Here is a 64,484-nt window from a genome sequence, read left to right on the forward strand (position 1 = left end):
GGAAAAACTCTTCCATAGAAGTGTGTCTCATTGGGGAAAGAGCCATTGTTGGTAAGTGAACAATAATTTTAAAGGCGCACAGACCCAGATTCGTGAGAGGGCGCTGTTAAATCACGCATGTCACTTAAACATTTCATGTTCATAATTATAATGTACGTCATGTACGTATGATATAATGTAATACAATATGATATCATAACATGAAATGTAATACAATACAATAGGATATAACATGATATGATAAAGCATAATATAGAAAATGTTTATTATTACATTCACTCTACTTTGGTTGGCGCTGTCGTGGGTGTTTACTTAATTATATCATTCCCAATTACACTTGAAACGATTGACTCACGTATCGATATTACATGTATCAGTATAGTCACACGGTCATGGTCGATATTCTCTCTCAAATCTACGTATTTAGGGGATATCGAAGCTCTATGCGGCCTATCTGAACACACCCACACAATAACGTGCATCGAGCCCGTTCACACCTACGAGATGGAAGCGCGCAGCTTTCACAAGCTCGTCATGCGAAGACATGCGCAGACGGTGGAGAACCTGCGCTTGACTGTCGTGTACAAGCTGGAAAATCGACTGGAGCGATTGTGCAAAACAGAGGTTTGTTGGCGCGTGTTGGGTGGTCGAATAAGTAAAACATCTGATAAGGAAGGATTCTATCGTTATCACGTATCGATACGGTACGATTTCGGTTAATCCATTAAATACTCGAAATGTGACAGCCACAATTTAAGACTATACCTCGATATCTCTAAGAGTGTAGACATCATGTCGACTTTGGATCGATTGGACAGTGTTATGTCCATGCTTGCTATGAAACTTTTGTGTACATTACCTCGCCAGCACTTATATAGCAAAAAGTGGGGGCATGTCAGCGTTTTATTTGCAAACAATGATAGACATAATGCATTGACCACATCAATTATTATACGTATGTGTATTTCTTGTGTGTGTTCATAACTGCGTTTTTGTATTCGGTTGTGTTGGGTTCAACTTTTTACTTTTTAAGTCGCGATAAAAACTGCCCTTCAATGTATAGTTGTTGATTTTTTTTTGTCTTGTTTTCATTTTCAAAACAATATAGACAAGTTCACTGAATAGCAGCTCAAAATTGACACTTGTTTAAAACAAAATTCTTAATAAGTTTGTCAAACAAAGATGGTTCCAGTATCACGAACGTACAAGACTATACCAGTGTTTCAAACAATGCTATTCAATATGATTCCAGTATAACGAATGTACAAGACTATACCAGTATTTCAAACAATGCTAGTCAACACTTTTCACTGATGCAGATACCACTTTACCACCACATTCTGGAGAAGCTGATAGACAGTGGGGCCCGGCGCAGCGAAACGGACTCGATATTTCCCAGTGTGAAGTCCCATAATGCACGTACGTTCACCGACGCACACACAAACCACGCGGGTGCACGATCGTTCTCATATCAGAAGGTAAAAGGAGCTAGGGAAAGAAACCGCGCAATGCCTCGTCGGACGATACGCGCGGATCTGCGAGAAGCACTGGACACAGTGCCGACCCCTGGTGGCATAAGGACCTTAAACCCAAAGTCAGCCTCTTTACCAGGGTATAGAGAGGAAATTTTGGAAAGTGGACAAGATGTTTATCCACGACATACAGCTGCTAGCAATGCACATCACTCTGTCGTCTGTGAAAGTACACGGAAGGAAGCCGCAACTGATTTGACAAAATCTGCTTCCGATGGCGTTGACCCGACGGGTGATTCTCAGGGAGCAAAGAAAAGAACAAACAAAATTGGTCATGAGCAGAGAATCAAATGGATCCTCCCGCAAGAAACGAATGGACCTGAGACTAAGGACGTGCCTCAGGAAAGGGGATCAAAGATGAAAGCTTCTGGAAATAAGACTAGGCGGAGAACTTCTCCCAGCGATGACGTAAACAAAGGCAAATCAAGGATAACATCAGACCATGAAAACCAAGTAGGGAGCGAGCTCCAGGAAAATTCGGAAGCAAATGACCGAACAATAAGACGATGTGGTGATTCTGGAGAGATAATTAAGAGCGAGTTGACCACAACAACAGTAGATTCCAGCGTCAAACTTCCCAAACTACTTGCAAACAACGGGAGAATGGACAGGACGATTACCCCATTTATGTCGGCTGCAACTAGACAAACAACGCGCGATCGGCTTCCACCAGCTACGGGGAGGACGGCAAAAGATGTGCAAATTTCTCGTCATCATGACAACGAGGATGATGACCAGGACGAAGAGGTTGATGGTAGCCTGGATGAGGAGAGTGATACCAGTTCGAGCAGCGACTTGGATCGAGGAGAAGATGAAGCTGGTGGTGGATGTGTTAAAGATGAGACTCGGACCAATACCTCGAGGACGGGTTTCCATGACAACCGACACCAGCACACCACAGTTCTCTCCTCTCAGCTGGCATCTTGGCTGGACAAGAATGACCTCCGCCAGCTCACGTACGAGACATTCCTTAGTGTGAGGAGGGACATCAAGACGTTTTTAAAGAAGGTAATTTATGATGAATGGATGAACGCATCATGATAATCACATTGCCCTTGGCGTAGAAACAAGTACACCTAGAGTTTTTTAAATGGCATTCTTTTCTTCTTCTTCTTCTTCTTCTTCTTCTTCTTTTTTTTGCAAGTGTCATACAAAATAATGAGTAGAAGCATGGACTAAGCATCTTCTTGTATACAATATCGGTTTCGCTATTGTCTTTTCGCCTGCACTGTTTCGGGCAGCTGACAGCGAGGTTTTGATAGTCACCTTTAATCAAGCATGAAATGGTCGGTTGAGAATGATAAGGATGGTACAGCTGTAAGTTGCCACTAAACCCACAGTGTTCGAGACAACATAAAGCCCTTCTCATTCTCAACAGACGAATAGACCTGGAAAAGAATCACGCTGTTAAAATACAGAGCCGTCATATAATATTGAAAGATATTTTCTGATAAGAGTTTTGAAAGATTTACTCTTTTTCATGTTAACTGTTCATGATTTCCCTTCTTACCACCGCACCGTCGCCATTGTCCAGGTCATCGAAGACACAAAGCAGTTCGACGCCGGCCGCTACGTCGGTCGCGATTCCCGTCACATCAACTCCACGCTACCTCGCTTTCTCGACGAGGCTAGGGAGCTCCCGCCCGGAAGGAGCTGGGAGGAGGCGTCACCAACACACTGCATTCGACGACATCTAATGGACCAGTACCAGAAGCAAGTGCTAGGTTGCAGTAGCCGAGGTTTTGCTGAAGGGGACACTCGTGAAAAAGAAAGGTAATTGTATTTTGTTTTTCATTTCTCTAAGTCTATTTAAGATTATAGGTTCGTAAAGAAAAGAGTTTACCATGATTTATTGTTAGTTGTTGCTGTTGTACGTAAAATTGTCTCTTTCTACGATCGAGTTGATATGAAAACGCATGAAAACCGATTACGCCTACATCTACTTTCTATTTTTAGAAGCAACAGTGAAGTAAAGATGTTCATCAATGGGCCGGACGGTACTTTAAGTGAACATTATTCCTTTTGAGAATTATGTCGAAACAGCCAAAGAGGGTATTCTGCACAAAATATTCAGGAACATGCTATTCTAAACGCATCGATAGCACGATACCCTTGGCCGATTCTTTACAGCCCCCCCCCCCCCCGTGTATCTCCCCCTCTTGATGGAATTCGGCTGACGTGTAGCAGGAAATCGATGATACTAACCTTGTCCTATTTGTGACGGCCTGCATGAACGTGGAAAACTAAGACGTATTGTCATTTTACCTGTCAAACTATTCCCATTTCTTGACAACCATCCAGTCCTGGCGAAAGCGCCCTCTCGCGGTTACTACCAGCCCTGTACTTGGTCCATGCAGATGGAAGGAGAAACCGGCCAAGTGACATAATTGACCTCTACAGGAAGAGGAAGTCTATTGATGGGATCGGGTCGCCAACACGGGCTGAGAGTGCCAGCCAGAATCCCATGTGTCTTGCGTACAGAAAATTCAGCGACATAAAGAAGGTTAGTGTGCATTCTCAGAATAGTTGTAAAAATTTTACCATTATCAATATGAAATGACTGAGGTTGTCAATACTAGTACCCCAAGGAATGGTACAGTTTTGTCTGATATGGTGGTTCAGATTATAACTTTTTTGTGGGAAGAGAATTAACCTCAATATTTCAAGAAACATACAATATTATTCTAGAATCATTTCATAGAGAACATGCAATTCTAGAGGTATATCTAGAGGTATGTATCTAGAGATATATTAAAGAACATACAATTCTAGAGAAATTCAAACTGTGTTTCGATGAAATTCGTTTTTGATATTATTGAGATTAAAGAAAAACCAATGAAATCATAATAAAAGGTGAGCCTACCTTTTATTAGAACCACTTTGTTTTACTGTGTTTCTTGGTATATCACCCCTCATCCATTTCAAAACAGAGGATCACGAGAAGAAAGGGATATATGTGTGATATTCAGAGAAAGTTGAGAGATGAAAAGGAAAGGGGACGTTTTGCTGGTCATGGGCCGCTCTAAAATGACTGAAAGTTTGACCTTCTCCGTAAAGCAGAAATAGCAAGTATGAAGAGTATGAATCCTTTGATATGAATATCTTGCTGTCTTGTATATTTCTTGAAAAAAAAGAAACAAAGATAATAACGAAAAAAGAGAATAGTATGACTCCATAATGATAATGATACCGACAATGCACTATATTAGTTGGTCTTGTAATGATTATTTTTATATCGTTTTTTCTTTATTCTATACTAGGCCTATTACTATTCTATACTTCTATGCACATAGTGTGCTTTATAATGATCTTTTATCTATTATTTCTATGCTATATACATGGTTGTTCTCGCAACGTTGTGTTCAACAGACGAAGTCTTGCCGCCAGTACACGGCCGCAGAATACAAACAGCTCAAGGAGACTCTTCGCGTCCAGCAGAAGCGATTCTATCATTCCCACAAAGTCCTCTGAGAGACATTATAGCAATCGTTGGTGAAGATGAGAGTAAAATAAATGTAACGCGGCCGACGTCGGAGTGATTTCCAGCAGGCCCCAACTGATGTGAAACTTCTCGGGTCTATGACGTCTCACAGGACTTTACGTTTAATCGCGCTTTCACGTTTTGGTATGATAGAAAACGCGGAAGACTTCAGCATGATTTTCAAAGGCTCGCAGCAGCGCAAAGCTTCGCCGAACCCGACCGTCCTGCGACATGGAACGTTCACTCACCTTATACCGCGTCTTCACATTAACTTTGAGTACCTCCGACCGGTATCATCTGCGACGTGACCGTGATCACTATAAGCCAGTTCGAAGATAGCTCATGTGCACATTGGTACAAACGACCTTTCATTTTTCTCAGTTGGTTGGGCACTTCACTCAATTCAAAGCGACCAAATGAAGCAGCTTGCTCAACATAGCAATTTATTGAACTCGTAAAATGAACCTGTGTAGATGAAGTGACCAGAATGGTTCGTCATGCAATCAACACTTTGGGAAGTATCCATTTCATTGTGCAGTTTTGAATACATCAACAAACTTTTTTCTGTTACCATTGCCAAATACCAGTCTTGCTGTCAGGTGGATGTATTGGCAGGATTTCATGAATAATCATAGCATTACAGATGCTTATCTCAGTGAAATTAAAAACCAACCTGTCTCTCTGTACAAATGGCCCTTTTTTTCTGCTCATGCTCAAACTGGAACCCCGAACTGGCTTATTGTTGTGAATGACTGAAACAATGTACAAGCCATCGGTCACTACATGTATGCGTCTAGCGTATAGTTTTGCGATTATAGCTTGTCGTCTTTACCAACTTCTTGAGCGTCTGTCTACAGTATCTCCCACCGCCACGTGACATAAATTAAATGAACATTTAGGATCTAGTGATTCGCAAATAATGAAATTCATATCAAATGCTAGCAAAAATGGCAAGAGGATCACCATATACTACGTTTGTCTGATGTTTTAACAATTAGATTGCAATTATGATACTAGAAATACTAGTAGTTATGTTGAAAATACTAAAAGTGAAATTTCAAGTATTCTGGGAAACGTGTGGGATTTTTCTTTCTATAATAATATGATTATAATGAGGAATTACTTTTACGTAGTGTTGTATGATTATTTTCATATGAACTCGACTCTTCATAAGGCTCACGATCTTTAGATTAATCTAAAGATTTACTGATCGAAAAGTTGCAGCGGGCTAATAAATTCTTACGCTCGTATTTTTATTGTAGACCAAGGGAACGAAGCGGTTTGTATCAATTTACACAGATTAGAATCTAAACCTCAAAACCAGCATAAAGGATGACAGGAAAACACAATTCATCAGAACAAAATAATGTAACGGTTCCATGTAAGCCTACGATGGGTTAGTCGGGTTTTCATTCTTGCTGGTTCTTATCACGTATTCTGATGTAAGTAGATCTGTAAGCAGGATATATAACATCGAGGATATAATTGAATTACATTTTTTTTATTTGATTTATTGTTTCCTAAGTTATCATTGCACGTGCATACATACACATGGATATATGCATTGTTTCCTGTCATACATAAATAAGCATTACTTGTCAACAAAGTAAGTTTCTTCATTGCCTTTACAAAGCAATCCAGTTTCTTTATTGCCCAAGTTACAATGTACAACAAAACATATCAGCGATGCAATGAATAATACAGACGAACTACAGTTCAAGCGTTGCTTGATTTGCATGCAGCCCTCTTATATAATACATAACAGATAGGAAAATAGGAGGGAGGGATGACTTTTTTGTGTAGAGATAAGATAGCAGAAAGGAGAAATTAAGAATTTAATTGAGATCATAATGAGCATTGACAAGATTACAGAAAAATCGGGTCGTAATGATTAGAATTTCACAGACGTTTACTATGTCAGATTTTTATATCACGAAAATGTAATAAAAGTTGCAACCACAACATTGTGACATTTACGTGAGAGTGGAGACTAAATTGTGAAACTGACTGTGGTGAAATAAATGCATATATGTTGTAGTCTTGGCACAAAATACATTTCTCTGTATGTTTTTTTTTTTGTACTAATCAATTGCGATTAGATTTCCATCCTATTTCGGATGATTGCAGGATATTCATATTAAAGTGTATAGAATGACTTTGATGTTGACGAATTGATTTCTGAAAGCAAATGCCACCTGGTATAGTCATAATTGATATCATTATAGTAGCCTACAATACACTCTACTTTGTTTCTTTATTATCGAACACACTATAATAAATGATGGCATACTGAATAAACTCGTGCAAGATATCATACAATATCAGCAGAAAGGCCAATTCCCTCTGTTCTTTTATCATAGTCTTTCCCATGTTGCAAATTTTAGACTTTATTTATACGACAGGAAGGGAGATATTAAATAATCAATTTATGATATCGTAATCCAGGAACGACGCAGTAGCTTTCTTTTATGGAGAGATCTGTTTTGCTGGGAGATATGACTCTAAAGCTATACTCAATAATAATTAAAGAGACTGTACAGTAGTTGTTGAGGTGAGGATTCAGGTTTGTATATATATATATATATATATATATATATATATATATATAGAGAGAGAGAGAGAGAGAGAGAGAGAGAGATAATGAAAAAAAAAACGTCTTATGAAATATGAAAGAGCATGTAATTTCACGAATGATTTAACGATTATTTTATGAAAATTGGTCTTGAAATGGCCGAGATATAAAAAAAACCCACACGATTCTCATAAAATTGACAGGCCACCACTGTTATTACGATCACTCGGATAGGACATAAAATGGAGGTCCCGTGTATGAGAGAGTCACAGCTCATGCACGTAAAAGATCCCGCTTCATTCATTCATCGCAAAGAGCAGGGTGTCTAACCCGGTGAAGTGGTCCCACCCCACATCCAACTGGACCCCATGGAAGACCAGCTTAGTGTAGCTGAATATGGGCTATCCAGCCATCTTCACAGATGGAAAATGGACAACAACAACTACCTTGTTTTTAGAGATGGCATCATTTGAAAACGGATTTTCGTCAAATAATCTTTTGAATCCCCTTAGAATAATTGTATGCTCTCATTTTCCACAGTGGTTTCTAGACGCTATACAAGCTGAACTCTCACCTCAACCAGTATAGGCCTACATACTGTGCGGTCTCTTGAAGGTTTTAAATGGATAGTATGAGTTCTGGTTGAGACCTAATTTCAGGTTTCTAACATGTTTGGTGAGATAATGAGAAACCTCTTATGAAATAATTATGAAAGAGCATGTAATTTCCTGAGGAATTCAACTTTTCTTTCATGATAATTGGTTTTATGGCTGAGATATCCAAAACAGAGCGATTCTAATAAAGTATGGGACCCACACTTTTATACAATATTGCTTTGATGTACTTTGTTTTTGAATGTTTCAGTCATTCAAAACCCTATTTTCTTCAAATGAAATGTGAATTCCTCTTAAAAGGGATGCTCTGTACTATTTCATGTGTTTACTTGGTATCTCACAAAAAAATTAAAATTCTCAAATTCTCATGGACCGCGACGTATCATGACTTTTTTTTTTAAAGTCTTGCGCAAATTTTGAGACCAATTTAAATTCGCGACGCCCGGGTACGCGGTTCAGAAGTAGGGAGAGCACAGTCGCCACTCAACGACAGTATCGGCAGGCGATTGACTTTATACACAGATACTGCCAGAGGCTGAATAAGGACTAGTTGTGATAGTGGAATTCCTCATGAATAAACAGTGAAGCATTCAAACCCTGGCCATTGTTCAGGACCATTGTCAGGGTGTTAACCACACACACTCCCATACACACCATTGACCCCTGTGCAAAGTGAAAGTTTTGTACAGAGGGTTGAAAATAGAGCAAAATCTGGAACCTAACTGTGAAATTAATTATGGATTTTATGAAACTGATTTATGCTTTCATATTCAAACCACATTCAACAAAGTTGTACACTATTCAGCTATCACTCATATCAATGACAGTGTTATCTGATATATAGTTTATGAATTATTAAGAATCAAAAGTGGGAAATGTTTTTTGAAACACCTAGTACATGTGAAGGAAAAAAGAAGAACGGTATGCATGGGTACACCACGTCAGCACTTCCAAATGCGACCTGCGTAGGGGGATTTCCACACAACATTTCAGAACCTGCTAGACATATCATCCTGATGAGGTGTTATTCAACTAGAGCCTACATGCGATGCAGCTACAAAGGTTTACCTGATTTTGCCCAACATCCGGCCCATTGGATCTAACTTGAGGAAACCCATATCAGGAGAAAAGAATTCTATTTTGACAACCAGGTGAGTGAGACAAATATAAATTGAGTACAATACTGTATGTGAATACAAAAACGACCTAACACCAATTTTTTTTTTTTTTTTTTTGGCCAATTTGAGTTATACATGTCATGACAATGAAAAATTGTTGCCCAAATTGAGTTAAATATGGGAAATCGTGGCTTACACATGGGTTCTTCATTAATTGTGAAAATGCTTACAACACCAACGTCATCACTATTCACATCACACGCAAAACATACATACTTACACACACACATACAAGTCACATACATGCCTGCACACAAACTCAAACACAGAAGCACCATATGTACGCACAAATAAATACACGTATACATGCTCGATGTTGTGATGCTATAACAACAAAGCAGAACTATCGTTTTATTATAAACATGTACCAACCTTCAATATGAATGCAAAGTCGACCCAATTCACCATGAGTAACCCAAATTTTACAGTTAGAAGGGAAGTCCAGGTCAAAAATAACAAAATTTAATAAGACAAAAATATTCCAAACAAAAGTATCAATGGTGCAAAAATGATGAAAATCCGATAAAAAAAATAAGGTACAGTAGTTACATTTTGACATTCCTCACATATTTGGTAAACATTTCTTTACCAGTCCTTATGAATATTCAATAGGGTGACGTGATGATGTCATACTCTCACAATTTTCCTCACATTTATTTACGGAAAATGACAACAAATCTAATTTTTAGGTAAACTAAAATTGAAGAGTTTGTTTGCAAAAACCGATAACTCCATTTTTTAAGATTTTGAAGTACATATACGGTCTCTGTCATGAAGTACAAAATAATACCTTTTACATGATATATTGGTCACTTCATATAAAGGTACATTTTTAAAGTTATGGCCAAAAGAAGCAAAAGTTTTCTTATTATTCTCTTTATTTTTCTTGACCTTTAATCGCAAATATCTCCAATTGGCAAATATGGACTTTTCGGTTTTTGCAAACAAACTCTTCAGTTAATCCGTTGTTATATCAACTAAAAAAAAAGGAAATTAGAAATAATATATCTATTCCAACAATTTTGAAAACATGGATTACACTTTTACCTCAGTCTGCCAAGAAATGACATTTTTTCACAATTGCATGTATGATATGTGTGTTAAATTGTGAGGGTATGACATCACCACTTCACTCAAATAAACATTCATAGGGACTGGTTAAGAAGTGTTTTCCGAAAATATGAGGAAATTCAAAAAATCATTACTTCCTAATATTTCTCATCCAACTTTCAGGATTTTGGTACCATTTCGTATACAAATGTATAGGGAAAATTTTCTCTCGTTTATGAAATGAGGAAAATTTTGGTCTGGATCTGCACTTAAACAAATATGAGCATGTAGACTGATACAGAATAATGCGGTGTTGTATATCATGATCATATAACATAATGTTATTAAACAGATTTAAAATAATCATTATTAATAATGATTTCCCCCAAACGACCACAAGAGCTTAGGAGTTGGGTCATATATTTTATTTTCTTATTCATTATCCCTCAATTTATAGGTTTCTTGTGACAAAAATTGTACATTCCCATTGTAATATCATTTAAGAAACTGATAATAGCACTGCAGGGGTGGTCGTGTATAGTAGGAGGAAGATGTCCTCCCTGTATATGGGATAGGGAGTTGATGGTGCGGGTGATGGTGTACAGTATTTGGGTCGACCTGATGTTGGCGTTGACCAGGTTGGTGGAGTTACACGGGTCGACTGTCATTCAAGGGTTCGGGGCCACCATCATATGATGTCGGAAACGTTTGAGAGTGCTCAGAACTTCCATCTGGAAGTCCAAAAAATAATCATCTGTCATTTCATCAACCTGTGGCATTATTGCCTCAAAGAACTTGAGTCGAGGAGATTTTTGTTTTTCCTCCACACGTTGGGTCGTATCTTTGTACAATCCAGCTCGTGCGTCGTCGTGCGGATCATCGGCTGCCTTCCTTTTTGAAGCCCTGCTTTTTGTACTGGGTTTGGAATGAATGGGTTTGAATGACGTCGATTGAGCCTCGCCATCACCAACGACTCCATAAATGTCCGCCTCATTTATGGCCTGTTCCAACATCCCTCTCCAGTGACTCGAATTCTCGTCACTTTCAGAATCGTCCAGATTGGATTTAGCGTTCCTTTTCTCTTTGACGGGTTTCAGAAAACTCATCTCTGTTTCGAATTTCCATGGCTTGCAGTTACCTCGGCCGCGACGAGATGTCTTATTTTTTCGTCGTAACAAGGCGCTGTTGAAAGCACAGTTCAGGCTTTCCCAAGTGTGTTTCACTGTCATCCCTAAAATGAAAAGAAAAAAAAAAAACACACGGAATAGTAAATTTGTTTGAATTTGACATTTATCTATTCAGTTATCTATTTATATATATATTTATTCATCTAAACACGGATTCTAAAATATTTTTTATGCCTTATCTTTTCAGATATCTTGCCACGGGATCCTCCTTCTGCGTTGATGTCAGCACCGTTTCACATTTCAAAAACTGTGATAGCCAAACATGACGGGATTGTGTATGAAACCCTGTGAGAAACCATGGGCAGTACTTCAGCCTTTCGAGATGCCCAAACCGTCCAAGGGTGACTGGAAACAAAATGGCGGAACGTTTCGGCGACTTATTATATGGGATTATCCTTTTGGAGTTCGCACTTGATGGGAAACGCATTGCGCTTGTAAACCCAGCAAACAGTGGGTCAATGTACTACAATTACAAAGTTTTTCTCAGTATTGTGATTTCCCTTTGGTTGATTGTGCAAGTTAACATGGAAGAGTTGGTGATGCCGGCGTCTTCCAGAATTCAGCGATACAGAACATGACAATAATGTATCTGATCTTTTGGAAACGAATCAGCTTAACATTCCAAAGGCATATCAAAATTAACACGTGAGATTATTTATTACAGATCTCGTTCATGGTTGTCGGGAATGAAGCATTCCACTTGAAGACTTGGTGCGCCCTAATACCCTGGATGATGACAAACATATTACCGGTATCTAAAACTATAGACATTCCAGAGCCCGACGTTGTGTCGAATGTGCTTTCGGCATCTTGGCAAAAAACAACAACAACAACAACAACAACAACAAAACAAAAAAGAAACTGAAATTTCCCAACGCCCTATATGCGTGTTCAGTAGGACAATCAATTGTAGTTACGAATGCAGGCACGATTCTTCACAACAGTATGACGATTCTTTACAACAGTATGTTAGAAGACGGGACGGCCATAAGATCGCACATCATCTGTGAAGTAGCTATGAAACACATTCCAGAATCCAGAAGATGGTTTCATCATGGACCTACTACACACATGGAATACAAGTGTAGTAACAAAGATCTTTCTTTGATCACATCATCACCGCCGCCACCTGATTATGTGCATCTTAATTACAGTGTAGTATATTCAGGTGCTTGGATAATGACGATTAATTGGCGCTGACAAAAGAACCATTTCCCTCAATGCGGCCTTATTTTGCTGAGGTGCCTTTTCAGACTCAGCTGCAATTGAATAAACACCGATGAAAGGAACTCAGCAAACCCGAAAGTACACATGACAGTCTTACCTATCACAAAATTGAAACTTATAAACTGGAAGTGGACACTTGGGGAAAAGCATGTAACATGGCTTAATGATAGGACCAGGAGTTGTAAAAAAAGGAGACAACTCTTCGTAATTAAAGGGAAGATAAACCCCAAGAGCAATGTGGATTGAGTGAAAGCAGCAACATTAGTAGAACACATCAGTGAAAGTTTGAAGAAAATCGGACAATCGATGCAAAAGTTATGAATTTTTAAAGTTTTGGTGTTGGAACCGCTGGACGAGGAGACTACTAGAGGTTATGACGTATGAGTGGACAACAATACCAAGAAAATATAAAGAAAATTCTACAAAAATCCATTTTTCATGAAAATTACAAATTCCATCAACTTGATATTGACATATGTTAGGGGTAGCAATTATTCCCCCTGCTTTCTGAAAGAGGTTGGTCCATTGCTCTTTCATAATTCTAGAAAAGTGAATTTTTGTTGAATTTCCTTTATATTTTCTTTGTATTGTTGTCCACTCATACGTCATATCCTCTAGTAGTCTCCTCATCCAGCGGTTCCAACACCAAAACTTTAAAAATTCATAACTTTTGCATCGATTGCCCGATTTTCCTCAAACTTTCACTGATGTGTTCTACTAATGTTGCTGCTTTCACTCAATCCACATTGCTTTTGGGGTTTACCTTCCCTTTAATGCAAACACATGTTTGGGTTCAAAGCGTTACAATGGGATTTCTAGCATTCCACTATAATTATAAGCTTTGAAGTTATGCTCGGCTCGGCACCGCTCTAGTTGCAAGGCGAAGTTCGGAGACGAAGAACGCATTTTCCCTTTCGTTGAATTGCAAGCCTTATTTCCTCGTAAAATTTCAAATGAAATACTCGAATTGATTAAGAGTGGTTTAGGAAACTATTCAATATCATACACATGTATTTCTAGTTTCTTCGTAAAGCGCAAATCGCGATGAAATGAAAATTAGACCCTCTTAAAAACCTAATATTTTTCTATAATGCGAACATTTCCGCATGTTAGTTTTCTATCCTTTAATCTGGGATATTTTGATCTTTCAAAAAAAAAGAAGCTCTAGCGTGCTTTTAAACTACACGTACATGTATTTGCTGTTAAAATTGTCAGTTTTACCAAGGAGGTTCAGGAGAATGGAGTCACAACCATCTTATTCCCTTTGCTAGATGTTCGAAGCCGCCGCTCAAAAATATTTGAAGCATGTGCCAAACAGGGTCTGCCGCGCAGATACGAAGTCAATAATTGACTCGTGACTCATTGCATAATCACCAGCCACTTTCAAAGGAAGACATGTCTTTGTGATGGTAATTACTTTTCGCTATCCCTTCTCATAAAATGTAGGTGGTACAGACACTGGCGTAGCCAGGGGGGGGGGGGGGGCGATGGGGGCGGTCGCCCCCCTTAAGATTTGGACCGGGGATTTGGGAGGCGGAAAAAAAAAATGCGTGTATACTGTATGCATGCACATGAAGCGGGTCTCCTTCGCAACCTTTCATCAAATAAGATATTTTTTTTTTTTTATATTTCACTCAAAGTGTGCACCAGATCGTTGAATTTCAATTCAAAATATGCAAAATTTCTCGTGCTTGGGAGGGGGTATCCCCCTCCCAAACCCTCCCCCTCTGTGCCTCTTTCCCTAGCTAAGCACACTTTTTTTTTCTTTTTTTTTTCTTTTTTTTTTTGGGGGGGGGGGGTGATTTCCCAAATGTTGATTCCATCAAATATGCGTATACGAGATATCTCAATTTCAACCTTAAAAAAGGCAAAAGCTCCATCGGAAGGGAAGGGTGGAGATAACACTCGCCCACGCCTTCTCCCTGCTTGCCCCCCCCCCCCCCCCCCCCCCGCCATGCATAGAAGTAGACTCTGGCTATACCCAGATCGCTTTATTTCAATTCTAAAAAACGCAAAAGCTCCACGAGCGGGAGGGGGAATCCCCCTTCCCCTAAGCTCTACCTCACTAGACTTTATACATACACACAAATGGTGCACATTCGGAATAAGAGCTAAATTCCGTGATTTTAACACTTCGATGAAAAAGTATTGCACCAAAAATTTGCACCAGATCGCTGAATTTCATGTCTGATAACGCAAAATCACCTTCGTGTGGCAGGGGATATGCCCCTATCTACACCCTCGTGTGCATGCTTTTTCTGTTTGATTGCTGAACAGACAGCGTTCATGATATTCAGTGTAAGAATTAATACAAGAAGACTAGTGTATTTAAATTATACCATTTTACAGGCAAATTGTTCAATAATAATCTACACTAAAATATACTGCAACCTTAAACAAGTGGGACTGTTTCAACTCGTTAAAACACGCAAAAACATGCATCAAATTGCACCATTTGCAACATCAAAATGCAAAAAGTTCTCACCGTGGGAGGGGGGACACCCCCCTCCCACACCCTCCCCTCCCCCCTCGCTCGCTCGCTCCACTCGCTCGGGTTCAGTCGCGTTCATGATATTCAGTGAAAAGAATTAATAGAAGAAGTGTATTTAAATTATATCATTTTATAGGCAAATTGTTCAATAATAATCTACACTAAAATATACTGCTACCTTAAACAAGCGGGACTGTTTCACGTCGATAAAACGCGCAAAAACATATATCAAATTGCACCATTTGCAATATCAAAATGCAAAAAGTTCTTATCGTGGGAGGGGGACACCCCCTCCCACACCCTCCATTCCCCCTTCGCTCGCTCCGCTCGCTCGAGTTCAGTCGCGTTCATGATATTCAGTGAAAAGAATTAATACAAGAAGTGTTTTTAAATTATACCATTTTATAGGCAAATTGTTCAATAATAATCAACACTAAAATATACTGCTACCTTAAACAAGTGGGACTGTTTCACGTCGATAAAACGCGCAAAAACATGCACCAAATTGCACCATTGCAAAATCAAAATGCAAAAAGTTCTTATCGTGGGAGGGGGGACACCCCCTCCCACACCCTCCCCTACCCCTTCGCTCGCTCCGCTCGCTCGGGTTCAGTCGCGTCCATGATATTCAGTGAAAAGAATTAATACAAGAAGTGTATCTAAATTATACCCTTTTACAGACAAATTGTTCAATAATAATCTACATCAAAATAAACTGCTACCATAAACAAGTGGGACTGTTTCACGTCGATAAAACGCGCAAAAACATGCATCAAATTGCACCATTTACAACATCAAAATGCAAAAAGTTCTTACCGTGGGAGGGGGGACACCCCCCTCCCACACCCCCCCCCCCCCTCGCTCGCTCCGCTCGCTCGGGCTCGGTCGCTTCGCTCCCTCGCAGACTAACCGCCCCCCCTAAGATGAAATCCTGGCTACGCCGTTGGGTACAGACACGAGGATGCGCGAAAAGAAATCGAGCAAAAAATGCTGAGATAAAGATGAAAATTACTCGACTGGGCGTACCCGAGCACTAATCTGATATATCTATCAATAAAGAATTATACTTGAAGATTATTCCATATCATTTTCACCCGAGGAAATTAAGCGGAAATGATAAAACCAGCTTTCTAGTATGGTACAGTTACAAACATTTTCACATGATACAGCTCTGATTTACTCTTTTGCGCAAATTTCTGGACGGAAATGACTTTTGTTTTACATGCTTTATCATTAATTGAAATTTCATTTCATTTAATAAATGAATAAGCAAAATATGGCCAACATTATGATAACATTCAAAATGAATCTTCAGATTGCTCAGCAAGACGGCGGCTTGGAACATCGATCTTCAAAGGCACAAGTGCACATGTGGAATTCTTTTGAACATCAATAGAAATCTGACAACTGTTTGAATAATTACAGCCAGTTGAAACTCCAGTGTGGATATAAGACCTCCTTGGTTTTACACTCCATTATGATTCGCTGCTCCAATTCAAGGTACACAAATTCATTGTTGCCATCACTTGAAAGAGAGAGAGAGAGAGTGAAATGCAGTAGGGGCAAGAATTTGTAGATGTGAGATCGCTATAGTCCCGATTATTGATGCTCCTTTTTGTCAAAGCAAATGATTTCCACTGTAGTTAAGCGCATAACTTCTCGGCGGTGCCGCACATCCTTCAAAGGAGAGCAGGAGTTGTCTCTCCATTTCGTACACCTCCCTGATAGGACATACATGTCACATCTACGTTTCATGCAAACTCTGGAACAATGTGCGAAAATGGGAAATATTAGATTGCAAATCACAACCAACCTGCCAAAATAACTGCTTTCTATTGTGAAGTGCGCGCATTTCGCAAATGAAATTACTTGAGCGATAATTTCCCAATGTACACTACAACTGCACGTGCATTTTCTTGATTTAACAGAGTACAGTATACATAGGTTCTGCGCATGCATACTTTTTACATTTTTCAAACCTCTGTCTTGTTCTTATCCAGGCTGGCTGTCAGCTGTAATGATGAGATCAACGCAGGAAAGCATGTTTAAAATGCTTATGTGCCACTTTTGACAGAAACAGGTGCGTGAATTAATTAACAAGCGATGAACGTCCATGTGTACTGTAGGTCCGTGGTTTCATCAAGGAGGTTTTATACACACTGGAGTTTCAACCGGCTGAAATTATTCAAACAGTTGTCAGATTTCTATTGATGTACAAAAGAATTCCACAGGTGCACTTGTGCCTTTGAAGATCGATGTTCCAAGCCGCCATCTTGCTGAGCAAGCTGAAGATTCATTTTGAACGTTATCATAATGTTGGCCATATTTTGCTTATTCATTTATCAAATGAACTAAATTTCAATTAATGATAAAGCATGTAAAACAAAAGTCATTTCCTTCTAGAAACTTGCGCAAACGAGTAAATCAGAGCTGCATCATGAATGTGAAAATGTTTGAAACTGTACCATCCTAGAAAGCTGGTTTTATCATTTTTTTCGCTTAATTTCCACAAGGGAAAATAATATGGAATAATCTTCAAGTATACTTCTTTATTGATAGATAACAGATTAGTGCCCGGGTATGCCCAGTCGAGTAATCTTCATCTTTATTTCAGCATTTTTTTTTTTTTTGCTCGCTTTCTATTCGCGCATCCTTGTGTCTGTACCACCTAGATTTTATGAGAAGGGATATCGAAAAGTAATTACCATCACAAAGACATACAATCTATCTTCCTTTCAAAGTGGCTGGTGATTATGCAATGAGACACGAGTCAATTGTCTTCGTATCTGCGCGGCAGACCCTGTTTGGCACATGCTTCAAATATTTTTGAGCGGCGGCTTCGAACAATATAGCAAAGGGAATAAGACGGTTGTGACTCCATTCTCTAGAACCTCCTTGGTTTCATCAATCTACAACCGCTTCACGTTACAAGGTTTGCTGACGACGCAGTTGGCCCGAGAGATGCTATCACAGAATTATTTTTCTGTGATCCGCAGGGGATCGTGTGGAATGGCAACATCAACATGTGAAGAGTTTGTTCGCAAAAAACTGATAAGTCCATTTTTGAAGATTTTGAAGTACGGTCTCTGTCATAAAGTACAGAATAATACCTTTTAAATGATATATTGGTCACTACATATAAAGGTACATTTTTAAAGTTATGGTCAAAAGAAGCAAAAATTTTCTTATTGTTCTCTTTATTTTTCTTGACCTTTAATCGCAAATATCTCCATTTGGCAAATATGGACTTATCGGTTTTTGCAAACAAACTCTTCATGTGTTCTGCAGTTTAGTAATGTACTAACGCCCCTAAAATGATTAAAAACAAGTACAATAGCATACCTTCAGTGGGCGGCTGCACATCACTTTCGAGCTTGTCCCATGCCTGCTGTCGTTGATCCTTGCTTTTATAATCAACATTTTCTGGATCCCACAGCACAGGCATCTGCCTAACCTTTTCTATTACCATGTACTTGTAGTCATCCATGATAACCTGTTGAAAAAAAAAATCATGTGATTGATAGAGTATAAGATGGAGGGGAGGCTCGGGTTAGTTCAGCTATCCCCTCTCATTCAAAACAGGGAAAGACATATACGCATAATATGTATACAGTGTATTGAATATATTCGTTTGATTTTCTTCTAATTTTCTTTTGAGTTTCTTTTGCATTGTTTTTGCCTTATTCTGTTCGAATGTATGCAAATTAGTTTCTTTTCTGCTTTTGTGTTTACCTCCTCAGCCCTTGAAAAACACTGGTAACTCTGTCGAAAGTTCGAGAGAATAAAAGGCTATAGTGAACATTATTATACTGCAACGTCTGCGAGTCATTCGAACCTTTGTTACACGCTCTACTCTCTAAAATCGAGGGAAAATATTCACTCCTAAAAGATTAAATTAAAAAAAAGTGAATTTAGAGTGAAATTGGAGTAAATTTTGAGTGAAAATGATTGTTTTCATTCATTTTGGAGTGACCTTAGGGATTACTTTAAGATTTAGGAGTGATCCCTGAGGTCACTCCAAAACGAGTGAAAATGAACATTTTCACTCAAAATTTACTCCAATTTCACTTTAAATTCACTCTTTTTTGTATTTGATCTTGTAAGAGTGAATATTTTCACTTGGTTTTTTTAGAGAGTATATACATACATATAAATATTTATTTATTATGTATCTTGGAACTTTCCACGTGTTGGATTTCGAATGTTTTAATTATAAGAACGAGTCTCATTTTTATACATATCATTTATTTGGATACAGGCCTAGCTGTTATTTCATGAGGTCCCTTCATCAGGTCTTTTAATTACACTGTATGCCATATTTTACACTTTTTTCCTACCGTGAAGTTAATTTCTTTAAAAAAGGAAAGACAAGAGAACTTTTCTACACAAGTTATTGATATTCGACAATAAACTTGTTCTGGACTAACTTCACAAGCAGAGAAATCATTACTGCTAATAATTGAACTTTAATGATTTTTAATGGGGTTAGTTCAGCCAGTCAATCGAGTTGGGTTATATCATTTTTAAGGGGTGTGTACAGTTCTGGTCGAGGTGAGAATTTAGCTTTTAAGATTTTGCAAGATTTTCAGAGACCACTCTATGAGATGTCAAAGAGCATGCATTTCTAAGGGGTATCAAAAGTTTATTTGATGAAAATCGGTTTTGAAGTGGCCGAGATATCCAAAAACAAGGTGAATCAAAGAGATCCTAATAAAGTTGTGGCCTATAGTCTTTTATTATTATCACTTTTTTGGATATCTCAGCCATTTGAAAACCAATTTTCATCAAATAAACGTTGAATCCTTCTTAAAATTGCATGTTCTTTCATATTTCATATCAAGAGGTTTCTCATTGGCCTCACTTAGGAATGTAAAAAACATGAATCCCCACCTCAACCAGTACTAATTGCCACCCTCCCATTGTTTGGTCCCCTCTATAGCTAGACTACTGTACAGCCCCTTTAAGCCATATGATTTTACAGTGATTTTTTTTTTTTTTTTTTTTTTTTTTTGGGGGGGGGGGGGGGGTAATGTGATTGGAAATACTATGGTAGTTATGTTTCCACATATATGAAAACCTGAATAAAAGAACGACCCAAGTCCAATTTTAGGCCAAATTCAGTTTGACATGGGATTAAATTGTAGCTTACGCATGGACTCATCTTGTGTATAAATGATCAAACCTAATTACCCCCGGAAGTGCCTGAAATGAATGATTTAAATCTTATATCAATGTAAGAATAAAGAACTTGGGTCATTCTTACATTCATATAGTACGTACTCTTTAAAAAAAATCGAGTGAAAATATTCACTCTTAAAGGAGTGAATACAAAAACGAGTTAGTTTAGAGTGTGAAATTGGAGTGAATTTTGAGTGAAAATGTTCATTTTCACTCATTTTGGAGTGACCTCAAGGATCACTCGAAGATTTTGGAGTGATCCCTGAGGTCACTCTAAAACGAGTGAAAATGAACATTTTCTCTCCAAATTCACTCCAATTTTACTCTAAATTCACTCTTTTTTGTATTCACTCCTTTAAGAGTGAATATTTTCACTCGATTTTTTTTTTAAAGAGAGTAGCACCCTCTATCATCCTTCTGTCATCTCTATAGCAGAATATCACGTACATATGAACCAAAGAACGACCCAAGTCCATATGAATCAAAGAACGACCCAAGTCCACCACACAAAATGGCCTCTCCACAATTAATGTAAATATTAATTGTCATAATACATGTTCTAGTTTGTTTATACAATGTTGCCTTCCCATCACAGTTAAATAGAACATTATTGGACAAATAAAAAAGATATGAAGTTTTTCTAAGTTTACTCGAAATGGTCTTCCATGGACTTTAGTCGTTCTTATATTCATATACTATATATATATATATATATATATATATATATATAATTTTATTTTTTTATTTTTTTTTAATTTCAAACATGATTGTATCAGCCTTATTGATTTGTATTCCTATTTTGGCTTTGACGACGTCATCTTTTGTGTGTGCAATGGAGGGGGGGGGGGGGTATCGCTGAATTCTACTCCCATCCCAGCTCTGTGAACTCCTAGCAAATGTGAAATAATAAAGATATTATTCTATAAACAATGTCTTCTATTACCACAATATTTTCAAGTTTTTATAAGAATAATTAAGTAATTATAAAACTATGGCTCAAAGTGGCTACTATCCCGCGCGCTATGGGTTAGTTTAGCTATTACATTATTATATTATCATTATAATTGTTATTACTATTATTATTTCGTGTCGGCATTTAAAATACTAAAGTAGGTATCCCCACTCCATTCACCGTCATTCATACTGTTAACATAGCCGGATCCTGTAAGTGCGAGTGATTGTTAATATCAAAGTGCACGCATCGCAGTGCAGAGTGCTAAGCGAACTGCGTGCGCTTACCAGTATACATGTACTAATACTCTTTTAATTGCTGCTATCATATCCACCACCAACGAGCTCCATACGTATAGACTTAGCATATACGGTGAAGCCGCTAAAAATACGCTGGACAAGGGGACCGATATGACGATTTAGCTTTTTAATTGTGTCTTCAAACATTTCAACGTCAAGCAAGAAAGAAAGAAAATGCAAAGCCCACATAAATCGGCGCTCAGAATGTGCATGGGATAACGTTCTTTCAGTTGAAAAAAGGAGTTACGGACTTTACGGGTTAGCTATGCATGTAGGCGCTACAACAACTTACAAGTGCATGGGGCATTGGTTTATTATCCCTGTTGGAAAGTGCTGGATAACTTAAATACAATGACATCTGCCATGAAATTCCAATCAAATGAGTACCAAGAAATCCTATAATTTGTAACTTACCTTATATAACCAAAGCACACATTCAGAACATCAGCTGCCACACATGAACAAGATGGTATACGCTGCACGAAAATCGAACAAGCACGATATCCACACTCCTAACGTTACGTATACTACAGCGGTATACTACATTACACACAGCTACGTGCTACGTACTGCATGCAGTATCCATACGGCATTTTCGAATAGTGCCCTCTTGTGTGACCCAGTAGATAATCCTATTATTGTTTGATTCAAGCTACTAGTACTAGTATTCGCGTGCTCGAAAACGTAAACGTACACGTACAACTGCCTACGCGATTAGTATATTAGTACTCCGATGTGAACCAGCCCGAACGCTACTCCTATAAAGCGCCCCGGGGTGCGGGGTATAATGTGAACGAATTGTTTTGGATAGAGCAGTTGATGCAGTTATTCGTAAATAATAATAACCCTTCATTTCATCTTATTCGAAAGCTTACACCTGTTTGGTGTTTTAGTACGACGATCGTATGATTAATCAAATTGCTTGGTTCAGCGTACAGTATGCCCTAGATTGCAGTGAGTAAGATGCCTATACGTGCATGGCTTCCAAATACCGTAAAAACAAATATCAGAGGAAGGGAGAGAGGGAGAAAGGAGGGAGAGATATAGATACAGAGAAACATATTATATACCTATGAAAGAAGGTTAGGGAGAGATATAGATACAGAGAAACATATTATATACCTATGAAAGAAGGTTAGGGAGAGATATAGATACAGAGAAAATGTAGTATAACAATACCTATGAAAGAAGGTTAGGGAGAGATATTCAAAGATACAGTGAAACATATTATATACCTATGAAAGAAGGTTAGGGAGAGATATAGATACAGTGAAACATATTATATATCTATGAAAGAAGGTTAGGGAGAGATATAGATACAGTGAAACATTACCTATGAAAGAATGGTTAGGGAGAGATACAGATACTGTGAAACATACCTATGAAAGAAGATTAGGGAGGGAGAGAGGAAGATAAATAAACAGAAAGAGAGAGGGAGAGCGCAAGGGAGAGAGAATTTGGGAGGCGAGATGAAAAAAAAAATGGATATTATCTTTATTTATTAGTTTTAGCTTTTTCTTCAATCCGAAATGTATAGGGCCTATCATGATTGTGCAATATAGAATAATCTCACGATTCCCTTTTTGTAATAATATTATGTTATATTTCATAGAATAGGGCATAAGTCGTTCATTTCATTAGAGTTTATTATGGATATTTATGTGTATAGTTCATCTTTTTGTACATATGTATATCCTCTTTTGAGCTATTATTCTTTTTTATCATTTGCTGTAAAACGTCATAATTTGGCCTTTGGCTGCGACGATGTTGATATCAATAAACCATTTCATTTTCAATTTCAACCAACAGAAAGAAAAAGAAACTGATTTACAGCTTATCAATAAGAAATATACCGTGTATATAGGCCTATAATTTTTATACAAATTTATGTTTACTCATTGTTAGTCAAGCTTATATATTTCTACACCATATTGCCCATATGAAATGATCAATGGAGGAGATTTTGTTTTTAAAGTTTCTGCTGCGCCATGAGTATCTTTTAAGGTAGAATGAGCGCTTTTAAGAGACTCTCTCTCATTCAATTCATAGAACAGTGATATGTAACAATTAATTTCCCAATACAGAAGCCTTTTGTTACGTCATAACCGGGTGAGCAGAGCTAGCAATGGAGCGCGCTGCGCGCACTTTAGTGAGCGTATTAAACCGGTAGTACACGCAGACGAAAGTGACTCCATTCCAAGTTCATTGACCTTATGTGCCATCAGAGCAAAACCAAAATTGAACCAGCTGTTCATTTCGTCTGCAAGTTTCTTTTAAATCCGTTTTCAACCTTTTTTTAGTTACTTTTGCACACAGACCAGACTACGAATAACCAACCCCGATCGACCTTCCTCAGCATCAAGGAGGTAACACTTATTTACGCCACCATCGTCCTACGGCAAACATGCAACACTTCGACCCTCTCTTTCATGAATATCGCTCCGCAGTGGAACTCTAGCCAAAGGAGGAAGGCGGAGATATTCGTGTAATTTTGCTGTTGTAGCAGGCAGCCGTCATAGTTTCAGAGGTATCATTGTGGACTGGATTTCTAGGTAAGTAAGGGATGATTTTATCAACGAGACTCGTGACAGATCACAGTAGATTTTAACATTTCCGTGGTCGATATGCTTAGCAAACGTACACTACTGTTGTACATAATGCGCTTTGCGTAGGAAAGTAAGCACCCACGCCACGCGACCGTGTATGTGGATGCGTATTGTTCACATGACGAGACTTTGCGGGCCGTGGGGTCGGCTCGTGGTACCGGCCGAGCTGTGAGTGTGTGTGTCTACGGGGTGGGATTGGGTACCACCTCGAAAGCCATGACATGGCCGAGCTTTTCGGGGACGATGACCACGAAGATTCCGTACCGTTTAGACTCGGCGGACGTGATTCGACGACGTAGCGTAGCGGTTAAAGCAGCGGGAATCCGCGAAAATTAATTTTGTTCAGTATCGGTGGCCACTATTAAGTCTAAGATGTATCATGTAAACGTTGGGCCGTGTTTTCCAATACCTTGCTTAGGACACTCTGTTTACATGGTTTATGGGCAACCAGTGATCTTTTTGTGGTAGGGCCCTCTTATCTTGGGGGTATGTATGGGGCACCACCTATCGACAGGGCACCTTCCCATCGACACCCTGCGTATCATGGCTGTTTGCGTATAGAACGAAAAAGTACGCGCGGGATTAAGTGTCATTAGCTATAAAAACAATAAAAACGAAGAAACGAAAATCAAACTCAAACAAACCAAGCTAAAAATTACACATCCGATCAGTAACGACGCATGGCTGTGAAATTCACGTGTATTACCTATGGCCTGTGAAATTCACGTGTATTACCTATGCTGTGAAATTCACGTGTATACCTATGGAGGAGAGGGGGTGTCGATCGCAAGGTTCCCTTTTTAGCTGCGCGAAGAAAACGGAACGCACGCACTAGAATTGCGCTATTTTAAAACGGAGATTCATAATCAACGAGACGGTCACGACATTCAAAACTGCAGTATTTATGGCATATTTGAGGTAAGAATTAGGCGGATTTGTATTATATTTTTAGAATAAACAAGCTACAGATCCTTAGGGTGTCGATACGTGGTACCCCCAACCCTACAAACTAACGACAAATAACGTGTTAATACAACAAATTTTCTTAGTACAGCACTGTACATGTTTTGTAAAAGTTCTGGTACTTGTACAAGACCTCCCTCAACAAACAATACACATCTTTTATAACAAAAATATAATCAACAGTTAGCATACTTTACGATCAGAGTACTCAGTAGTCAGAGGTGACAGTTGTGATTCAATTCAACGTCCATCTAACAACAGAGCTTATCTGACCTCTTTTGTAAGTTTTCCAGGCAATTAAATGAAAACGGTAGCACTAAATTGTTCAATCTGGTATTCTCAGTTACAGTCTTATTACAATTAGATCCACCCCATGTCATATTATAAACAAATGTGCATGAAAAAAAAAAAAAAAACGTATAGAAAATAAATACACTTACACTTGTAACGTTAGACAGTGGTCTACCGTGAGTCCAAAATCCTGGCAAAACCTGTTTTCCAAAAATATTAACTGCTAGGCATACCATGCATATATGTATTATACCCGCCATAATCCAGTCTAACTGGTTAGGGCCTACTGTACGTACTATAGAACGCGATGTGATGGCAGTTGATCTTTCATGGAAGTGAGAACTCGGTATTTTAAGTCATGTTTTAGGGCTTATATACACCAGTTTTGATAACTTCTTAAGAAAAATATTGTGGTAAAAGTAACTAAAACATTAAAGGCGTACCAGTTTAAACCTAACAATAAATCACATGGCAGTACAGATTACATTTTTATTTATTTATTTTTTGTATCTAGGGTCTACAATAAAACGAGATGAACAGGGACAGGGATCCCGAGGTGAATAGGGACAAACCCGCAAAGAATTGTTTTCTGCGTGGTTGGGTTGTCATGGTCAGCACTTGGTGGGAGTTCAATCTGCATGCATGTTTGCATACTTGCTTGACCTTTTTTTCTTCTTATTTAATCACAGGATGGATGGACCATCGAATTGACAGTGTCCAGAAAGTGGTCCACCTGATTTGAAAAAAAAAAAAATAATAAAAATGTAAAATCTACAGGAGGTCCAAATAATTGAAGAAAAAAAAAAATCAAAAATATCACCAAAAGCAAAAATCAGGGTGGTCAAAACTTTTCTGCTCCTGTGGCCGTTGATTAATGAAATTCGCTGAAAATGTTCTTGAACATATAGCCTGTTACCAGTGTTAGGTCTTACACCATGCACCTTAGAATTGAAAGTTAAGTCCAACAGGAATTTATGATATATATGTTTTTCATCTCGTGATGGGCAAAACATCAGTTAGACTGGGGTACATGAATAGGGACACCATGGTGTCGTTTGATAGGCCCTTTGCACTTGATCTGTATGATCAATTATGTCATAAAAATTGCCCTGCAATGGATTGTTGATGTTACGTCCAGCTATTTCCTGATGATATGAATTTTTATTCTAGCTCTTGACAAGAGAGCAATCCAGATCTTGGGATGTCATGTGTGCATGGCTTTCACTTTTGTACCGGGTATATTGAATTCAGAGATGAGAGCTAGAGTGAACTTACTGCATGTCCTGTAACTAGAGCGGGAAGGGTCTGAAAACCCCGCCCTACCCCCCACCCCCCTTCTTGGACATTTTTTTTCACTGCCTGAGACAGCTACAATGTAGGCCAGGACTTTTGCACACTTTGTATTTCATTACCGGTAACCTTTTTCTCTGTCTTCTGCATGTTTCAATGCCACTACACACTGTGTGTTTGGGTGAGACACTTCAGGTGCCAGATTGCAACTATAGGCTTACTGTAAGAACTCCCCCCAAAACCCCAACATTTAAATTAGAGGTAAATGTACACGTAAGTATTCGCTGAATCTACAGTACATGTATAACATTGCTCATCATTTTTACATTTTACAGCCAGAAATAATGTCCAAATATGCTTTTTTTTTTTTGCATGGCACCACAGAAAAAACAATATAATGGGACTATACACACTAACATTGATGAAATTACTCACAATTATGCAAAATTTAGTTTAAAAAGAGGAATACCTGAAATTTTTGGACAATATCTTTTTTTTATTTCCAGAGTGATGCGTTTTATTGTTTGTTTGTTTTTTATTCTCCAAGTGCCACAATTCATTTCATATTCCCCAAATGCTACATGGATCTTTGCCCATGTCAGTGAGTTAGGGTCTACATTGTAGTACGGTATTCCAAGTAGCAGAGGGTGCTATTCATCAAAAAGAAAAAAAAAACAAAAAACAAAACTGCCATCTGAAATCTGGAGAAATAGGGGAAAGTAGGTATAATGAATCATATGGGAATCAACTTTTTTTTCCCCCAGAATTTGTTGTAATGATACTATGTAGGCCTACCGGTACGTTAACCCTAAAAAGACTGGGCTATTTTGGTAGCTCGAAAGACTGGGGGGCCTAAAGGGCCCCCCGGCCCCTTAAAATCTCGGCCGTAGATCGCGCGATCGCCGCAGAAATTTGCACAATGGTAGTGTGCGATGTAATCTACAAGATTGTATATTTGAATTTTCCAAAATAGTCTTCTTTTATTTTATTTTGATTAATTATGCTAATTTATGTGAGAAATCAGACTCTTTGATCTAAATCAGTAAATAAAACTCCAAAAGTGCTCATTTGTGGTCTAATTATTCTTTGTGGCATTCTTAGCAAATGTACTTGAAAAAAAATTTGGTATCAAAATTAATTTCTTATTTATTTTATTGTTTTATGAATTTTTTATGTATTTCTTTGTTTTTCGACCTTTTGTTTTTGTTGTTTTTCTAAACCAAATTTGTGGCAGACATTTTTAAAGATTTTGAAGTACGACCTCTGTCATAAAGTACAAAATAATACCTTTTAAATGGTATATTGGTCACTTTCATATAAAGGTAAATTTTTGAAGTTATGGTCAAAAGAAGCAAAGATTTTCTTATTATTCTCTATATTTTTCTTGACCTTTAATCACAAATATCTCCATTTGGCAAATATGGACTTATCGGTTTTTGCAAACAAACTCTTCATATATCATTGAAGATGACAATGATGACGATTGTAATTGAGAATGAATAACATACTAGGCCCATGCAGTATCAGTTCTGAAGTAGTCAACAACAGCAATAAGTACAACGATATAGCTGCTGAAGAAGAAAGAAAATATTTTGCAATCATGGTCTCAAGCTTGTTCAAATGTCAAAGTTGAAACTGATTTATGGGGTAATACTCCTTTTTTCATTTCATTCCTACACATGTGTGCTGAAAAGCAGAAGACAGCTGTGCTCAGTGCTGGGGAGTCCACATGGCAGACATTGGGAATGGACTGGTCAGCAACATGGAAGTGGTTGAAGAAGAAGTGATTGTTGAAACAGGTAATTTTAGCCTTTTATTTTTGTTTGATAAGAAATTGTACTAGTACCGATGTATGCCTCATACCATAGCTGTGTGTAGAATTTGTTTCATTGTTCAAAATGAGAAGAATGCTATTTAGATGAAAATATTGTATGTAGGTTGTTGTGTTTTAATATTCTTAAAACTTGATTTGCCTAAACCTAGCCAATTCACCATTTTGTGACCAAAATGGGTTTTTTCTCTCTCCTTCATAATGAGCTTTTCTTCATGGGTGTTTGTTTGTCTATAGGCTTCATCTTGGTCAGCAGAAGTTTTCAGACTAACTTATTATTCATCAAATGATGATGTACAGGGATTACCCTTGAAGTTGCATCATATATTGCTCAAGTGTTATGTGGTATTGGCAGAGCTCCATGTTCACATGTATTTGTTTGTCTGTTTATAGAGTGGTAGGTTTTTTACATTCTCACTTATTGCTCATTTCTTCAGTCATTCCCCATGGCACCTTTGCCTTCCAAGAAGTCATAGAGAGTGGCGTTGCCATGGAGACGGGGGGAGCCGGGGAGATACAGCTGCAGCTGGTAGAGCATCCAGAGGGTAGGATCCAAGTCTTGACGGGGGCTGATGGAGACATTATCCAGATTGTGGATCAGACTGGTAAATCATTCTATCTCTGTCGTTTTCTGCCATGTCAAGTTTGTACAATGGCATTCTGACCTGTAAAGGAAGAAGGGATCGCAATCACAGTTGTAAAGATTGGTGATTGACATCATTTTTGTTGGAACTTACCACTTGAGAAGAAAAAAAAAACTGTTTATGTAAAAGAGAGAAAAAAAACACATAAATGTAGGAAGAACTTTCAAATGTGTACATGTAGGCCCTCAAATTTCAACTGTATTGGAAGGTACCTACATTGTAAGAGCAAAAGAGTGAGAAAAAGAGAGAGAGAAAAAAAATAGGGAGCCTACTAGTTAGCCATTAATGAAACAAAAATGTAAAAATATACAGACATATGTACATAATCACAGAAGTATTGTTACATTAGAAGGATTATTATGACTTAATAAGTTTTAATGATTATGAGTATAGTCCTACTGAAAGTAGAAGTGGTGATTATGATACATCAGTGAAAACCTTCTTTTAAAGTGGTCTCGTGATAATTACATTTTTATATGTAACAAATATGATACTTCGAGGGAGCCAACACTTTGGTTATTTCCTTGCTTGTGTAATACTCTGATAAGACCTCTCATGAGAAAACTGATTCCAAGATAATTGTCATTGTTATCAACCTGGCCTTGTTAAAAAGCAAACTAAACAAACAAACACAATGAGGTGCCCATACACTTGTAGATGTTCTGTTGGATTTGTGTTGCAATAGCAGTGGTGCCAGTGGATAAAAGCTAATTGCAAATATGGTGTATAGTGGCAGTTTTGTGTAAGAATGATTTCTATGCTTATATCACAAGTTCTAGTAGAATTGCTGATGTGGATATTGAAACAAGAGCTGTCATAACATTTCATAACTTTTAATTTTCTTCAGTATTTTTAATCACAAAATTACTGCAGGTTTTATGGAAAGTATTGCTTTTCCATATTGTATTATAAAACATAATTATAAAATGTGATATTGCCAGAAATGTGCTAATACTGTTTTGCCACCAAAATATATGTCTTTTTATCCTTCAGAATACTGCAGCGCTCTTTGCAAGGCTGGCATCCTTGCACATAATTGCTGATTTGTCATCATCCCTGTCATCATTGTCATGATTTGAATTTTATTTTTTATTATGGTTGTGTAGGAAATCTTCCTGGGATACCAGCAGTAAGCATGGCTGGCGACATGGCTCCAAGGCAGCTACAGATTTCAGGTGAGTTCTCGGGAGATAGTAATAGGTACTGCATTGATCACATACTGTAAAAGTGGACATTTTCACGCATTTCGTGCATCCACAAACTGGCGCGTAAATAAAAGCACGCAAATATTTTTGCTTGCCATATGTTCCTGTGCCTGATGTCTTCTTACCCGGCCAAGCGTGAAAAATTAGTCGCGCGAAAATGTCCACTTATACAGTACCGGGGGGTGTTTCATAAAGCAGCTGTTCGTAAAGTTACGAACAACTTACAAGCGACTGGTGATCAGTTCTTGCGCTGAATTATGGACATTCTGATAAGTATAGCACATCGAACTGATCACCAGTCGCTCGTAAGTTGTTTGTAACTTTACAAACAGCTTTATGAAACAGGGCCCGGTACTGCCTGTGTCGTCCTTTGGATTTACTGTAGAGTGCTTCTTCTTCTATGGTACAACTTTTCTCACAAATACACCTATATCCACACACACACACAAAGAAGTAAAAAACAAAATAAAACAAAAACAGCTGGACTCCAGATGATAGCCTGTTGCGATGTATTGGCTGCCTATTTGTATGTTGAATTATTCCATGATAGTATTTCCTGTAAAGTTGTATCTTTCAAACATTGCAGTTACTGTGGAAGCAACTAGTTGTCATGGACACTGGTTACTACTTGGCATAATTACCTAATAGTTACATGAATTGATAGAAAACTGTGTACACTGTATCTATTTGTGCCATGATTATTATACAGTAACTAAACACACTATCGGAGAAAGACCCTAGTGGCACTGGTGAAATGCATCACATCTGCACAAAAGTAAGGGGGGGGGGGGGGGGGGAAGACAGTGCATACCTTTATAGAGGAGGATGCTTCCTTCAAAGTACTTTTAGCATTGTACACTCAAGTTGCAAATCTATCTTATTAGGTTGGCCTGAGTGTGCAGCTGATAAACATGGGATGTGTTATCCTTTACTAATCAATTGTGGTGATAAAGTGATGATTTTAGCAAAAATGATGGAAATTAGGACACTGGACCGTTCTCCGTTCTTTTTCACAAACAGTGATTACTCGGGGCTTACAGCCAAATAAGCTAGCTTTCATATACTAGGTCCCATCATTCTTCTCTTTGGTCAACCCCATTTCGATTTCTATTTTGACCAGTTATCATTACTTGTAATTACTGTGTTATCACCAATGACTATGTATATTATTTGTTTTCTGCACATTTTTTACGAGGTAAAAGAACTTGTATTATTATTTCTGTTGTAATGTTTATAAATGAGAAGTATGAAAATAAATGAATTGAATTGAAAAAATATGATGACGTTACACATCAAAAATATCTTCGCCCCATCTGTGAAGACCCTGTGGGCACCTGTGCCGTAGCTATGCACATTTCTCTAGCTATCTATGTCTCTCCTTGTCCCCACAGGAGATGAGGCTGCAATGCAGGTTACCACGGGAACAGTGGAGAACATCCTGGAAGCGATGATGCTGCACTCTGCAGCAGCTGTTGAGGAGGAGGAGAGACCCACTGAGGTGCCTAAGGTGATGGACTCTTCTGAGGTGGTCGAGGAAAAGGGTGAAATTGGACTAGGTAGGCTTATTTTATACTCGAAAGCTCTTTTTTTTTTAATGTGTTTGTGTGTGTCTGTGTCTTTGTTTGGTCAGTGACACCATAAAAAAGGCCAAAAGGAATGACACAGTTTTGGTTTAGATGGGGCTGCAAGTTTCCAACTTTCGTGTGTGTGTGTGTGTGTGTTCGTGAGATAATGAGAAATCTCTTATGAAATATGAAAGAGCATATAATTGTTGAGTTTATTTGATGAAAATTGGTCATAATATGGCTGATATTTGCAATAAATAAGTGATCGTAATATCATTGTGACAGGCCAAGACTGATTTTGCTACAACACGCATTTTCCATAGACACCTGCTTGAGTATACCCGAGACTCGTCTTCAACGGGTCAAAGGCATAATTTACCTTTTGAAGATGAGAAAAAACAACTCAGCATTAGTGCTTTGAATTAATTATAAAATGTGAGTTGGGTAGAGCAAACAACCATTGTACAAATTTGAATCCATATGATAGATGTAAAATATTGTTAAATACACAAAATGTAAACAATAGTTATGGTAAAAATGTTTCCAGATTAAATCGTCTACGTACAGTTATGGTTTATTGAGAAAAATACTGATATCTCCATATATTTCAAGCTTTGTTGCAAAAACTCTATGGTAGGATGTTTTGTGATACTAGTAACCTACACATATGAGTCAAAAGTGATATCTCGAACATTTTTTTTTTAATCACTTCTCCCAAAGGTGGACAGGACCTTTAATGATGATGGTAATGACAAAAATATGGTAATCATGTGTGCTCTTTTCTGGCATTTCTTTCAGGTATCGCCATGATCCTGCATGCAGCTGATGAAAATGCAGGCAGCCAGGAACCTGGGCCCCCAGCCCAAACAGCAATGGATGAGGATGCAGGAAGCCAAGATCCTCTCCCTCAAGCCCTAACAGCAGCCGATGAGGATGTAGGTAGCCAGGATCCTGAGTCTCCAGCCCAAACAGCAGCCGATGAGGATGTAGGTAGCCAGGAGTTTGGTCCTCAAGCCCCAACAGAAGTGGGTGAGAATGCTGGCAGCCAGGAGCCTCTACCTCAAGCCCTAACAACAGCTGATGAGGATGCAGGTAGCCAGGATCCTGGGCCTTCAGCCCCAACAGCGGTCAAAGAAGAAACAGGCAGCCAGGAACTTGGGCCTTCAGCCCAAACAGCAGTCGGTGAGGATGTAGGTAGCCAGGAGTTTGGTCCTCCAGCCCCAACAGAAGTGGACGAGGATGCAGGCAGCCAGGAGCCTCTACCTCAAGCCCTAACAGCAGCCGATGAGGATGCAGGCAGCCAGGAGCCTGGGTCTCCAACTCCAACAGATCCTGCTACCACCGCACCACCCTCAGCTGCCAGCCCATTACCTGCTGATGTGTGTCCTCCGATTGATGGAATCAGCGAAGCTCCCACGGGAGGCGATGGTGAAGCCACGCCTATAGCTGTCTTCCCGGCTGTGAGTGAGGTACCCCCTCCCAGCCCATCAGAAGCTTCAAGCTCAGATTGGAGTGGGGGCCCTTTAGAGAGTGCAATGACCCTCCTAGATGATGACATAGAACCAGGAAGTCAGCCCAGCAGTGAAAAAGGTTCGCTTTCTTGTTCATTCTTACCTCAGCAGTGTTCTATTAGCGTAGCTTCCATGCGTGTGTGTGTGTGCACTTACCCATACGGTGTAAAACGAGGACACACATATGAAATTTACATTTGAGCCGAGGAAACACAGAGATCTGAGGACATCCTTGGTATGCAGACAATTCCAGATGGTCTGCTGTTGCATGCTTTTGCATGTAGGGGTATGGTACATGTTTGTACAATTGTAGGTCCTTGATTAGCATTATTGTAATAAGTCCTCGGTTGGATGGGAAATATGCAAATGAGTCCTCAGTTGACGATAGTCCTACTGACACACGGGTCAAAATTTCCTGGGTAGAACATCTCCTCGATTTCCACAATAGACGCATGTGTGAGTGTGTTTGTGTGTGTAATAAAAGGAGAATTGTAATTTACAAGAGTTTATAGTGAGTTTTCCCAGATATATAGGATGCATGCATGTGTTCAAATGTTTAGTCTTGTAAAGGCATGTATTTTATAAACTGTGTACACGTACATGTATGTACAACATGTGCTTTACACATTAGTGAGTGTGCTTTACACATTAGTGAGAGGTTGCTACTTGGGCCAATGATAAAAATGTCATCATTATGCAACATACTGTTTTTGTAACTCTTGTGTATGTGTGTGTGTGTGTCCAGCATGTTGCAAGTTCTGTTTACCATTGGGTGCAGTAGTTTACAAAAAATATTCAAGATCTCACAGTTTATGCGTATTGTAAAATTTGCAGTGAAGCCTAAAATATAAGAAGATATGACGGGTTTGTTCGAAAAAAACGATAAGTCCATTTTTGAAGATTTTGAAGTACGGTCTCTGTCATAAAGTACAAAATAATACCTTTAAAATGATATACTGGCCACTACATGTAAAGGTACATTTTTGAAGTTATGGTCAAAAGAAGCAAAAATTTTCTTATTCTCTTTGTTTTTCTTGACCTTTAATCGCAAATATCTCCATTTGGCAAATATGGACTTATCGGTTTTTGCAAACAAACTCTTCATATAATCATTTTCTCCATAAACCAAAACTATAGATTTATTAGACTGTTTAGTCTAGAAACATGAACTGTTATATTTGTAACTATTGTTTGCATTTTGTACATACAGTATGTATTTTGATAATACTTACGTAAATCATTAATTGTACTGATTCAAATGTTTACATTGGTTGTTTCTACCCCTAACTCACTTTCTAGAACTATATTGAAGCACTAAAGTTGGGTTTTTGTTTCATCAGCAAATTTCATGGAAAATAATGCCTTTTAACAACACATTAGATACATATGTCATGTGTTTTGTTACTTACAGTGTATATACACTGTGTACATGTGTGTGGGTGTGTGTGTGTGTTTGTGTGTATGAGTGAGCACATCATGTCTTCATAAGAACATCATTCCCTAAACTTAATTTTGCTGTTTATTTCTATTTTAGGGAAAAAGGCTGAGGAGAAGACGTATGACCCAATGGTTGCGCCAGTCACGAAAAGTAGGAGATTGAAGGAGAAGAAACCGTTGCCTCAGACCAGGGCAGTGATCCCCAGAAAGGTCAAGGTCAAGGCCCTGAAGGAGAAGTGGAAACAAAAAGCAGATCTTGGTAAGAAAAAGAAAAGAAAATGATGTTTGAATGGTTTTAGGAGAAATAACCCCTGGACAATTACCCCAGCCCTTCCCCTGACAGGAAACTTTGGCAAAATCAATTCAATGCATGCAAGTTCTCTTACCTTGTAAACAATGTGCAGAAAACAAACAATGTACATGTTGATAACACAGTGATTACACATGTACATGTAATGATAACTGGTCAAAATCGAAATCGAAATGGGGTTGATCAAAGGGAAGTATGACAGGACCTACATGAAGGCTAGCTTGTTTAGCTGTAAGTCCCGAGTAATCAGTGTTTGTGAAAAAGAAACAAAGAAAGGATAGAAGATAAGACCAGATGATGTAATGGTGCCAAATAAGAAAAGCGGGGTATGCCTATGTGATTAAAAATGAAGAAGAAGAAAAAAAAATATACTAAAATGTGAACCATTACCGAGCTATGTAGTATCAAATGCACTGCATAGACTAAACCTTTCATATGCATATCACTTTCGCGAAGTCTTATCCAAATATGATCACATTTCATGCTCGCGAAGATTTCTGTTTTTTGTCGAGCCCACCGGAGGTGAGGGGAGACTAAAGGGATTGCCTGCGGCGTCCGTCCGTCATCTGTCCGTAATGCTACAAAAACTTCAATAACTCTTTACTCTGGGCTTCAATTACAATCAAACTTTGAGGGAAGAGGGGTCATACAAAGTTTCACATTTTACCAGATATGAAGGTCACCTCAAGGTCAAAGGTCACAAGCAGGGGTCAATGAACTTTAGGGCCCAATGTTAAGTTTTCATGGTGCGTTTCTATTATGGGTCATAACTTTTGATCCATAACTCCATTTGTGACCAAACTTGGATGGTAGATGTCCCTTGCGAAGTGGGTGGTCACCACAAGGTCAATGGTCACAAGCATGGGTCATCAAACTTAGAGCCCACTGTTAAGTTTTTATGGCACGTTTCTATTATGGGTCATAACTTTTGATCCATGGGTCCGTTTGTGACTAATCTTGGATGGTAGATGTCCCTTGGGGATTGGATGATCACCACAAGGGCAATGGTCACAAGCAGGGGTCAACAAGCTTTTAAAGCCCTATGTACAGTTTTTATGCGCATTTCTATTATGGTCCATAACTTTTGATCCATAACTCCATTTGTGACTAAACTTGGATGGTAAATGTCCCTTGGGGAATGGATGGTCACCACAAGGTCAATGGTCACAAGCATGGGTCAACGAACTTTTAGAGCCCAATGTTAAGTTTTTATGGCGCGCTTCCATTATGGGTCATAATTTTTTATCCATAAGTCCGTTTGTGACGAAACTGGGAGGGTAAATGTCCCTTGGGGAGTGGATGGTCACCACAAGGTCAAAGGTCACAAGCAGGAGTCAACAAACATTTAGAGCTCAATGTTAAGTTTTTATGGCGTGTTTCTATTGTGGGTCATAAGTTTTGATCCATAACTCCATTTGTGACTAAATTTGGATGGTAGATGTCCCTTGGGGAGTGGATGGTCACCACAAGGTAAATGGTCACGAGCATGGGTCAACAAACTTTTAGAGCCCAATGTTAAGTTTTTATGGCGCGTTTCTATTATGGGTCATAACTTTTGATCGATAGGTCCGTTTGTGACCAAACTAAGATGGTACACTAGATGTCCCTTGGGGAGTGGAAGGTCACCACAAGGTCAAAGGTCACCGGCAGGGGTCAACATACTTTAAGGGCCCAATGTTAAGTTTTTATGGCACATTTCTTTTTTGCCAAAAATTTTTACCCTTTTATATCTCTTTTTATCTGTTATATCTCTTTTTTTATGTGTTATATCCCATATTCGCGTACAATTTCTTGTACGCGAATGGGGGAGACACATTATGGCACTTTCCTTGTTACAGTATAACTATTCTATTTTGTGTAGGATTCAGCAACCACAACGGAGGAAAACATCTTTTCCAGATGACCAGATTATTATGATTTGATGTGAAGGGTATAAATACTTTTAATATTTTTGTGAAGAGGTGAACAAACAATAAAGAAGAAACATGTTGGTCCCTTCAGGCGTTACAGCTCAATAGGAGACTTTCGCAAGTCAGCAAGAGCACATCTGCTTTCAATGCGTGATTGCCGATGATATGACCGATTATAAAAATGAATATGCTCGGATATCCGAAACTTTTTGTTTTCATACTTTCATTAACTTAAAATATTTGACATTGTGTCCATCTCTGAATTCATGAGATATTTAATCAAACTTTCATTAAAAATGCACACTAATTGATACCCCCCCCCCCCCCCCCCCCCCCCTTGGAAAAAAAAATGATCGGGAATCCTTTGACTTTTGAAATATAAAACTTTAAGAGAGGGAGAGAGAGAGAAAAAAAAAAGAAAGACAAGTGTGGCAAATCGAATGACTATGCTAATCATACTTCACGAACAGGCCTTTGAGTTGATCTGCGTATAGCTGTTATTACATTCTTCAACAATATGTAACATTTCTCATTGTATTTCTGTTCATTTTTTATGTAATCCCGCTATACAGCAAAGAAGAAAGCTACGAGGAAAGCTACAGTCGCAACAAAGTTGAAAACTCCACCTCAGCCTCAGCTTGGCAAGGGTAAGGTATTGACCATCAGGATACCCAAGTTGCCAACCAATATGCCTACCAAGACATCAGCCAAGACGCCAGCCAAGAAAGCGACGGGGACTGCTGTAGAGATGCCCGAGAAGCTTGTTTGTCAGTTCTGCTGGAGAGAGTTTGCGAAAGAACGCCAGTATGAGGCCCACAAAAAGACACATTCTCGGGAGGACGAGCCATACGTGTGCCGCTACTGCGACAGCTGCTTCGAGAAGGATTTGCAGCGGGACAAGCACATGCGAAAGAAGCACGACTACCTTAAGTGCGTGCAGTGCGGTGCTGCTTTCGACGACAAAAATTTCTTCGAGCGCCACATGCAGATGCACACCGGGCAGCCAACTATGTTCGCTTGCAAAATCTGCGGCTCGACCTTCACTCGGAAAGAATACCTCGTCCTACACGTGCAAATACATAAGTCAGAAATGCCGGATGGCTGGGATCCTGACAGTATTGTACCCCAGGAGAAGACTGCTAGCTCCAAAGTTAGTGCTAAACCCAAAGTTAGTGCCAGCCCCAAAGTTAGGGCCAGCCCCAAAGTTAGGTCCAGCCCCAAAGTTGGTGACAGCCCCAATGTTAGGGCCAGCCCTAAAGACAGGGCCAGCCCCAAAGTTAGGGCCAGCCCCAAAGTTGGTGACAGCCCCAATGTTAGGGCCAGCCCTAAAGACATTGCCAGCCCCAAAGTTAGGGCCAGCCCCAAAGTTAGGGCCAGCCCCAAAGTTGGTGACAGTCCCAAAGTTGGTGTCGGCCGTAAAGTTAGTGCCACCCCCAAGAAGACTGAGATGAAAGTACAAAAGGACGCAGACCGATGCTGCATATATTGTGGCAAGTTGTACAAGACTAACAAGCTGCTCAAGAGGCACATCAAGAGCCACAAGCGGGCCAAGCGAAAGTTCCAGTGTCAGTTCTGCCCCAAGCGATTCAAGACGAGGAGTACGCGGGACACTCACCTGAACACTCACACCGGAAATTGTCCCCACAAGTGCGACAAATGCGACAAGTCGTTCAGAGACAAGAGCAGCCTCAGACGGCACAAGATCAGCCACAGAATAAGTGAAACAGGAGAGAAGCCCTACAAGTGCGACCAGTGCGACAAGTCCTACTCTGACGCATCCACTCTGAAGAAACATTGGATGCTCCACGTGGAAGGCAAGAAATTTGAGTGTGACGTGTGCCACAAGATGTTTCCAACCAGTTACGTCATGCGCAACCACAGATTGACCCACGGGGGCCAGGACCACAAGGAGGAAAAGCTGGTGAGGTGCGAAAGTTGTGGCAGGGGCTTTCTCAACGTTAGCAGTCTGTTGCGGCACCTTGGGCGCAGTGGGTGCAAGGAGAAATATGACTGTGTTTTCTGCGACCAGCGTTTTTATCGTCTGTCAGACCGCACTGCGCACATGAAAGAACACATGGATTTATCCAGTGTAGCAACCGTGGCAGATGGTATTCAAGGTAATGGAAAAGAGGGGAGTGAAGGGACAGAGGAAGAGGAAAAGGAAGAAAAGGATATGAAGAAGACAAAGAAAAAGGCCTATACTTGTACCATTTGCAACAAGACTCTCGCCAATTTTAACTCACTGACATGCCATTACAGTGCCCACATGGACAAGAGACAGTTCAAGTGCGATACGTGTGACAAAGCTTTTGCGACCAAGGGAAGTCTGAAGAAACATAAGCTCGTCCATGTCGGGACTAATCCTGTCTGCCCTGAGTGCAACAAGGCATTCTTTGACAAGAAATCCCTGAGGAGACACATGTTGATACACACCGGTGAGAAACCGTTCAAATGCGAGCAGTGCGGAAAGGCGTTTCATGACCAGAGCGCTCGCAAAGCCCATATGCAGCTCCACTCGGGAGTCCGCGCGCACAAGTGTCCGCTGTGCGACAGGGCGTTTGTACTGAAGGGTGCGTGCACGCAGCACATGAAGACAGTGCATAAGGTACGTGTTGCGGGTAACAAGCTAGATGCATGGAGGTGTTGTCTTTGTAACGCGGAATTCACTACCATCCAGGAACTGGTGGAGCACAAGGATAACCACCCAGAGCCTTTGATCAGAACTCCACCCAAGGAAGAAGGGGAGAACATGGCAGAGGACGGCTCAACGAAAAGCAGTGAAAGCAAACCCTTCTCTTGCACCCTTTGTGACATGTCTTTTGCCAAGAAAGCATTTGTCTCGAGACACATGCGGGTTCACACTGGTGAAAAACCCTATAAATGTGACAAGTGTGACAAATGCTACACGGACCCGTCGTCTCTGCGGAGACACAAATCGAGTCATTCCAGTGCCAAACCGCACCTTTGCGACATATGCGGGAAGTCCTTCCGTGATGCCAGCTATCTTAATCTCCACAAGCGTTTGCACTCCGACAGCCGGCCGTATGCATGTGAGCTTTGTGACAAGCGTTTTGTTCGCAGGAACTTTCTCAACCGTCACGTGAAGATAAAGCACATGGGTATAGTGACAGCGGCACCGCCTCATAAAAAGCGATCCTATCCATGCAAGATTTGTGGCAAGGTGCTCTTAAGCCGGTCCAGCATTCAGACGCATGAGAGAATGCACACGGGAGATAAGCCGTTTGTGTGCCAGACGTGTGGTAAGGCCTTCCCCAGCAAGCAGCGGCTGATTAATCACACAAGAATTCACACAGGAGAGAAACCCTTTGTGTGCAAAGTGTGCAACAAGGCGTTTGCAGAACGGGGGTCTCTCCGGCGACATGCCATCATACACACGGGTAAACGACCGTACGCCTGCAAATTTTGCGACAAGGCCTTCAGCGACAAAAGTGCACTCAATTCTCACACCAAGATGCACACGGGGGAGAAGCAGCACCAGTGCCAGGACTGCGGAAAGAAGTTCTGGACTCGCACCAACCTCAAAGCTCACCAGCGCACCCACTGGAACAAGACCGTCTTTGAGTGCGGTGTCTGCAGGGAAGAGATAGTTGGACAGAGGAAGTTAACGGAGCATCTGGCACAGCACGAGAAGGACCAACGGAATGCGTCTCAGGCATTGGCGGCAACCATGATAGCCGTGCAACACATCATGGTAAAAGATGCATCTGGGCAAACTCTTCTGAAAGAAGGCAAGGAGTCATCAGACCTGGAGAAAGAGCGATTTGCCTGCCAGACATGCTCGAAGACCTACAGCACCAAGAAGAGCCTCGCCAGGCACGTGAAGACGCACACAGCGCAGAGGCTTTTCGAGTGCGACGTCTGCAAGAAATCCTTCACCAGAAAGTCGTACCTCAAGGACCATGCCACCCTGCACACGGGTGAGAAACCGTTTGCCTGCGAAGTCTGCGGCAAGGCCTTCCGCGACCGGACCATGCGAAAGCGGCACATGCACACCCACGAGCAGCACCAGAAGATCTATGAGTGCAATGTATGCCAGCAGCAGTTCCTGGACAAGGATGTGGCCGACATGCACCTTAAGACTCACACTGTTGAAACGACCACAGAGCTCGCCTATGAGTGCTACAAGTGCGGGAAGCCATTCGAGCAGAGTGAGAGCCTAGTAGATCACATGATTCGATGCCATTGACAATAAAGCTAAAAAGGATTTCCAGTTTTCCTGCCATAGATGAAGCATCTTGACCTGGAGGGAAAAAAAAAAAAAATTGGAAGCAAAATTGCAACATTAATGCAAATGTCAAATGTGCAGATTTCTTACGTTTGGAAGGAACAAAGAAATACTTGTCAAATGTATGGCAATTATATCAGCACTAGATGAATATGATCTCGCCTTTTTTGTCCTCACATTAGTTGAAAAAAAAAAGAGAAGATAAATTGAAGATTAACTTTATCCCAAATAGATATAAACATGTGTATTAAACCGCTATTGTGTAGGTCAAAATTCATCAAAGTGGAAGGAGTTCTCACTGATAGTTTTGGATTCGACACTGGCGACGTTCACTGTTCGCACTATAGTACGTATATGTAGTTGCCTAATTTCATGTTTTAGATATTGTTTTGTGTTTTCTTGATATTCTTATAAACTTATTGCATTTGAGCAATATTGATTTCATTGTGTTCTGTTTAATGCAATATCTTCCAAACTGCTGGAAAAGAAAAAAAAAAGAAGAAAAAGAAATACATGTATGGATAGTGCCTTTCTGATGGGATGTTGTTTAACACAATGTGGACAATGAGGAGATTCTAATGTTAGGTGGTCTTACCAGAGGAAGATGTAAAAAGAGATGCTATCTACACAACTTGTCATCCACAGGACATTTCATTGTAAATGTTATATTATTTTGTTTTTTGGCTGTTTATACCTTCGATTTAAAAAATATAAATTATTTATTGATAGTGGACCTTGTAAACAAATGTTACAAAATTGCATTAATGTTCTTTGAGATAGTAACAAGTTGCTCCATAGATCTTTTCTTCATTTGAAAATCATTTATATGTTGTACCATTATCTATGACTTAAAAAAAAAGAATTATCGGCTTAATATGAATGGAATTCTTGTGCAGAGTTGTTTTACTGCCAGTGATTGATTGACAAATCCATCAGTTGTAATTAGAAATTCATGTTAAAAAAACAACAACATATTTTTGCCATGAAATAGCCTATAGTAGCATACATGAATTAATGAAATGACATATCATATCAAATTGCATTATGTTCTTTGAACAGGATATGCTTTATCTCCACAGAGTCTTTATTGCAAATAAGTTGGATTTTAGTAATAGTATAAGAATTTATGTCTTTGCTAAACCTTTTTGTTTGTGAAAGGGAGAGCAAAAGTCATACTATGTTTACACTGTATGTTTTTTTTTTTTCCTTCTTTTTTTTCTGGTCTTTTTTGTTTGGTCTTTTTAAAGGACAAGTTCACCTTTATAAACATAAGGATGGAGAGAATGTAGCAATATTAGTAGAACACATCATTGAAAGTTTGAGGAAAATCAGACAATCCGTTCAAAAGTTATGAATTTTTAAAATTTTTGTGCAGCAACCGCTGGATGAGAAGACTACTGCAGTGTATGAATAACTTGCGTACAACAATATAAGGAAAATATAAAGAGAATTTCACAAAAGTACACATTCCCCTGACTCGTTACCGACAAATGTTATGGGCAATATTATTCCCCCTGCCTTTAGAAAGAGGCAAGTCAAGAGCTCTTTTATTATGCGAAAAAAGTGAAAATATGTTGAATTTTCTTTTACATTTTCTTTATACTGTTGTACGCATATGACTCACAAGCTGTAGTAGTCTCCTCATCCAGCGGTTCCAACACAAAAATTTTAAAAATTCATAACTTTTGCATCGATTGTCCAATTTTCCTCAAACTTTCACTGATGTGTTCTACTAATATTGTTGCATTCTCTCAATCCTTATGTTCATGAAGGTGAACTTGTCCTTTAAGCTTGAATTCAAATACAAAATGTTGATGTTACCCTGTTTTTATGTAGTGATGTTACTGGGAAATCTGTTGAATTCTAGCACTGTTCATGTGTAAATATTCTTTTACAGTCTTTGTGATAAAGCATTGGAAATCTCACAATTCAAACCACTTTTCAAGATTGAAATATTCCCTGAATTCTGTTTTTTGATAGCTAATCACGTAGATATTAACTCAATGTCACACCCATTTTGTTGTCATATTATACTTATGTGTGTATACAGGGCTCGACACTAACGGTGGCCCGGTGGCCCGGGGCCACCAAAATTGAAAGTCGGGCCACCAAATATCAAAAAAGGACAAATTTGGTGGCCCGCCTCGGGCCACCAAATTTTTTTGAAAAGTATGTCAATTAATACGTATATTTTTGCGCCGGAAATTAGCAGTTATATTTGTTTAAAGGATGGATGAAAAGGACTGAATGAGTGCCTGAGAGTGAGTGTTGCGAGTTTGTTGAGGTTTATTTATGAGTAGATGTATGTCCAACTTCCAATTCTTACTATGACTATATAAAACTTAGATATTTGACTCATTAAAAAAAAGGACTTTTAATGTTTTTTATTGTTTTTTTTCGGGGCCACCAAATTTTTCTCTCGGGCCACCAAAAATTTGAAATTGAGGATTTTGGTGGCCCCAAAAGTTAGTGTCGAGCCCTGGTGTATATAGTATATATATATATATATTTGTGTATAATATATGAAGAGTTTGTTTGCAAAAACCAATAAGTCCATATTTGCCAAATGGAGATATTTGCGTTTAAAGGTCAAGAAAAATAAATAGGATAATAAGGGTTTTTTTTGGTTTGCTTGTTTTGACCATAACTTAAAATATATACATGTACCTTTATATGTAGTGATCACTATATCATAAAAATGTTTTACATGTATTTTGTACTTTATGTCAGAGATCGTACTTCAAAATAGTAAAAAATGGACTTATTGGTTTTTGCAAACAAACCCTTCATACATATATATATATATATATATATATATATATACATATACATATATATATATGGAGTTGACAGGTTTAAACCTAGACCTATAAAATATACATTAATGTTTTATATATACACATACATGGCCCTGTGGTTTACAGCAGCAAACACTTTTCATCAATCCTCAACAAACTATGTATTCCCAAATCAAATGGAGCCAACTGTTTAGGGAAACATGATGTGCACATTTAATACAGTCATGTATAGGCCTACACATATTACTTCATAACAGAGACGTACCTGTACAACCTTTGAGAAACAATTGACTCAATGTTTTAAATGATATCCGGGGGTGGTATTCTGAACACTGTTTTATCTCTGTTGTAACTTCTGTTGTAACTACTGTTGTAAGTCCGTGAGTTACAACACCGCTAAAACAGTCGTTATTCGGTATTCTGAAAACTGTTTTAGCGGTGTTGTAAGTCATGAAAGCCACGCCCTTCGCAATAACCATACCCAATAGGAAATACTGTTGCAAGTGGAATCCGAGACGTTTTGACCAATGAGATTGCTACCTTGGGCAAAGGCGCGGGAACGCGCCTTGCCTCAACTATGCGCGTTTTAACAAGCGCATATTTTTGGCGTTGGCGCATCGTTTAGTTGACTGCTTGGCACACACGTGTATGAGAGAATTTGCAATGTTTTCTGTCAGCGCCACAATCGAATAGACATGGCTAAGAAACGAGCGGATAATTTCCTCCCAGAGGAAGTAGAAAGGTTGGTCATGGAGGTTGCAGCAAGAGAGGATATCATAAAAAATCCCTTGTCAGCTAATCTGACGTACAGAATGAAGAAAAGAGCGTGGGATATGGTAACAGAAAGTGTTAACGCCGTGTGTGGCAAGAACAGAGGTGCAGAGGAAATGAAGGCCAAGCTGAGACAAGAAAAGTGCAAAGTGAAGAAGAAAGCCAGTAAGAGGAGGAGATACGAGGAAGGAACTGGTGGAGGTCCAGCTCCTCCGTCTTTGGATGATTGGGAGGAGAAGCTTCTAGACTTAATGGGAGAAGAAGTTGTTTCCGGAGTTGAAGGAGGCCTTGAAACGCCTGTCAAAGGTAACTTTTGTTTTCGTATTTGTTTTTCGTTTAGTTTAGTTTTGATTATTTCTTTCTCTTCTTTTTTTTGGGGGGGGGGGGGAGCGATACCGTAAATGTTCGGACAATTAATATAATTTGTATAAGTGAGTGGGGAATCTACGACTGTGCGAAGATCTTGTTAGTCTGATAACAATATAAGATTTGTTTATTTCTTTTTACATTTAATACTCTACATGCACAGGCGTGAATAAGGTAGGATATAACTGGGGGTTGTTTGATCCATAGAGAGAGTACAGTGTCAGTCATCCCTCTCATAAAAAAAAAGAAGAAGTAATGAACGCATGCACGTAACAGCATGATTGAAATTATTCACATCACTTTAAAAGACTTAAAATTATCTACCATACAATTCTAAAATCTCATCGTCATTCATTCAGGTCCTGCATGTCCTGTCCAGCCGGTTCATAATCCTTCAAGTGACGAAGACCATGCGTTGCAGACGCTTGCTAGTCTCGCATCTGGAGTCATTCCCACTGGTATGTATTTACAAAATGCTGCAGACTAAAGTCTATATTGATTTATCATTATCACTCTTTAAACTTATTCCTCTCCTAGTCAAGTTCAAACCCTTATAGTTGGCGTATTGTCGTATTGTGCTTATCAACTGACCAGTTAAAAAGTTCATGTTTGCCTAAAATATGATGTTATGTATGGCAAGTTTTAGTTTACATGCAACATGACGTAATACCATGTATGTATGGAAATATTCATTAAGGTTGCAATTGCGATTGTATAGTGTCGTATTCAAATAAAAATACACAATCTTTAATCACGTGCATTTCTTTCATTTTTTAAAGATGTTTCAAAATGCATCCATTGAATGCTACCCATTACTCTTTTAGCAAAATAAGATTATCTTGGAGTAGGAGTCTATACAGGCTCAATCACAAGGATGCAGTGTCAGTAAATAATAATATTTTCGACATTCTCTATTTAATTTCTTAAATAATCTGTTTATTTTTACTATCTTATCTTTCGTAACCATCTTTGTTGTGGTTTTTAAGATCCAGAAGGGTCTTCTGAACCCATCTCAGTTAAAAGCACGCCATCTCCGACCCAGAAAAGGAAAAAGAGGAAGAGTGAAGACTTCTTTGATGTGTGGCAGCAGTGGCTGCGTATGGAAGAAGAGCGCCTTGAAGTTGAGCGGGAAAGACTTTCAATAGAAAGAGAACGACTAGAGCTGGAGCGATACCGAGTCAGGCTGGAGGAGAGAAGACTCGGGTATAATATCCTATTGCATTCTTTAGAATTATATAAGGTGTACATAAAAATGGGAATTTTTATATTAAAGAAATGATCAAGAGCAAACACAATACATAATGTAAACTCAGAGTATGATAAGGTAGTCAGTCCTTTTAATGTATTGCTACCTTTGTCTCATCCAAACTTTTACTGCATTACAACAGGCTAACATAACAACATAATTTGCGATGAAGAGGAAAATACATCATCAGGATGTATTTCGTCATTTTGGAAATTATTCTTCACGTTTCCAAAGAGCTACTTTCAGTTTTGATATATACAGGAAATGGAGCTCATATCAGACATTTACATCATTTTTACGACTTTGTTGTAGACAATATTCTCATTGATATCTTTTAACAGAATTGGTGATTCGCTGCCGTGTTCGTCAAATGGGTTCGGACAGATGTAAGACAACCGCATGCTGTAGGCCCAACGTCAAGAAATGGACGCAGTGTATTCATTCTTTTCATTAAACATGAATCGCACCCATATAGAAGAATCTGAATGTGTCACTTGTCTTGTGTTATTATAAAAACTGACGCTTGTTGTAAATTGGCACTGTTATCATGTACGCGTGTAGATACAAGTATGCATACATGCATTTCAGATAATAATAGCATCAATGATTATTTAATCTTGCGGTTCACCAGGTTAGAAAACATAATGATTTAATGCGCAGTATGTTTGTTTGGAATTACAACGTTTATACATTTAAATGTCTTCATACTTTCACATTCAAAATTGACATTTTGAATTACCTAATTAAACCATTTTTAGCACAATATGAAAATATCACTCCGTTACAATCCCAACCCCCTCACCCCAAAAAAGTCTTCTGTAGTCAAGATATTACTATATGTCAATACACTGACTAAAATCTGTACCTATGGAAGCATTGCATTCAAACAAGTACGTCAACGAGAGATGGATATCATATAACCACAAACAATGAGATGTCGATGAGTTAAATGATGATTAACGTGTGAACCAAGTCTGAACGAGTGCATTTCGCACATCGAGTCCTTCGCGGTGGTTGTTGTTGGCTTGGTATGGCTGATGGTGTTGCTCTTCTCGGTCTTCCAGGCCGGCGTGATTCTCCTGCGCGTCTTCTGGCAAAGGAATGTTCCTTTCCAGGCAAAGATTGTGAAGTAGGCAACAGGCCATGATAATTTTGCATACTCTGAAATATGCAAGAGTGAACATGAATTACTTTAATTGAAAATTAAAACGAATAAAAACAAATGTACACACACACGAACAAAAATACAAACACGTAGTTATTATCATCTCAACATGTGCAATAATATATATAATATACAAGATATAGCAATAATAATTTCACAATAGAGGAATGCATCAAATGCCAATTGCCTTGATTTCAATTCAAAACTCGAATTTTGGGGGGCCTTCCCCTTCATCAGGGATGACAGTGCGAATCATACCGTCATCCCTGACGAAGGGGGAAGCCCCGAAAATTCGGATTTTGAATTAAAATGAAAGCATTTTGTAGTTAATGCATTCCTCTTTTGTGACATTATTATTGCTATTTCTAGTTTTATCAATACGCGGAGCAACTACAATATATTCTAAAAATAATATATATATATATATATATAATATATATTATATTATATATTATATATTATATATCATATATTATATATTACATATTATATATTATATATTACATATGACATATTTTATATTATATATTACATATTTTATATTGTATATTACATATTATATATATAATATGAGTCTCAATTATACTATACACCATCTGTAAATCCTATACTGACGAAGGCCCGAGGCAGATTGAAAATTTTGTGAACAAAAATTAACCTTCCAGTTGGATCTAGAGATGACGTATTTGAGACTCATTCTTCTTATGATTATAACATTCGTCGAAGTCCAAACACGGAGAAAATTCCAAGATAATAAATAAATAAATATATATATATATATATAATATACATTTTTTTTAATCATGTCACTTTACTTTCGACCCTTCTTTTACTGTATTTCTTTCTCTTATCGCTATTGTTATCTGTCTTTTTCTAATAGTTTTATCCTTTTTTATAATCTTAATTATTTTCATTTTTACCTCCCTTTTTTTCTTCATTTTCCTTTATTTCATTTTTTTTTTGTAGACCGGATTGCCCATTATAACCTTTCTGATTGATTTAACTTTTTTCCTCTTTTTCATAATAATGATCACTGCTTAACAGATGAACTACATACAATGCATTCCAATATAGATCTACATTACACGTAGAATGATCAACACATAACACTTATTGCTTCGAGGCTCTGTTTTCTTTTCTTTTTTTTCATTTACTCGGCGATTAAGAGCAAGTTGTGAATTACTTGCACAATAGGCAAAGCGACTACATTCTTCATTTGAATGCCTCTGTAAAGTTTTCATATTATGACGGGGCAAGTAGTAAAAGGCAATCATTTTTATTGCACTGTATCAGATTACTAAAGTTACTCCTGACTACGATCACTTTTGAAGTACACAATATCAAAGTGTTCATTTACCAGTTTTATCAATAACAAACGCATGATTGAAAGAGGAAACTTGCGTTCAAATCGTATGTTAATGTTTTTTTTTTTAAGTGTAATATCTTTCTATAAAACGTGACAAAATTCATGCAGATTGGCATATCGTATAAGCAACTATTGTAAGTCTCTATTCATTATTATTAGGACATGAAGACATTCGAGTTCACCATTCCATTGCGTTATTGGATTTAATGTCTTGTTAAAGAGCAATTCATTAATCTCAAAACTGACGATACCTCACCTGTTCACTGGGTAGCAGAGAACTCCTCCGGAGTCATCAAGGCAGCGGAAGCGTGCCTTCAAAACGCCGAACGCTCTTTCCACACACACTCTGGTGTGGACAAGGCTTCTGTTATACCTCTCCTCCGAGTCGTTTTGTGGCCGCAAGATTGGCGTAAGAAGCCACGGCTGGAGGGGGTAGCCACTATCCCCTATATGTATTTGACATGGAATTGAAATAGAAATTGCATTCATTCATTTTCATATGACGTAATTGGACAAATATACAATACGAAACTAAAAGGATCGTAATGTCAAACGTGTTTCTGTAGAATTACAACAGAGAACATTTATACAAACAATGTATTTCTATTCTCTCATATTTTCCACTGCATGAATATGTTTCAACAAAAGTCGTTAATCATTCTTCTCAATATGATGTATGAGTGTGTACACCAAAATATACGGTTATTATTAAAATCTAATCTGTTTGACTATACATTTTCTTTTATAGAAGGACTATAACTTTCAGAAGTGCATTATCCGTATTTTAAGTGAGGTCGGCAGTAATTACTTTCCTTATATCTATTTAATAGACTGAAATCCTCACCGAGAAGCCAACCAGAAGGCATTCGTCCCTCTCTGAACTCGTCGTTGAGACGGCAGTTATCCCAGATGTACGAGTCGTGGGTAGACCCCGGCCACCTTGCAACAACGTTCAAAAAGTGGAGATCCGAATCTACCACCGCTTGGACATTCATGGTATGTCTGCCCTTCCGGTTGACATACGCATGTTCGTTATCCTTCGGCGATCGGATGCCAATATGGGTGCAGTCGATGCACCCAAGGGTGTTCGGCATCCGAGCCATGGCAGCAAATGATGCTTTTTTTGTGGCTGCGTTGCCATGCCGCCAGAAGTTGATGTAGTGACCTGCTCTGTCAGCAAGGGCGTCGGTCACAGCAGCGATGCATCGACTCTGGGAAGGTTGACTGATACCCGTGACGTCCCCCACAACGTTTTGAAAAGTTCCACTCGCCAAGAACCTCAACGTTGTCGCTACCTTATGTTGTGATTGGAAATAAGAGTTATAGAAATGTATAAGCCTTTTTTTTGGGGGGGGGGGGGCACAAAGAAGATTTGTAATAAGATAAATGAAAGTAGCATGAAATAATGTAATGTAAGTGCTTGTAACTGATAGTCGTATAAATTGTCCAGTCTGATTCTTTCACTCATTTTATTTCCATAATAAACCATCATTATATTCTAAAAATTATCCAAGTATCATATCATAAGCAATCTTATACATAATTTCGAATACATTTACGACAATAGACTAATAAGAAAGTGACTGGAGCTTATGCGCTTTACGGTGACGTTGGAGGAGAGAATATGATGGAAATATTTTCAACAGATGTACTGATAGCAAATTATACGGTCTGTCGCTTACAGAAATGAATGATAATAATAATGATAATAATAATAATAGTCAGTCCTTAGAAACGCATAATACCATAAGATTGTCTTTATGCGTGTACAAAATTATTGAAAACTAAATTCATCACATAGAACTGACACCTAGATCTAATTTACTTGCTTGTACTTGTAGGACTACGGTTACTGTTACTACATGTAAAATAAACCTCAGAATAGGGGCCTACATGCATTGATACTTAAATAGAATAAGTCAATAATGGAACAACAAAAGCTTTAAGAAGGCGATAATTGACTTAGAATTAGGGCATACTTTGCGACATAGTTTTAATATTTGGTTAAGTTAACGGTGTTTTAAAAAAAAAAATCTATGCATAGTTATGTAGTTTTATTTTCCCTGATATAGGTAGATTATATTACTTTTGTCATTCTTTTCCATGTACACTGTACAATATGTATAAAACACAAACTCGAAAAAAAAATCATAGACTTACCTGTAATTCAACAGAAAGTGCTCTGTCGGAATGATGCACGAATATATCATCATGTCTTATCTCGTCGCATATGTTAGCAAATTCATTCACCCCGAGACGGTAATTTCTTCGAAATGATGCCTCGGGAATGTTCGCAAGATTGATGCGATTTCTATATCTCCTCTCTTCGCGGCCGAGATAATTCTGCGCTAGAAAGATTGCCGCCATGATGTTAGTATCCTATGTCGCGTACGAAGATAAAACACTCTCCACCCTGTTTTATCTCAGAGGCATATATTTACACGTGGTATGAGTTACAACAAAAGATAAAACAGTTTTCAGAATACCATGTAATCCAATGGGTACATAGATTTGCGCCCACTATTACGCGCGTGCGCATACCCTAAGACAATGGTATGCGCAGGCAAAGAGTGCGCAAGATAAAACACAAGTTACAACAGAAGTTACAACAGAAGTTACAACAGAGATAAAACGGTGTTCAGAATACCGATTTGCTATAACAGACTTACAACAGAGATAAAACGGTCTCAGAATACCACCCCTGTATTGTAGTTTTCAATCGCGCATGCTTTGCTGCTTACATACATAGCATATCTATACATTGTACAATGTATCCCTGAAGGCGGATCCAGCATAATATATACACACATATACATATACATGTGTATATATTTATTTATAAACACATATTGAAATTTGAAATCACGAGACTTCTGCTGTCAATATCAACAGTTTATTTTCAAACACATTGCCTTGTTTAACCCCTTTGTGTTCTTGATTCAAGTTGTGTGTGAAAATAAACTGTTGGTATTGAGAGCATGAGCTTGAGTTCTGTTCCATTTTTTTTTCCATAACCAAAACATAAACAACAACACATACATGTACATGTATACAGATTATACATATGTATGATTATATATATATATATATATATATATATATATTATGCACATATGAAGGATTTTTTGTTGTTGTTTGCAAAAACCAACAAGTCCATTTTTGGAAGAGGATTTTGAAGTACGATCTCGGTCATAAAGTACAAAATAATACCTTTTGAATGATATATTGGTCACTTCAAGGTACATTTTTAGAGTTATGGTCAAAAGAAGCGAACATTTTCTTTTGTACAAGGTATATTATTCTCTTTATTTTTCTTGACCTTTAATCGCAAATATCTTTTGGCAATTATGGACTTATCGATTTTTGCGAACAAACTTCATATATATAATGCATGATATACATACAGTGTACATCACTCATATACACTTGTACTATGATAGTGTACGAGTGTGAGCATGTGTAAGTTTCTATACAATCATGAACAGAGAAAGGAGCAAAATGTCGAGAAAAAGAGAGAAACCAAGTAAGACAACATCATACTTGCATCATGCACCTGACGGCAGAATTGTTACACCTGCATGCTTTCAAAATTGCCATGATAAAACGAGCACTAATGCTTGCGTAACATACGCATTAAAAAAAAAAAAAAAAAAGGTCTGTAGGGTTTGAAGATAAGACTCTGACAATTTTCACATTATCTCATTAGAGGAGGACCTGGGGATAAGCCTGGAAGCTATAATATAAACATGGTACATATACTTCTTTCAAGAAAAAAAAAATGGATTTCAACTGTCATACCTACATTTATATACTGAAATGCATAAATACACATATTTTAACACACTCGGGGATTACCATCAAACACAAGAAATGAATAGGGTCTATACATAATTATGCATATCACAATGTAAACCAAAAGCATGAAGAGGTATCTGTTTAGTATGAAAAATAAAAAATAAATGTATGCATTATTTTTTTTTTTTCTTAAAGGGATTGTGTGGATTTGATTGAGACCTAATTCCATGTTTCTTCCTTTTTTTTTGGAGAGAAAATGAGAAACCACTTATGAAAAAGAGAACATGTAATTATTTGAGAATTCTACATTGTTAGACTATTTGATGAATATTGGTTTTGAAATGTTGGCTGACATGTCAAAAACACAGCGATTCCAATAAATTGTGAGACCCAAACATTTCGCTTTATTTTTTTCAGTGATTCCAGACCTGATTTTCATCAAATAAACTTTGAATTCCTCTTAAAATAGTATGCTCTGTACTGTATTATAAGTGTTTTCTTGGTATGTATCTCACAAGAAGTTAAAAGCCAAATTCTCACTTTTATCTCTCGCTATCTATTCTTGCTATCCCTTTAATATGATAGAGAGAGAGAGATCGGGAGGGGGGAACCCCCTTCCCCAAAAAACAGAGTACATGTATTGCTTGGCACCAGGGGATAGAGAGAGAGAGAGATGGGGGGGGGGGGGGGAGGGAACCCCCTTCCCCAGAAAACAGAGTACATGTACAAGTATTTAGAATTTCAATGGTTGATGAGTTCATCGTTGCCAAAAGAAATTGGGTGCATGTCACTAGACCCACACCCACAAATGATACATTCCACAAGTCATACAGCTCACAAGTTGAACAGTCCATGAGTTACACAGCTCACGAGTCATATTATAGCCCATTAGTTCAACACTAAGCCAACAAGGCCCACGATACCAACACAATACGCCCTGTGTTGTTCTGTCGAACTCCTGGGCTTTGTTTACTATTGTGTGGAACTTACGGGCTTTACACTGTATTTGCCTATACAGCTGTAGTGTCAAACTCATGGGCTGTGTGACTCGTGAGCTGTACGACTCATGGACCTGTTTTCAATGTCGAACTCATGAGCTGTAAGATTCGTGGATGTCAGTCTAGTGGGATGACCCCAAGAAATTAGTCTATTACAAATGATCGACCAGTCTCCACACGAAACACACCTCTAAGAGAATTGAAAACGTACGTTCTCTCAAGACCGAGGTACCATGCAGTACAGGAATTTAAAAACCAACATGCTCTGCTGGTACAGATCATTTTTTCCAGCTCATGCTCAAAGTGGAACCCAGAACTGACTTATTTTTACCTTACTTTGACACTGTTATTGCTCACACTCTACTGAAGAAGGCATTGGGGCGCCATTTTTAAGTCAGGTAAAATTAAATTTATTGGTCAGACATGCATTGCAGCTTGTTTCTTTCTGAAGTCATGTACACAATATGTATGTAACTATGCATGTTTATAGAGATGAAAATTCATGATTTCAAAAGAAAAAAAAGAAGAACAATAGGATTATCCTGTGGAGTCCAGTAAACCAGGTGATATAATCTCTGCATGTTTGTTGCAAAATTTCCAGAAAAGTTGTTGCACTTACAGCTTCTATTGTTCATGTACATCTGCATCAATAAGTCCAACACGCAGCCGACAATCCTCATAATATAAATTCTGCTACACAAAGTCCACTCCAGAATGCATGAATCAACGGTTTCACAGTTCTAAAGCTCTATGTTGTCTTTGCTAATTGCAGCAAAGAGCAAAGATGAAGTTAGAGTCTAGTTTAGCTTTCAAAAAAAGAAATCAAATCATGAGATCTCCCAGGCCCTTTTTCTGCTCCCCTCGAAGGTCTGGCAAACTCGAAGCCCCATGCCGTCAATCCCTCGTTTGAGGCGAGTCCCCAACTGGGGGTCCCCAAAGTGGGGTTCTATACCGCTTTCAAGACTTTTCGTTTGGAGTTGGGAGTCGAAGTATTTGTCCATTGCAATTAAACTTTCTGCTCGGCGTGACAAACCTGGAGGCCAAGCCAGGGTTTGATGACTCCAGCAGCTGTCGTATTACGTAAGAGCATGATAAGGATATCTGCCTGTGGCAGACCATTCAAAGTGAACTCAATTTTCTCTATCCTTTCTAAAGTTTTCAATTTTATATTCTATTGAGAAATTCTATAGTCATCCATTTTACATTTCGAACGAAAAAAATTGACCCGTAAATAACGAAAATACAGGAATAAGAAGGAGAGCATTGCCAGTTTGCCGGTGCTGACAATGTGCTATTTGGCAGTGAGTTACAACGGGGAGGTGAGACTACCTCCCTGGTTACAATCAGCCTGCTGACTGGATCATTGAGAAAGAGAGAGAGAGGGAGAGGGAGAGAGAGAGAGAGGGAGAGAGGGAGAGAGAGAGGGGGGGGGGGGGGGAGAGACAAAATGGAATGACAATAGTTCCGGTCAATGCAGTACAGGCATGCTCTGTCTGCATACGCTGAATTTCTACACTCACACACACACGCACCATGGAGCTACATAGCCCATGCCAAAACCAAAACAATCTCCTCCTCTCGCGGTGCCACCCCCCCCCCCCCCCCCCCCCCCCCCCCCCCTGTGGCGCTGTGGCGATGACTGATGCTTAGATTAGGCCAGGGTCAAGAAACAGGTGTTTTATATCTTTGATTTTAAGTCATTGATTGCCAAGATATACACTGGCATTATTTACGGGGGTGTAGCCTCTTCAAACGAGAGATTTGCGTCATGTCTTGTCTAGGAACTGTTGTTTACAGACATTACACTTGTAATCTTCTGCTAATCACTGTGAGTGTTCATGTGCCGCTTCCGCTTGGTCTGGATGCGGAGTGTCTTGTTGCAGATTTCACAGGCGAACGGTTTGCCTCACTGGTGTGAGGCGGTATGTTCTTTGAGGAGTAATCGTCTGCTGAAGGACTTTTCACAGATGTCACATTGAAAAGGCCTTTGCGACAAATGTATCTTGGCATGTTTCAGGAGCTTTCTCTTGGTGCTGTAGGTTATCTTACACGTCTTACAGGCAAATTGCTTCTTCTTTGGGGTTGAGGACTGGTTGCCTTTGTGTTGCATTTCTGTTTCAGTTGCTGCCAGCCCCTGATGTTCCTTCTCGTGTGCTTTCTGATGATTCATCTGCCTCTGATGCCTGAGGAGGTTTCTCCTGTGGCTGTAGGTTCTCCCACACGTCATACAGGCAAATTGCTCCTTCTTTGGGGTTGAGGACTGGTTGCCTGTCTCCTGCATAGGTTGCCCAGATCCACCATTCTCTATGATGTGCTCCATTTCTGTACAGCATTATTCCTCCACCATTCTGCTCAAGATTGAGGAAATATGTTGAGAGAGCACTGACGAATACGGAGAGTAATGACAGCAATTATGATGAGTTTCCCCCAAATTGTAAATGGACCCTTTCTGGATTTGTCCTCTTGTGTGATTGATTGGAAAAGCGGAAGGCAGAAAAATAATTTCCACTGCTGAGCTGGAATGCTAATCAAATTCCTCAAAGCCACAGGTAAGCATAGACCTAATGGGAAAATAAATTGTTCACTCTGGACATTAAACAATCCCCTACTACCCCTCCACCCCCATTGCCTGAAGAAAAAATACAAACAATGGATATGTATTATAAATACCATTGGCAAATCTATCAAGTCCTTTATCAAGAAAACCGATTGCAAATATAAGGAGATGTATTTAAATAGGCATTTTTTTGAAACATAGGTAAATGAACCATGGACATATCAAAGTTGAAATGCATGGCAAATATTTAGCTACCTTTCCTATACGCCAACCACAAATTCATTCTGCTACAAAAACAGCAGCAAATATATTTTCAAGTGATTTGACAGACAATGGTCAATAAGAATACATTGTGGATATGGTGACAAAAATGTGAGGTATGCAAGATATAGTTTAGTAATTATGGTCCCATAACCCCATACCTCCCCCCCCTCCTTCCCAAAAAAAAGGTCATCTTTGTTCATTCACTCATCTGCTGGTGTATTATTGCACAGAGCTGTTTAATAGCCATCACCTTTATGGGCAGATCAAAGCACTATTAGACAGTAATCACATACATTCACTAACAGAAGAGAAGAACACCATAAGACATCGCAGGAGTAAGTTCCTTTTTGCTCTCCAGTACATTTTTGATAGCATGCACGTGAGCGTGTGTTACGTAGATTTGTGTGATGTATGTGTGTATGTGATGTATGTGTGTATGTGCCTGTGTGTGTGTGTGTACGAGAGAGAGAGGTGTGACATATCAGTCTGGTTATATATTTCATACATGGCAGGGGAACATAATTATGTTTAAGCTTGCAATTTGGAACTTCATCACCACAACACAATTTTATCTAGTTTTTTTGTTTCTTCCCTTTTCTGTTGTTATTGTGCTGATTAATACACAAACCATGGTTGGCATGACGGTGAATGACTCTCTGATAATAGGCATAGGCTACCACGTGCCCTTTTTTCACGGTTTTATTTTTCTCAAATCTTGGTTGAGTCAAGATCAACACAGCTGTCAATCAGCAAAGCAAACATACGACCATGGTCATGCTGCGTGTACGTCATGCCTGAAATGACAACAAACAAAAACACGACAGTCAGGCGAGAATGCCAGTCGTGCATAACACCATACAGAATTAAGGAATATAATGAAACCAATGATATTAATAGCTTTTTCGGGTAAAAAAAAATATGTGGTTGATGTTTATTTTTCTTGGGCAACAAATGACACCACACGCGTAAACAATTTAAGCGGAGCCAATTTATGATACGGTTCATTCTACTTTTCAGGTACGAAAACAACCCATCGCAACACTGATATATTGCTAGGCAGTGGGTAAGCAAATAAGAAGACATAATCGCCACTTTGTGCAAGATACAAATATCAAGGCCTGATATGCATTGTGTGATTACCGAGGTAACAGAAATATATGCACATACATAAATCTATGATCCCTAGTGCCGAATGTGCCATTTTGAGAAACTTTTTATCCGTGGAGAACTAGAATTTCAGGAGAAACTGCACGTAAAACAGTAAAAACAGGATGGGGTAGAAACAGGTGTTTCTCTAATGTGCACATCAATAATCATAAACCTTAGAAAGGTGGTTTATTTCCTTGGAGCACAGAAAATGTCTTTTACGACTTAACACACCAGGAACTGAAATCCAGAGAGAAAAAGACGATTATAATTTACTGATATCATCTGTCATGGCTTCTACTCCTTGTGATGGATTAGTTTACCACGAATAATTTTATCTCTTGTCACGTTCATAATTCACAATATTTGTTCCTTTTTGCCTCTTCTGCATGAAATATTGCTTCGATGCCCGGCAGGCAGCGAAACCAAACACAAATGTCACATGTCAGCACCACAATTCCCCTGTCTACTCACTCTGTCCGTGTCTGTCTGGATTCGTGAAATGTGGCAAAAATTGTGAGTTTTAATGTCGAACACGTGCTAGAGGTTTCAAAGCTGAGATATTCATTTTTTTTTAAAAGATGAAATGCATACACAACTTTGGCCCTGGGGTAACGTCGGAGCCAACATGAGTAGATTGTGTGCACATAGTTCACTTATGTCACAGAAACTTGTTACTGATGGCTGATTGCGACTCTTGCGACACTGAAATACACAGCAGCACTTTATTGCATCTCGTATGTTTCAGCAAAAAGCCTTGCCACCCTGCAAGCCATACATTACATTGTTCGTATTTTGTCATCATTCCATGAAAATATCAAAGGTGGCACCAAATATCATGTGCACTTTATAGGAAGTGCAAAGGATTCATAATTCAAAATGAAAGCAAATTTGTTCTGATGTTTATTCATGAATTCTACACAATATTCATTATGTAAAAAACAGACTTCTCTTCATGCTAACAGTTTGCTGAGAACAGTCTTACAAATAAGCATTGTCTATTTACTTTCTCCTATTTTTATGTTAACCTCGTAACTCCCACTAATGACCTCTTAATGTGTGAACAAGCGCATCTTTAAATGGCTGCTTTGAGAAGGTCAACATGTCCCCCTCCCCCTTTTTTTCCTCCCAGCAACAAAGCTGAGACGATGTGGCCTCCTTGAGTAGCTATCTCCTCCTCACAGCTTTATCCCTCATTCCTCGCTGACTCGGGAGGCGACTTTAATTTTCCTGGAAGTGACCCCTCCAGCGGAGGACCGCAGAAAATGATGCAGTCAATCTGTGCCGACAACGACCATGCACAGTTTGACAACATTTGTCCGAGGTGCGTTTATTTTTGGCTGCAGGGTTGAGCCAGAGGTGAAAAGACTCTTCTCAGCTTGAAGGAAGATGGAGTCTTAATCAGAAATCTCCTCCACTCCTTCTCGTGTCTTCCCTACGACCCAGCAGGTAGACTTCCTCTCAATCCAATACCTCCCCACTAGATAATATACATACGACAACAGTGAGCATACCTCCTATTTTCTTTCAGTTTCAATCTTCTTACCTCATCCCCACACTACATATAAATACACTTATCCAAACTTGCATTGAATAAAGATATTACTCCTAGATATTAAATCTAAAGCACGTTTTGTCCTTTCCGCACCTGACGATGTCACGTTCCAGAGCCATGGCATCTTGCAAGTTGTATAACGAGCAAACAGACATTCAAAGCAGCTCACAAAACTCAGATTTATTCATTTGTTTGCCAACCTGTGCTGGTAGACAGACATTACTCTGCAGCAACTGCAGCAATGCAGTTGTACACATAATGTGCTACTGGGTGCTTCATATCCCTCATGTTTTTCTACTCGCCAATACAGTTCATTACCATGCACTTGCACTTGTTACCTGCTCTAGGATGTACAGCCGCATTCTTCTCTCATCTCTTCTTTAGCCAGGCCGAGAGATAAAACTAGGTCGCAACATTCGGACAAATTCTTCATCTCCCCTCCCCCTCCCCTCCTCATCCCCTTCCCCTCTCCATAACCCAAATCTAATAAGCCACAGCCATTTGTCAATACTCCTCAATCTATGAGAAGGTTGATACGGTTACACAGCCCATTATGTCCCCGTTTCATTACTCAAGGACTTGGTCAAGTACGAGTCTATCAATAGTGGGTAGGGGAGGCGGGATGGGGGCTCGCATGCACCAAGATGGGACAGGCTTGAGTCTATAGTCTGTTTTTGTAAATCTGGCTGTATCGTGCCACGGCAGTCACTTTGTTGAGAATTTTTTCAACATCCTGGTACCACTAAATGATGTATTTCTAAACATTTCAGGTTTATTTCCTCCATCAAAATGATTTTCAAATGTGGATAAAGCAATGAAATTTACTCTGAAATACCTGTTTAAAAAACATCAACTATGAAAACTGGGATGAGGAGAAGCTTTTTGTATGTCATTTCATAATTTACGTTTAAGTACAACGGAAGATAATCTTGATTGTAACACTACAAGTCACAATTGCAAACTTTTGTTCTGGTGTCCGTTCCTCTCTTGATCACTATCTCCCTGCAAACGAGGGCTAGTTATTACTCCTGTGATAATGTTGGTACATGAAGACCGAAATGACGTTAACGAAGGTCGTGGCAGTACAATCTTGACAATCTCAAGCGCCACATCCCCGCCAGAGACCGTCCATTGGTACTGAACCCGACAATCTCGCCCAGGAATTTCCCATCAGACGACTGGATAAAAATAAACCGGTCTGGCTTCATCAGAGCCCCCCAGATGTTACATTACCCCTACATGTGAGCTGATTAACGAATTGATGAGGAAGTATCAAGGATCTTAATGCTGCGATATAGCAGCAGACTTTCAGGCGGTCAGGTAAAATTGTTGCATGAGTGCATAAGTGACATTTGTGACTTGGTAGATAAAACGAAAACCCCCAAACAACTTTATAAAGATAGATGGACGAATGGTTAGAGGAAAACAAAGTTTGATGAAAAGGGCAACAGAAAGAGACAGAAAAAGGGGAAAAAAGGTTGTGCAGAAATATAGAAGAAACTACTTTAAAAAGAATGAAGAATAAAAGTATACTGACATTTGCTAAACACGCATCACAAAGGCAGAACGTAATAGTCATATCAACACAATTGTGGAGTAAAACAACAGATGCATATGGAAACATTTGGAGAAATGGCAAAGCCTGAATAAAAGGTGGATGGATAAATATGTAAAAAGCATCGAAGAGAGTGTGTTCTTATTCTATCTTTCTTTTAAACTGTCGATGTATGCTTTTTTTCTACTTTTGGGAATCAAAATCCCCCTTGCTCTCACAGACACGTGAATCTTCCTCACGGGGGAAGGGAGGATGAAGCCATAAAAACGTCTTGATTGCTCCCATAACCATTGCACGAGAAGGCATAGCAGTTTTTCAGAATCATTTCCTCAGCAATCACACGCATAATACCGAGAATGGCTCATGTCTGGAGAAAAGTGCAACATAAAAGTGGACTGTAAATGAGGAAAGAGCACTATCTAATGCAAGTATACGGCCTATCATAACAACCCCCATTTTTACTATCAAGCGCTGGATGCTTTAACGCTTCCCTAGAGCTCACTTTCCCAACTTTGTTGGCATTAAAAAAGCTTGTCTGCCATTTGTCAGCATAGGAGAGAGAGTCGCTTGAAAACAAAAAACAAAAAGAGGGTGGGTTGGAGATACGTTGTAGGTAATGGGCCCTGGGGAAAGAAGACAAAGCTATGTTATCCACATGCATGTCAAGACCCACTGGGCTTTGTTAGTCTTCACACCCCCTCTACACTGGCAACAGAATTTTAAGCTCAAGTAAATATCACTTGATAAATGAATAGAAGTTCAAATCACGTTTGCATAATTGCAGAAAACTCAGAACACGAAAATGTATCTAGCAAATTACACCATTTATCGTACCATTATTCTCTACATTGTGTTTTCTTTCTACTCTTTTTCCTCCTGAAGACAGCACTCGGGTGTCTTGCTAGCATCGATTCTAATAGAATGGTGGTGGTGGGGGTGGGGGTGGGAGGTACAAACTGTAGGAACCACTTAAGCAGTTATGGTTACCTATATTCCAAAAGCAGACAACACGAGACAGAAATGAGGGAAAAAGTGAGAGAAAGCCAGAAAAAGGCGATAAAACATTCTTTTTTTCCATCGCTAATCATTTTGCGGATCCAAAATATACATAGAAAGAGAACTTATCAGATGAAAGAGAATAATCCTCAAGTAAACTTAAGCTCTCCTGGAGCCTGAGTCCAGACATGATGCCAACTTCCGATTCAAACACGGACCTCACAATCCACAAAAATGGTTTACATCCATTGTCGTCCGTTTGAGATTAATGGGTTTAAATCAAAATAACGCCTCCTACAATCGTCCCAATAAGAAGAATAGGTCTGCCCCAGAATGATCGAAAGTAAAAAGAAAAGAAGAGGGGAAAACATCCTTCAGAGTCTCGCTCCTAAGTGCATCTCTTGCAAGGAGACAGAGAGTAAGCTTTTAAGTCCTTAATCGGTTCTCAACTTTTGATGGTGACAAAGCGAGCGTGTTTGCAAACTTGGCACACCATGTCTGTCTGGTTAAGAAACGCAATGTAGGGTGACAAAAAGAAAGGGGAAAATCCGTGGGAGACTTTAGCTCTTGATATCCACATCTTATTAAAAAAAAAGATGTTTCCTTGCCTGGGTAACAACTTTAGGATTCACATTGCATCAAAGTAAACCTTCAAACTTCATTTTGTTTGAAATCAGGTTGCCTTGACATAAACCTGGCTACACTGTCCACACTTTACAGAAAGATTGAATGAATGAATCATCAGGTTACTCCAATATTCCTGGTACCTCTTTGTGTCATTCTTAAACAAGTCCAAGTATCTTTAAAAATCGCTACTGGGAATTCACAAATCCACATGGGGTCATTTGCTTGAGAATGAAAAAAAAACCCCTGCCATTTATTATGGCTTTATAGTTGGGTATCCCCTCCCCCTTTTCCTATACTATTCTTCAGATCTTATCTGTGGGCTAGTTCAAAGGAGATATATAATCATCACTACTGAAAGGAGAAAGTGTTCATGATGACATTTACTGGGAAACATTGAGAACACTATTAAAGCTGTATAAACATAACAAAGAGATAACTCTTCTACTTCTAAACTTAAGTGGTACAATTGCGACGAAGATCCTGATGAAATTTGTCTTTTCCAACTCTGCAGAACAAAATAAGATTGAAACTATACATGCCCGTCATCAGTATTTATCGACCTGTGCATCTCAAGATCACATGGATTGGTGAGTGTGCAGAAACACTTTTCTCGGCACAGTCACATATGCGGTGCATTGACAAGTCCTATTTTTGTGTGACTCACCCTTTCTGCAGTACCAGTACTTCCACTGGAACAGGTACTGTTCCTGGACAAACTGGAACAGGTGCTGTTCCTGGACCAAGTGGAACAGGTGCTGTTCCTGGACAAAGTGGACCAGCTCCTGTCCCTGATGGGCTGGCCCCGCCACCGCACCTGCGAGGGTGGGACGTAGGGCTCGTACCGACTCCCCACAAGATTCAGCTGGGGAAGGGGCCGGAAGGCCAGGGTGATGGCACCGGCGGGGCGAGGCTGCCCCTCAGAGTCTTGGGGTGGTGCGTCTTGCGCACGGGTTGATCCCATAGGAGCCATTTCTAAACAATCTTCCCTTCAGGAGTCAGCCAAATCACAGAGTAAAATCTTGCAACTTCTTCTAGGACACGGCGGTGCAATGTCTATGCTGTGCTCGTAAAATAAACTTATCAATCATTGACCTTTTGAATCGAGTTGCAAAAGCTTGGCATGCATATCGGCAGCATTAGATTCACTTGTGAAGTAGGCTCAAATAGCAGTTCTAGGTCTTCCTTTCAACCATGGGCACCCAACGTGACAGCACCAGTAGTAGTATCACAGGCTCAGGAACCACTGCAACAGGAATGGAATAACTCTTGTCCGCAGTCCCTATTGGTATGGATGGATAGATATTATGCTATGCAGATATTCCACAAACTAGTCATTAGAGAACCAAAGATTTTCAAAACAAGGCACCAAACTTAGAATGTCAGAGGTGGCAAGTTCGATGTTCCAGTATTCGCATGGAGTCCATACTGCCCCTGGGCCCTTGTTGTCGAATGAATGAAAAGGTGCTGACTGAAAGATCCAACGCCTCCTTCTCTCCTTACCCAAATAGCTGCTTCAAACCACATTCAAACGGAAGTTCGCTTACCACACAGATGGGCGAATTGTACAATCTGCAGGCTGCACGTGCCCACACACAGTCCGAAAACATATGAAAACAAAAATTCCTGTCGTCAGCCACCTATGACGTAATTCATTGACTAAAAATTCATATGCACTTGACAAAATATTCCAGGAATGTGACTGTTCGATC

At 39.1% G+C, this 64,484-nt stretch overlaps 2 protein-coding genes across 2 annotated transcripts; one reads left to right on the forward strand and one right to left on the reverse strand.

The window, feature by feature from the left end:
- The first annotated feature begins 28,487 nt into the window (after nucleotides 1-28,487).
- On the forward strand, nucleotides 28,488-41,609 carry LOC139713340 (uncharacterized). Its single transcript, XM_071625085.1, has 7 exons — nucleotides 28,488-28,710; nucleotides 29,180-29,347; nucleotides 30,493-30,561; nucleotides 31,983-32,147; nucleotides 32,955-33,746; nucleotides 35,202-35,363; nucleotides 37,897-41,609. The coding sequence occupies exons 1-7, from the start codon at nucleotides 28,641-28,643 to the stop codon at nucleotides 41,529-41,531; spliced, it is 5,061 nt and encodes a 1,686-aa protein (XP_071481186.1). The 5' UTR covers nucleotides 28,488-28,640; the 3' UTR covers nucleotides 41,532-41,609.
- Nucleotides 41,610-47,707: 6,098 nt separating this feature from the next.
- On the reverse strand, nucleotides 47,708-50,376 carry LOC139713341 (putative nuclease HARBI1). Its single transcript, XM_071625086.1, has 3 exons — nucleotides 50,127-50,376; nucleotides 49,539-49,728; nucleotides 47,708-47,912 (listed from the first exon to the last, which is right to left on the reverse strand). The coding sequence occupies exons 1-3, from the start codon at nucleotides 50,374-50,376 to the stop codon at nucleotides 47,708-47,710; spliced, it is 645 nt and encodes a 214-aa protein (XP_071481187.1).
- Nucleotides 50,377-64,484: the final 14,108 nt, after the last annotated feature.

This window comes from Diadema antillarum, unplaced genomic scaffold (assembly GCF_040938485.1).
Source record: "Diadema antillarum isolate AM-2024a unplaced genomic scaffold, OU_Dant_1.0 seq00001949_RagTag, whole genome shotgun sequence".
Lineage (NCBI taxonomy): Eukaryota > Metazoa > Echinodermata > Echinoidea > Diadematoida > Diadematidae > Diadema > Diadema antillarum.

Excerpts from the sequence above, each read along its gene's own strand:
- LOC139713340 (XM_071625085.1), top strand. The coding sequence starts at position 28,641 with ATGGCAGACATTGGGAATGGACTGGTCAGCAACATGGAAGTGGTTGAA. Across the intron at positions 32,148-32,954 it reads AAAGGGTGAAATTGGACTAG|GTATCGCCATGATCCTGCAT; the intron begins GTAGGCTTATTT and ends CATTTCTTTCAG. Across the intron at positions 35,364-37,896 it reads GAAACAAAAAGCAGATCTTG|CAAAGAAGAAAGCTACGAGG; the intron begins GTAAGAAAAAGA and ends CCCGCTATACAG.
- LOC139713341 (XM_071625086.1), bottom strand. The coding sequence starts at position 50,376 with ATGCCGAACACCCTTGGGTGCATCGACTGCACCCATATTGGCATCCGA. Across the intron at positions 49,729-50,126 it reads GCCTTCTGGTTGGCTTCTCG|GGGATAGTGGCTACCCCCTC; the intron begins GTGAGGATTTCA and ends AAATACATATAG. Across the intron at positions 47,913-49,538 it reads CTCTGCTACCCAGTGAACAG|AGTATGCAAAATTATCATGG; the intron begins GTGAGGTATCGT and ends TGCATATTTCAG.